We start from the raw sequence: 72,089 nt of genomic DNA, 5'->3' as shown, positions 1-72,089 counted from the left end.
ATAAGTGTAATCTGTGACAATGTAGTACACTCTGCAGCAGTACAATGGAGAAGCATGTACATTTACATTTATTAATTTCCGTCATGACAACTCTCAGAAGAGTTTAGCATGGTAGTATACATTCAAATGTTTATGTGTTTGGTCTTGGCATAATAGATCTACTAGTGAAGTGAAGTGACATTCAGTATGGTGACCCATACTCAGAATTTGAGCAGTGGGCAGCCATTTATGCTGCGGCACCCGGGGAGCAGTTGGGGTTCGATGCCTTGCTCAATACAAGGTATTGAAGGTGGAGAGATGACTGTACATGCACTCCCCCCACCCACAATTCCGTCCGGCCCGAGACTAGAACTCACAACCCTTCGATTGGGAGTCCAACCCTCTAACCATTAGGCCACGACTTCTGCCAAGGCAGAGCAAGCACTAATGCCAGTACATCCACACAGACATGCTGCTGTGAGCACATAGAAAATACTGCTGCTGCACATTTAACATATGAAATAACCCCCATATGTAACATTCATAAAATTAACCTGTAGCAGATCTATACAGGTGGAGCTGGGAAGGTGGATGGTTTCTGACCGTGCCGCAACTGCTACAGCAAGCACTAACCAAGTATTTGAATGTTGAGCAGTAAGCTCATTTGCTGCTTATGTGAAGATAAACCAATCAACTGTGACATTTGAATGATGATATAGTTACATCTATATAATTGAGTTAGAACATATTGGCCTGCGCCATCTAGAGTTTCATTACAGAACTTTATATTTAACACCTACTTTTATCCAAAGCAGCTTACAAATGAGAAATAAAAAAGTGTTTCATCTTATAGAAATAATAAATATCTATACAATTACATGCTAGAACAATAAGAAATGGTGAATATAGAGCACAGAGATTTATTTTTAATAGCGTTAACATCAACAGGATTATGTCATGTTCTAAGGGCAGTTATAAACATTTCTTGAATATTTAAAGGAAATTAGTCTGTAGGGTTAGTACAAGAGCATTCTACCAGTGATGAACAATGTACATGAAATTTGTGAATACATGGGAAAGTGATAATGTGTATTTATTTGGTGGTATCATGAGTCACAGCTCACTTTATAACTGTAGGCTTTTGGAGTGGATGTTAATTTGTATGAGTGGAGGTAAGAGTGTAGAGCCAGGGCTTTTCTGCACACAAACATCAAACATACAGTACAGTGCACTTAAACTTGCATTACATTGTTATATAATATGTTAAAAACATAGAACCAGTTTTATCCAGAATTTCTGCAAATCTGTATGCATTATGCAATTTTAATTAACTGGGTTATAATGAAATACGAGTAACAGTTAATTTGCTTGAGAAAGAGACACTCATGTAGGACAGAAAGAAGATGACAGAGCTCATGTAATTAACCCAGTGCTCTCTAATATCTCGGTGTGAGTGAGTGTGGTTTTCTCTTTTTCTCAAAATGGAAGATTGTTTCTATGTTTGGAATTTATTACTTGTTGATTACTTGGTGGGTTCAGTGTATTTAAATGTGGAAATTCAATGGTCATTTTTCTCATTCAGCTTATATCATGTTAATAATTTTGTATATTGTAGGGTCTGTGTAGTTCACTGTATACATTTCATCGTTTGATTCTAATGAGGTTTTTGTTTAACTTTGTACATTTGTTTAATTCAGATTAAAACTAAAATGTGTTTAGCAAAGAGTGTCACAGTATTATTGGTAAAGTAAAGTAAAAGTATTTTCAAATTAGAGAATTATTCCTGTAGTTCCTCTTATCTGCTTATAAATGTCTTCAAAGACAAAGTGCTTATACTGGTGTGTATGTGTATTTTTTTGCAGATGGCCCAGAATCATGCCTATTCTTGAGCCGGAGTATGCGTGTAGGAAAATTGTGGATGCTGTTAGAAGGGAACAGGTTTATGTTTATATGCCTCGAAGCATCTACATGGCCATCGCTGTGAAGAAGTAAGTAATGCTGGACCTCAGTATTAAAGATTTTAATTTCATGTTTATTTATTATAATAACATAATTTGAATCTGTTATAAAATGGCTACTATGCTATACTAAAGCTATACAACTTAAAGGGTGGTATCTCCATTGGAACAATTAGGTCTTAATAAAAAAAAAGCTATATATACAGTAAAAAGTTGTTTTTTCTATCTCTTATTGTGCTCTGACAATAAACAGGGATAATCTTAGTGCAGGTAATACTGAGAAAGAGTATGCATTGTCTATTTACAACAATGTAAGAATACAAAGCAAACGTATCTTTTACACTTCTATGATCTAGGGTTGTCTTTCACCTGTCTCTTCACAAACAGTATGACAGACACATTCAAGACTAAAGTCTTTTTCTCAGTGAAGCCAAAATCTAATTGAGAAATTTAAATAGTTGTGTGTATGTGTGTGTGTGTGTGTTTCTTTCAGTTTGCATGTATAACATTTTACATCTCTGTCTTGCTTCAACTCTGTCACAGTCTTTTACCCACTAAAATGGGTGTGCTGCTTGGTGAATATCTAGGAGCGTTCAACTTTATGGCTAAGTTCAAAGGCCATGGAAAAAAGAGCAAATAATTTCCAGCACCAGAGGAATTCAGAACCAACCAGTGGACCAGATGGACAAATCACAGAGAGATATTTGAGGAAACAAAACAGTGTTCTGCCACAAAGTGCTAAGAGAGTGACATGAAACAAGCATAAAAGCACTTATTACACTCAGCACCGTTTTAGCCATTACAATGAGCCAGTTTTTATTTTGTTATTATTATTATTAGAATTTTTTAATAACAGCGATTAACTCATTTTGAGCCATTTGCACTTAATTTGCACCCATGTTTTCATTTATATTTAACCAGAACCAAACTACCTTCTAATGACTTACTTAATGACTGACTGATTGTATTATGGAAGCAGTTGACTTGGCTTATTATTATGGCTCATTAATAAATGTATAATAATATTATTGGTGTCACAAATCATCTGTTCTACGACTCCTATTTTGTGCATTGTTTATATTTTGTTTTATTCTTATGTTCATTGCTTTCCATTGTCACTATGTTCTCAGTTCCTGTGCTTAACTTTCTGTGTCCTTGGTTGCTAGTGTTCCTTTGTTGGTTTCCATAGTTAATCATTTGCTGTGTTTGAAATTGCCCCCTATTCCCTCATTCACTATTCCCTACATAAGTCCACTAGCATAGTCCACTTGAAGGAGTGAATGAAAACAAATGAGTGAATTCAGACACTGAGTGCACTGGAAGGACTGCCGCCTTTGCATAGTTTGTGGTTGCAGTTTATAAACGTAACTCCTCAAACTGTCAGCTCCAGTAAAAAAAAAAAAAAGAGAGAAAAAAAAAATACTCTAGTGTTCCTTTATCTCAAGTGGTAGAGCATTGTGTTAGCAAGCACAAGGTTGGGGGTTTGAATCCCAAGGAACACGTTAGAAGAAAATTGTTAGCTTGAATGCAATGTAAGTCACTTTGGATAAAAGCGTCTGCTAAATGCATTAATTTAATTTAATTTAAATAAAAGGGAAATTTGTACTTTTCTGATATTACGCTGTACCCACAAGTAGTTTGGAAAATAGATGGATAGATGATTCAGCTGTAATAGTCATCTTTTGGTGAGATGCAGGAATTTGTATCCTGTTTAATTATTTGTTATCTCTTGCCTTTATAAATCTACTGCATTTTGATCCTCCCCCTTAGCCTACATTACAGGATAATCAACCACAACAACTACATGGATCTGCCAGCAGTGGTACAGTTTCCTCCACCATACCCTCGTATTTAGATCTGGTGTGTGTATCCGTTATCCGGAAGATTCCTTCTGGGCATTCCTTTTGGCTGGATTGAATGCACAAAACAGAGCACACCTGCCTGATGATGGTCCCCAATAGAACTCCTCCAAATTTTATACAATGTGTGCTGTTCCACTGTAGAACCCCTTTTAGAGTGATTGAGAAGAATGAGTCGGAGCCAGTGCTGTCTGTCACCAGTCAGCTTGTTTAATGACTCTTTATTTTGATTTTCTTTTCTGTGTATTTTTCTTATTTTTAAGTTAATTTCTTTCCATTTTCCCTTTCCATTGTTTCTGAAACTTCCAACTATCTGTGGAATTTTTATTATTGTCCTCAACTTCTCCGTCGCCTGTATGTTACAATTGGTTGCTGAGAATTTTTTTGTTTTTATTTTTTTATTTTTATCAATGTATACTACGAAAACAAAACAGCGCCATAAAACACTAAAACATTATTTATACAACAGGATCTGTGTACATTTAGTATAACTACACTAGAGAAGTGCAGTAAATAGACCTACATTTTGGAATTTTGCATAATATATACATTTATTAATGTATTTACTTATATATGTTTATATCTTAATATATTTTATGTAAAATTAAATTTAAACATATATAAATATATACATAAATTATCATTAGAAATGATAATGCAAAATCAACAAGAGACATTAAATGATGGCTTAAAATGTAATTGAAATCATAATAAGTTGCATTTGCAATGATTTATTATTTAATTATTATTTGATTGAAATGTATAATTTTATTGAAATGTGAAAAGTGTGTATACATTACACCAGAATGGAGGAAGACCTGGTGTACAAAGTTAGGGTATATTCAGAATTTTACTGAAATGTGAAAAGTGTGTATACATTACACCAGAATGGAGGAATACCTGGGGCACAATGTTATGCAGAATGCTTTTAGGCAGTGTGGCTTCGGAATACTGCAGTGTTGTGGCACTTTTAGGAAAGGAAATGATCATAATTTCCTTAGATCACTTGCTTTGTTTCAGAGAACATTTGTTTAAAATGTTTAAATTTATGTGAATTTCTGCTGCCTTTTTTTTATTTTTTTTTTATGTCTGATAATTTGACACTACTAAGGTTTTTATATGAATGAGACATTTTGTTGTAGCTTGAGTCCTGTCTTTGATGACATTGTCTCTTTGATCTTATGTAATCAAGTTTCATCGTGGAGTCATCAATGTTCAAAATGCCATAGGGTCTGACTCATCTTTAAATGACTAACAGATTAGTCATTAGGGATCACGACATGAGTAGGAGTCTGCAATCTCAGCATATCAGTAATTCCAATGAAGGGACACTAAATGCTTCCCACTGTCTTTACCTAAGAGGAATTAATAAATGTTAAGAACTAATAAATACAAAAAAAAAAAAATAATAATAATAAAAATAGACTTCTAAATGTGAATCTTGTGACAAAAACATTAAAGCTGTCTAAAGTAGCTGGGGCTGTAAATCTCAGTGCAGTATCTGTTGTGGGCACACACATTTTTACGGCAATGCATTAAGAAGGACTACACAACTTTATACGTTTTATAAACATTTTCTTACTATTAATTTATTACTGTCTTTTTGATTATTCAGGCATAGTTGCATGCACACACCTCCACTAGGGGCAGGACAGAGACTTCTTCCCAAAGTCATTATTTTACTTCTAACTTCTAAGATAGCAATACCCGAAAAATCTACAGGCTATTGCCTTTATCTTATGTCTATGGTAATTTTGACAGACAGTACCTCAGTTATATACTGGGGTCGTATGGATGTCAAAAAAGGTTCACGATGTGAAGACTAGATCTCAGCTCCTAAATTAGATGATTAAAGTGTATTCTAACCTAGTTAGGAGTTTTTTTTTTTTTTTTTTTAATTCAATTCAATTCAAGTTCATTTGTATAGCGCTTTTTACAATACAAATCGTTACAAAGCAACTTTACAGAAAATTATGTTTCTACAATATTTAGTTGTACCTTATGGTGGTGACTGTCAGTTTGTGCATGTTTGACAGGATTTTTAGAGAAAATTAATACAAGACGTAGTCAGCTAGACGATGAACATTATTAATATTATTAATTAATAATTGTTATATGATGCAGTCACACTTGTAGCAATATTTGTTATTTCTGTTTGTTGATTCAGGGTTAGCATCATCTGAGGTCCTCTGAGGGTCAGCATCATCTCTTCTCGGGTGTTTTGGATCCAGACTGGAGCTTGTGTAAATCCTAGTTGCCACGGGATTTAAAACATAGAAACAAAATAGAGACATCATTAGAATAGCTGCTGATCCAACAAACTAAAATTTTAGTTTTACCCAAGCTAATGAATAAAAATGCACATTTGATCAGATGCAACTACACTCACAATTTAAGAGATACATTATTCGAATGCTTGGTGTAAGAGATGCGTTTTTAATCTAGATTTAAACAGAGAGAGTGTGTCTGAACCCCGAATATTATCAGGAAGGCTATTCCAGAGTTTGGGAGCCAAATGTGAAAAAGCTCTACCTCCTTTAGTGGACTTTGCTATCCTAGGAACTACCAAAAGTGTTTTGTGACCTTAGGGTGCTCGATGGGTTGTAGCGTGGTAGAAGGCTAGTTAGGTACGCAGGAGCTAAACCATTTAGGGCCTTATAGGTAAGTAATGGTAATTTGTAACTGATACGGAACTTAATAGGTAGCCAGTGCAGGGACTGTAAAATTGTGGTAATATGATCATATTTTCTTGACCTGGTAAGGACTCTAGCTGCTGCATTTTGGACTACCTGTAGCTTGTTTATTGACGAAGCAGGACAACCACCTAGAAGTGCATTACAATAGTCCAGTCTAGAGGTCATAAATGCATGAACTAGCTTTTCTGCATAAGAAACAGATAACATGTTTCGTAGTTTCTAAGATGGAAGAATGCAGTTTTTGTAACATTGGAAATATGATTTTCAAAAGACAAATTGCTGTCTAATATGACACCCAGATTTCTGACTGTAGAGGAAGTAACAGTACATCCGTCTAGTTGCAAATTGTAATCTACAAGATTCTGTGTAGTGTTTTTTGGTCCAATAATTAATATCTCTGTCTTATCCGAATTTAATTGGAGAAAATTATTTGTCATCCAATCTTTTACATTTTTAACACACTCTGTTAGCTTAGATAATTGAGAAGTTTCATCTGGTCTTGTTGAGATATATAGCTGAGTATCATCAGCATAACAGTGGAAGCTAATTCTGTATTTTCTAATAATATTACCAAGGGGCAACATGTATATTGAAAATAGAAGGGGACCTAGGACGGATCCTTGTGGCACTCCATATTTTACTGATGATAAATGAGATGACACCCCATTTAAGTAAACAAAATGGTAGCGATCGGACAGGTAGGATCTAAACCATCTTAGAGCCTGCCCTTGAATACCTGTAAAGTTTTGTAATCTATCTATGAGTATGTCATGATCTATGGTGTCGAACGCAGCACTAAGATCAAGTAAGACTAGAAATGAGATGCAGCCTTGATCTGACGCAAGGAGCAGGTCATTTGTAATTTTAACAAGTGCAGTTTCTGTGCTATGGTGGGGCCTGAAACCTGACTAAAATTCTTCATACAGATCATTTTTTTGCAGGAAGGTGCTCAACTGAGCAGACACAACTTTTTCTAACATTTTTGACATAAATGGAAGATTTGAAATAGGCCTATAATTTGCCAGTACACTAGGATCTAGTTTTGGTTTCTTAATAAGAGGCTTGATAACCGCCAGCTTGAATGGTTTTGGGATGTGACCTAAAGATAACAACGAGTTAATGATATTGAGAAGCGGTTCTTCGGCTACAGGTAACAACTCTTTCAGTAATTTAGTGGGTACAGGATCTAATAAACATGTTGTTGGTTTAGATACAGTGATGAGTTTATTTAGCTCTTCCTGTCCTATGGTTGTAAAGCACTGCAGTTTATCTTTGGGTGCGATGGATGAAACTCAAGTGTTAGACGCTGTAGAATCTACATTCGCTATTGTATTTCTAATGTTATCTATTTTATCAGTGAAGAAATTCATAAAGTCATTACTATTTAATGTTGGTGGAATATGTGAATCAGGTGGCGTCTGGTGATTTGTTAATTTAGCCACTGTGCTAAATAAAAACCTTGGATTGTTTTGGTTATTTTCTATGAGTTTGTGTATATGCTCTGCCCTAGCAGTTTTTAGAGCCTGTCTATAGCTGGACATACTGTTTTTCCATGCAATTCTAAAAACTTCCAAGTTAGTTTTTCTCCATTTGCGTTCAAGACTACGAGTTTCTTTCTTGAGAGAGTGAGTATTACTGTTATACCATGGCACAGTACGTTTTTCTCTAACCTTTTTCAATTTGATGGGGGCAACAGTTTCTAATGTATTAGAGAAAATAGTGCCCATGTTGTCAGTCATTTAGTCTAATTCATGTGTATTTTTGGGTACAATTAGCAGTTGAGATAGGTCAGGCAGGTTATTTGCGAATCTTTCTTTGGTGGCTGGAACAATAGTTCTGCCCAGACGGTAACGCTGAGACATATAGTTAATTATCAGTTACACGCAGCATGCACAATACAAGGAAATGGTATGTAATATCATCACTTTGAGATACAATATCTATAGCAGTAAGATCGATTCCATGAGATATAATTAAATCTAGTGTATGATTAAAACAATGGAAATGGAAGATTTGAAATAGGCCTATAATTTGCCAGGACACTAGGATCTAGTTTTGGTTTCTTAATAAGAGGCTTGATAACCGCCAGCTTGAATGGTTTTGGGATGTGACCCAAAGATGACGACGAGTTAATGATATTGAGAAGCAGTTCTTCGCTACAGGTAACAGCTCTTTCAGTAATTTAGTGGGTACAGGATCTAATAAACATGTTGTTGGTATAGATACAGTGATAAGTTTATTTAGCTCTTCCTGTCCTATGGTTGTAAAGCACTGCAGTTTATCTTTGGGTGCGATGGATGAAACTGAAGTGTTAGATGCTGTAGAATCTACATTCGCTATTTTATTTCTAATGTTATCTATTTTATCAGTGAAGAAAATCATAAAGTCATTACTATTTAACGTTGGTGGAATATTTGAATCAGGTGGCGTCTGGTAATTTGTTAATTTAGCCACTGTGCTAAATAAAAACCTTGGATTGTTTTGGTTATTTTCAATGAGTTTGTGTATATGCTCTGCCCTAGCAGTTTTTAGAGCCTGTCTATAGCTGTACATACTGTTTTTCCATGCAATACTAAAAACTTCCAAGTTAGTTTTTCTCCATTTGCAATCAAGACTACGAGTTTCTTTCTTGAGAGAGTGAGTATTACTGTTATACCATGGCACAGTACGTTTTTCTCTAACCTTTTTCAATTTGATGGGGGCAACAGTTTCTAATGTATTAGAGAAAATAGTGCCCATGTTGTCAGTCATTTCGTCTAATTCATTTGTATTTTTGGGTACAAATAGCAGTTGAGATAGATCAGGCAGGTTATTTGCGAATCTTTCTTTGGTGGCTGGAACAATAGTTCTGCCCAGACGGTAACGCTGAGACATATAGTTAATTATCAGTTATACGCAGCATGCACGATACAAGGAAATGGTCTGTAATATCATCACTTTGAGATACAGGTAGATTTTGCCTACTTAAACTCTGACTCTGCTTTATGAAAAAGCTTCTTATGTCCCCTATCTTCTTCTTGGGTGGCATCTACAAAGTACAAAAAGGGGCAAACAAAAATATGAAATATTAAATATAAAAATGTTTTTACTCTGGCCTTTGTATGTAGCATATAGACAGCCCTTGTAACTTACCATCGGCGTCGTCAACATGTGCGCGCGCACAAACCAACCGCTCGCTGCTAGTGCAATCACAAAAGTAGTCCCGGCCCGCGCGTGTAGCCTGTCAGATACCCCGCCGCCAATCAAATTATGGCGTTTCTTGTACTGTCGTCGTCCTGGCCGTTAGAATCGATCCAAATAGCAGTGCAAAGATCCAAATAGCAGTTCAAAGGAGCTTGCTAAATATTGGTGGGGACCAATTTGTCATTTAAAAATATTGATAGGGACTAGTACCTAGCGTCCCCCCCTAAACCTACGCCCATGGCCTTATCAACTGTAACTAGAAGGTCTGAGAGGAAATCTGCAAATTCTTTTAGGAATTCTGTATATGGCCCTGGTGGTCTATACAAAGTAGCCAGAGCAAGAGATACATTAGATTTCTTTTGCATGTCTGACAGTGTAACATTTAGCAGAAGTATTTCAAAAGAGTTAAACCTGTATCCTGTTTTCTGGGTAACATTGATAATATCACCATATAGTGTTGCAACACCTCCACCACGACCAGTCTGACGGGGCTCATGCTTATAGCAGTAGTTTGGTGGAGTAGACTCATTTAGACCAAAATAATCATTTGGTTTTAGCCAGGTTTACGTCTAGCAGAGTACATAAAAAAAACAATATAGTAACAATATGACAGTAAGGTTTCGGAGACCATGAACTTTCTATTAAAGAAAGAATGTGTTGGAAATATATGATGATGACACAGAGTTGCTAAAATGATACAGATTGTGAAGGTATTCTTTTTGTTACTGACCTTGTAAGAAATTCATTAACTTCTCCAACTATGAAACAATGCTCTGACAGAAATGAAAGAAATGTCTCAATGACAATTTTTGGCAACTGGAAAAATGCAGAAGTGCACAAGTGATGACTTGGAGCCCAAAATAGTCAACAATACGCAGAATATTAAATACCACTATTGCAGCCCTAACCATACCAAACATGCTATTGTATATTATTATATAAATATTTATTGACTTTTTGACTGACCTTCAAAATATACAGTAAAAGCTAGCCTCTTTAATCAGGATTGCAGACTCCCCTAAAGTTGTTGGAGCCATCAATAGCACTCTTATAAAGTAATTTAATATGGGGCTTGGACAAATGCCACTACTCTGGCCCTATGAAATACATTTAAATTATTTCCAAATTATTACAATTATTTTAGGCGTTTAGGGCTCTAATATTTTTTTTTTCCCACCTTATGTTTTATTGTTACCAAATTCTGTGTTAGCATGTCTAATTATATTACGCAGTAAAAACAAGTTTTATTTATTCTTACAGTAGCCTTAGTTTTTTTATTGTATATATATATATATATATATATATATATATGTGTGTGTGTGTGTGTGTGTGTGTGTGTGTGTGTTTATCAATTGAAGACAGAAAAAAACATTCATTAATTTTTTTTCTTTTTTAATTAATGAAAATTATACAAGTAAAATAAACATGATTTACTATTACAATTAAAACTCAGAAGAAATATTGTGGTAGTATTATGTACATTCTACAATACTTAATGTATTTCTGGCACAATATGTGTGTCCCAAATCACATACTTGTGCTCTATGACATATTGTAATATGTAGGCCTATTTAATTTTTTTTTTTTCTGGTTATCAAATGAAGATATAAAACATTAATTTAATTTATTTTTTTTATTTATGAAAATTAAACAAATAAATTTGGCAAATAAAGAGGATTTACTTAAAAGAAATATTGTATTATTGTTCCTTCAAAAATATATTTTTTAATAATTGTAGTTAAGTCAGGTCCAGTCATCTTTATTTTAGTAGCACTTTAAACTAAACAGATTGTGTCAAAGCAACTGAACAACATTCATTAGGAAAACAGTGTGTCAATAATGCAAGATGACAGTTAAAGGCAGTTCATCATTTAATTCAGTGATTTCATCATCCAGCTAATTTCAGTTTAAATAGTATCTTTGCAATAATTTGCAATCAATTAATGGTAGTAGTATTATGTACAATCTACTGAACAATACCATAATGTATTTCTGGCACAATAGGTGCTTCCCAAATCACGTATATGCTCTATGACATTTTGTAGTACTGTATAAATATTGCGAGTAGTGCATTCACACTGAAAATTCCTAAAAGAAAAAAAAAACTTTAAATACCTGGATGATGCATTTAAATAACTGAAAAAATAAAGTGAAATGTTGGACTAGTCATGCACTCAACTGTCGCCACTTTAATTACGTCGCGAAAAGGGAGGGGCTATCAGACTCTGATTATTGATGACAAAAAAAAAAAAAAAACATACAAAATTAATATCCTACATGGTTGAATACATAGTGTGTAAGTACATAGTGTATCATTTGGGACATATTTGTCTTAGAGTTAAACCAAACTTATTTTGACAAGGTTGCCTTGAATTTACATTTCTGTGTGTATATGATAAGATGCTAGTTTAACTCAAATGCAACAGTAAAATGCTCATGATGTGACTCTCAGAGCAGTTCTGGAGATGTTGTTGATGTATGTCCTAGTTAGACTGTAGACGTTGTCACCGCGAGCTTCACACGTAAAATTTAGCAAACAAAACTCCACATCTGCACCATTCATTTACATAGGGACACACCGAACATGCAGGATTCATATTTAAAAAAATTTTTTTGCTGCTTAATATTTACAAATACTAGTCCTTATTGCGGTTTTGATTTAAGTGTAATGACCTTTTGATTAATTCAGCCAGACATGAACAAATTCTGTGAAATTCTGCGTTAATTCCTGTTCCTTAAACTTTAAATTCTAGTTTTTATATCTGGATGCTGTAAGTCCACATTTTCCACAAGGCATATATCAGAGGGGCCTATTCCTCTGGGTCCTAAAGATGGTGCTTTTATATAATTTATTCTCAAACTATCAGAAAACTACACTACAACATGTCTACAATGTCAGTGCCTTCTGGAAATTTAGAGTGCATGTAGCCTACAGTACATCATACTTCGCCAATGCTGTCATAGTCTCCAAACAATGTTCGTCACTGGTGGAGTTCATGTTTGTAAAGTGTTGACACTCCTTTCTGCTGCGGGAGTCTACAGCCATTGTTAATGTCATTGTGTATATATACCCCGTGCGATAACGCTTCACATACTGTACAGCTCAGTAACAAACCAACAACCGTGATGGCTTTTTCATTGTAACTGGTGACGTCAACCAAGTAAAGACAGTTCTGCAGAAGTTCTACCAACATTCTAACTTTGCAAAAAAGGTGAACACATTGGACCTGGTGTACACAACCAAAAAATACTGCATTCAAAGCTCTCCCCTGCACCTGCCCCCACCCCCACCTCAGGTACTCGGATCACATCTTTGTCATGCTAATTTTAGCATACAGATCTCTTTTCAAACTAGCCAAACCGGTTCAAAAGAATATCACAGTATGGCCAGATGATGCTGTCTCAGCACTACAGAACTGTTTCCAGGACACAAACTGGAACGTTTAAAGACACCATCTACAACCATCAAACAAACCTGAAAGAGTACCCTGAAACAGAGAATTCTTACATCAAAATGTGCAATGATGATGTGAGTCACCAAGACCATAACCATATGTGCCAACCAGAAGCCATGGCTAATAGCAGATGTCCATAGGCTGATAAAGCTCACATCAGGATATAAAGCTGCCTTCAAAACAGCAAGAACCAATCTGAGACAGATGGAGCCTGTGGCTGGCAATTCAGACCATCAGCGACTATGATGCTGACAAATCCCTCCTATATGCACACCAAAAAGGATTCAAGATTCAACGCTCCCCTGAGCATGCTAGACACATTATTATGGCTAGTGTCATTTTACACAGTATTTGCATATCCCTCCTTGGTGATGATGGTGACCATAATTACTTCTGACGAGAATGATGAAGATACTTCCGACCACACAATACTGAGTGTTTCTGGGAAAGCATCAAAATGGGACTGCTTTGCTAGCTTACATTTTTGATACTGGCAAAACATGTTGACAATATGTAATGATACATCAAATTTGTTATCATCACATTTGATTTACTCAAAACATATGCACAATCATTGTATGTTTAATCACATCAGTTTTAGCGTGTTATATCAATATTCATATTGGATTTTAAGTTCACTACCTCAGACTGATGTGCCCTCCAGAAGCTTGTGCTCTGCAAGTGAACAGCAAATTATAGTACAATCCCAAAGAGGCAAAAAATCTCTTTCACATACTTTTATTTTAATTGTACCCTGCTAATGGAATGGCCTGCCCGACTTGATCTTAGCAGCTGAGTATTTAGCCATCCTTCAGAAACGGCTAAAGACACATATATTTCATCTTGACCATTTAACACTAGATCCCTCAATTCTATTTCTTTTATATGTGCTTGTTTCATTTTTATTTATTATAAAACTTGAACCTTTAACACCTGTACTCTTTATTATATTTCTATTGTATCTACTTGTTTTCTTTTATTTATTTATAATAATAAAAAAACCTTGACTAGTTTTTATTCTTATTATGTATTATATAATAAACCTTGCTACATTTGTTATATTATATATGAACCTTGATACATACTAATTTAGACTAACCGGGACTTGTCAATGCATTTACATATTGTTTCTTCCTTTTTTTTTTTTTTTTTTTTTTGACTTGATTACTTATATTTTCCTCATGTTAATTTGGATAAAAGCATCTGCTAAATGATTAAATGTAAATGTAAAATAAATGAAGAATACCAACAGATGTGACCAAATTATTCAGTAACCATGGTGATTAGCAGATGGCAGGAAAACAGAGTAACAAAACTGACCAACTATAAATAACTAAGGAAGACAAAACATGAACTGAACAATGAAAAATAAATTAAATCACAGTAAAATTAAAGAACATAATTTTTCACCTGTATCATTGTATCACTGTAAGGCAGAATGGACATTTGGAAGACACAGGGAGACATCTAGTGACGGTACAGGACATACATCAGGTGGATTGTCTCCACCATCATCCACCACATTCACAACATTAAATAGTTAAAACAAGTTTATTATTATTATTATTATTATTATTATTATTATTAATTTATTTTTGATTGATCGATTGATTGATTGATTTACAGAATCTGGGGTATCTGCATTGCACTAATGGGAGGAACATTCCTAGTATCTCCCTTACAATTTTAGCAATCTCAGAAGATTACATGGAGGGCTGGCCTCCTACAATATGAACATGTATACATATATTTGTATATACATACACTAACCCCATTTTTCTTGAGCTAAACTCAATGATCTAAGACTTTTTCTATGTACACAAAAGGCATATTTATCTCAAATACTGTTCACAAATCTGTCTAAATCTGTGTTAGTGAGCACTTCTCCTTTTAATCCATCCACCTCACAGGTGTTGCATATCACGATTTATTCCTAAATAAAAAGTCTTAGATCTTTGAATTCAGCTCATGAAAATTTTGTTCTCTCTCTCTCTCTCTCTCTCTCTCTCTCTCTTTGCCTGACCATGTTTTATCTTAAGTGTTTTTTTCTTGTGCTAATGCAAATGTTTTACACCACAGACTAAAGAAAACGGAGCATTGCTTGGTTGGTTGACCTAAATTGGTATTGTCTAATTGTGTACTTTAATTTAACAGCTGAATAATCTTTGGTGGATTGTAATTCATTACACGCTTTTCTATCAAAGTTATCTGACAATATCAAGTTAAATATGTTCTGGCACAGTGCAAATAAATGTGATAACGTGACAAATGTTGAAGGTGTCTGAGTAAATTTTGGTTTGACTGTATGTGCGTGTGTGTATACAGTATGAATATATGGACAGAATATTAATGTGCAATTACAATGACATAGTAAATATGCTAAATAGCAAATGCATTCATTCATGAAATTTAGTGACTGTTTTTAGTTTAGTATTTATAAATATATAGTTATTTACACACACACTGTTTATAGCCTCGCCGTATGTAAAATTCCCTGTCACCCATCTCTCAACTGCTAAATGTGGACATTTAATCATTAACATTATGAATTTCTGTAAAACTGCTTTAATGCAAAGTGTATTATGAAAAACAATATACAAATAAAACTGATATGATACAACACTCACACATATTAAAAATGTGTTCCATTTTTAATAATTGAATACATTAAATTAGGCTGTAATAGCCTGCCATTTGACAGTATGGTACATCCAATCACAGCATTAGTTGTTATACAACTACATAATTGCTGAAATTATGCAAGATGAAATTTAATCCCTTTCCCCACAGGACTGAAATACACTCATAAAACCAGAAGGATAAATTCATAGTGTGTGTCCTCTGCAAGAAATTTGCTTTTTGATTCCAAACACACTTATGTTCTAACTGCTACTGTGCAGTTAGTAGGGCTTCCCTCCAAGGGCTGTGATGATCTGTGTCACTCCTCAGTGGTTGGCATATCAGGCTTTACTCCATCACGCCTACACTGCAGCATCACACCATGCTGAGAATGTGAAATACATGTAATGTTTATATCAACAAGAACCCAGTGAAGCCAAAGTGACTGTGGTAAGAGTAAGAGGAAAAATGGAGATAAACCAATCTCAGCTAGGGGAGCTCATACTCCTCAAAATAACAAAAGAGTTTTGTAGATATCTTTCTGATTTACAGCGTATACGGTGGTCTTTCACTTTTGGTAAAGTGGATCAAAATATAATGAGAATTTCATAAATCTACAATACTGTTCAGGTAACATATAAGAGCCATTTCTAAAGACATTGTTTAGTTTAGTCTTGTAGTTAGCCATGGTAAAAAAAGCTTAAATGGTAAAAGCCAAATTAAAATATTTAATATTAAGTTTGCTTAGGTTACATAACAACAATAAGATGATTTATTAATTACATGCAGGTTATTAGATTGTCAGGATTAAAAGATGGAATGATTTCACTACTCTTAAATGTATGTGTGCAATGTATTTAAGTATCGGATTGGGTCTCAGTAGGATGGAGATCCAATGGTGATCGGGCTGGATGGCATGGCCAAAATCATAATCGTGATATATTTTTCATATCACAAAATATGAAAACTCAGCTCTTGTTGCTGTGTCCAAATTTTCTAAATTTTTCACCAGTTGTGTTATCATTGCAGTTGGCTGCATTAGATAAGCGCATTAACTATTTTGCATTGCAACTAATAAAATAAGCATTTATTATTATTATTTACTTTTATTATTGTTATAATTGCCTTCTTTGAAACTTATAACTACAAACTGAGCCTCCAAAAAACAAAAAACAAACAAAAAAAAAAAAAAACAAAGGCCAGAATGGAGGGGCCATTCAGACATGCAAATACTGACAACAAAGAACTACAGATAAATAATAAGAGGTTGTGCAATCATATGATGAACATCAATTATGTCAAGAAGGTGGTCATGTGTCATAAAGACAGAAGTTGAGAAGCAGAGGGTACATGAGCTATTTAGTGAAAAAATGTGAATAGATGAGTTTTAAGTTGAGACTTAAAAGTCTGAAGAGAGGAGGCAGCACGAACATTATGGGGCAGCTTATTCCACAGTTTAGGGCGATAATACAGAAAGTGCTACAACCCATCATACACTAAAAAACACTGGGTTAAAAACAATCCAATTTGGATAAATATAGGAAAGAACCCATCTTGGGTTACATATACCCAGCAAATTGGGTTTTTTAACCCGGCATAAGTTAATGGGTTTATTCATTTTTACTATATTAAAAAACATTTTTTTTAGTACACACATTAATGTTTACAGATTAACTTAAATCCACTGAACTTTTCTAAAATACTCCACACAACCTCTGGTTTGTATGATAACTTCCTTTATGTATCATTTAAAGGCATTGTTTATATAATTTTTAATAGGCTACACATATTGTTCTATATTTAAACTCATTTAACAAACATTAGAAGAAAAATCCAACATTAAAAAGAAGTAATCCACGTTTAATCCACCAGGCTTGGTTATTCTGTTTTCACTTTAATGACATTGGTTCTCTTGCCCAAGTTGGAGTAGTGTTCGGCGGGGAACTGCTAACAGACTCCCACCCTGCATTTTACATAGACAAAACATGCTGTGACTCCATAACCTGCAAAAATACCGAACAATAAACAGCTTAACATGTTTTAACATCCAAAGTATTATAAGTAGTATAAATAAAATATTTTATTTTATGTAAAGCATCAGGCTTTTCCACCACGCAAAAAGACAGTGATACTCGTTAAAAGTGATTCCCCACGTGCGCCTGTATGTTTCCATGCATAAAATTGAATTATATACAGCATGGTAACGATTTTATAGATAAAATAAAAAGTACACATACCTGTATTTTACCGAAAAATGCATAAATGCGATGGCGCTTAGAACTGCAATCTCATGAGATGCAAAATCCCCATGATAAATAACTCATCTGCTGGGTTACGTCTGACCCAGGATCTGAGTAACACAAAAACTAGCCAAACATTGGGTTATGTCTGACCCAGGAGCTGCAAAACAACCCAAACACTGGGTTAAATTAAAGGGCTCAAGCAGTAGAGTTTTGTACCATTTGGAGGTGATTAATATCTTTGGCAGGTAAGCCAATACAGAAGGAGTTACAGTAATCAAATCTGGAGGTTATAAAAGCATGAATGATAGTTGTATCATCTCCAAAATGAAGGGAGGGAATATACGAACAATATTCCACAATTGGTAAAAGCATGATTTAACAATCTGACCAATATTTGAATCAGTCATACAATACTCCCAAAGTTCTCACAGTTATTGATGGCCTAATCTGGACACAATCAATATTTATGAAAATGTCGTGCTGGGAGGAGCTCTGTGATTTACGGCCAACTAGTAGGATTTCAGTTTTGTCTGCATTTAGTTGTAAAAAAGCTATCTGACATCCAGGTTTCAAGTTCTTGAAGACAGGAAACGATAGAAAGGAGTGGACAAAATGAGTTGGGTTGAACTGTAAAATAGATTTGAATGTCATGAGCGTAACTATGAAAATTGAGTCCATGACGTCTGATGATCTGAACCAGTGGCAGCACATAAATGAGAAAAACGTGTAGCAAGTACAGAACCTTGGGGGACACCAAGGGAAATAGTGACAGTGCGAGATTCTTATCGATCCTAACAAATTCCTGTCTATCTGATAAATATGAAGTTAGCCACTGAAGAGCAGAACCAGTGATACATAGAAGATAATAAAAAAAGAAGTACAGAGTGGCAAATGGTATCAAAGGCTGAACTCAGATCAAGGAGGACAAGGATACTGTGGACACCTGAATCAGAAACCAGAAGGAGATCATTAAACACTGTTGCTGTTAAGTGCTGTTTCTGTGCTGTGAGAGGGACAGAAACCAGATTGAAACCGCTCATAAATGTTCCTCTAAATGAGACTGCAGTTGTGGTGGAACTACTTTCAAGTATTTTAGCAACAAATGGGAGGTTTGATATTAGTCTGAAATTGTTCAGATATGTGTTGTCAAAGACCAGGTTTCTAAAGGATTGATGGCAGCTACTTTTAGGTCTTGTGGAACATAAACAGTGACAAGGGATCAGTTTATAATAGGAGTAATAGATTGGACGAGTGAAGGCAAAAGGGTTTTGAGTAAGGATGTTGGAATAGGATCAAGTGTGTAGCAGGCAGAGTTAGATTTGATAATCAGTAGTTCAATCGCAGATATATGCATGGGTAAGAAAGTGTTGACTGGGTGACCTATCAGACATAGAGAAAGGTGGGGAGAGACCAATGGAGAAAAGTCTTGGTAATTGTTATAAATTTTACGTAGGAAAACAGACTGAAAGCTTCCATAAATATTAACAAAGCCATTAATTGCTACGGACGGTGGTTTAACAAGTTTGTTGATCTCAGAGAAAAGAGCTTTAGGTTTGCACTTGGCTTAATTAATGACAGTGGAGAGATATGTAGAGCGTGCAGTGTTAAGTGCTTCTTTATATTTCATTACTGAATCTGAAAAAGCAATAGCATACACTACAATTTTTTTATAGTCGTTCTAGACGCCTACATTCAGCTTTCATTACTCTAGGTTAAAATGTGAACCAAGGAGAGGAGTGAGCAGGAGAGACTTTTCTAGTTTTTAGTGGACCAAGGTCATCCAAAATATTACAAATAGTTTAATTTTAGGTTGAGAATATCTCATCAGTGCTCAGGAGGTGGAATGTGGATGAGAGAGTGGAGGCAGCAATAGCAACAGAAAAAAAATGTCAGTGGTTACATATTTCCGGTTATAGTAAGATATAGTAGTTTTAGTTTTTGGTTTTACAATTGGGAGAGGAAAACCAAAGACAATAAGTTTATGATCAGAGATGCCCAATTCATGACCCTGAGCACCAATATTGTTAATACCAATAATGCAAAGCAAATTACGAGTATGAAAATGTGAATGCATTGGAAAATCTATATTTTGTGATACATCGAGATAATACAAAACAGACAAAAAGTATTTTGCAGCAGTATTACAATCAGAATCAACATCTATGTTAAAGTTACCTGGCATTATGATTATGATTATGTTATGCTGGGCCCAGTTCTTCATGGTTTAGGCTTTAACTATCTTTACCCAGAAGCAGAAATCTATGGTAAACCCGGGAATTCACAAACATAATTAAACAAATTTAAGAATCCTACATTTTGGAGAGTCCCATGCAATTGTATGCCTTTTTTTTCTCTCACTTCAACATGGTACATTTCTCTACAGAATATGGTTATGAAATATCAGATTAGTAAATTAGTAAATTATTTCTCATGAGTCTTAGTGTCTGTATACTTACCCAGTACATTCTCTCATGAAGTATGCAGAACACATGCACTATGCATCCAAACATTTCTGAGAACCATCACTCACCTATGCCAACACAAACACAGAGAAAATAGTTTTAAAATACAAATCTAATTTTACAACATGTCATGATATAACTGGCAATGTAGTTAACTAAATGTTTAGACATTATTACAATTACAATACTACAACTGCTACCTATTTACTTACAGAGCGCAAAATTTAACAAAGATTTTAAATATATTAAGACAAAAAAAAAAAAAACATCTATAGTTTACATGAAATTTTACATATTATTTAGCAAAACAAACTCCATTGACCACTCAGCCTGACCTCAGTGCATGGGTAGATAGCCACATTCTGAACTTTGCATGCACTTGATTTGCCAGCCATTCTCCCACTGCATCTGTGTTACAGCTGGAATGTCAGAGAGCACCAGTTACATAAGAAATCAGGGATGGGCATTTCTTATTTTTCCTTTGGAGCACATGACAGATCAGCAAAACTTTTCCTCAACTACTGAGATGTGCAAGTCACAATGATAATGAAACCATTTTAAATAAAACATAGTTTTGACAACTGTAGAGAGAAAAGTAGCATTACTAGATTATTAAAAATGCATCCGCTTTTTGACGTATGTAGGAATGTCACTATTTAAATAAATCATGATTGTTAAGTCCTGTGCCGGGAGGGCCAGCACCCTGCCAAGTATAACACCGACCAGCTCCAACACACTAGCTTGGAAGTTTCTAGTCACACCCTACATGCCTATTCACCATTTCCTTCATTAGTCCACTAATATAGTCCAGTTGAAAGAGTTAATGAAAACACAGGTGAGCGAATTCAGACACTGAGTGTGCCGGAAGGACTGCTGATTTTGCATAGTTTGTGCTTGCTCTTTAATATTCATTTTAATCTTAGCAAACTAGTAGCTCCACTAATGAAAAGATTTATCTTGAACTATGTCATGAAAACTAGGATGTATAAACCTTAATTAACCTATAAAAGGAATCTATACCTGTATGACATTACACTGCACCCACATTGAGCAAGCAGGTTGGAAAATGTTTGGATGGAAGGATTATTCAGCTCCAGGCGCCATCTTCTGGTGAGTCGTGGGAACTCGTTCAGAATGACCATCACAGTGCAATATGGGTGCTATGGTTAACATTGGTTGTATAGTCATTTTTGTGGTCCATTGCTGGATTGAATTAATGTACTTGATAATGTCCACTATGCTTTCAAACCTCACTGGTGCCCTATTTAAAAATATAGAGGGTATAGCCTGGTAATCCTGAACACCTTGATGATCTGTTTCAGGTGTGTTTAATTAAGGTTCCCTTACGAAAAAAATAAATTTTTATAAATGTTTTATTATAGTAAAACTGTAGTAACCCATGTTTTTTTGGTGTCTTGACTACCATTTATAGAACCCAAGATTTACTACAAATACCATGGTTAAACTAATAATAAAACTAATTTAGCAAAACCATGGTTAATTTGTGGTAACCATGGTGTAACTATAGTAACCATGTTTTTTTTTTGGGTTTTATTTGTAGTAAAACCATGGTTACATTTCGTAAGGGTTGGAGCTACCCTTTGCAGGACAGTGGCCCTTCAGGAACAGATTTCAGGATTCAGACTCTCCTGAAATAATGCCGAATTCCAGGCAACCCTTAACTTGTGTTTTTTCAACCTTCTACCCATTAAAGTGCACTGGAACAGCAGTCAAACCCTTGACTTTCCACCAGTGAACTCGTACTAGATCGATGTACTCCCAGTTCCGAGCTGATGTCACATAGCCCACGAAACAACAATGGCAGCCCCTACAGATAATATTTTCTATGGATGTTGTGTTTATCCAAGTGGTACATGTTGAAAAAACAATTTTAAGACAATGTAATATTGCAATAAAATGTATAATCTAGCTACAATTCCTTGCGCTCAGAACTTTTTAGAACAGTAGTATTTTCACAAGCAAACAAATTCTAAGTCAGGTTTTAAAAAAGTTATTTCTATCTTTTGTTGTAGTCTGTCAGTAGGAAATATCAGTATATATTTTCCAACGTTCCTTTTTGTCATTAATTGTAGTAATCCATTGAGATTTTTCAGAGGGGAACAGTAGTGAAGTATTTTTACTTTACTCACGAAAATTTAAAAAGTATCTGTAGTTTTTCTTTGGAAATTTTTACTTCACTACATTCCAAAGCATAATGTCATACTTTTTACTACACTACATTTCATGAAATTAAAGTTGTTGTTGTTGTTTTACCGTTAATACTTAAGAACATTAAAAAAAGTAAACATTAAGTCTTTGAATTACTTTTACTTGAGTAAAAGAAAGAAAGTAATAGATTTGTAATGTAATTAAATATTAAATTATATTTAATATGAGATGCAGAGCTGTAAAAAGTACAATGCTTTGAATTAAAGTTTTCTAAAGAAAAACACTATGATAAATTACTGACACTCCAAAAGTACTTTTAAAGCGGAGTAAAAATACTTCACTTCTGTCCACCTCTGAGATTTTTGTTTGCACAAGCAGTCTGACAGCAGTCAGTGCTCCACACAGAGATCTGATCTAGTCATCATCCAGTCTGTCTGGAATAACATAAAGAAACAGAACAAACTGAGACTGAGACTGAAATGTTTCCAGGATTCTTGAAGAAACCTACCTGCAAAGCTTCAGTACTGTTAAAAGTTTTAAGCACTTGTGTAAAAATACTGCAAACCCAATCTTTGGTGATGTCCATGAGTTCCAGACTTAAGGCAGTCATTGCCTGCAAAGGATTCTCAACAAAATATAAAAAAATAACATTTTAATTATGATTATACTTATTTGTCCAATTACGTCTGAGCCCCTGCAATTGGGGGGACTTTGTATAAAAATTAATGTAATTCCTAAGCATTTATCTTATAATTTTGTCAAACCCCTTGCATTAAAGCTTATGGTCTGCACTACAATTTCATTTTGATTGCTTAATATTCTAATCTGGTGGCATATATAGCCAAATTATATAAACCGTTTCAGTGTCTATATGGACCTATATGGCGTGTATTTTTCCAACACCTAACAGTGTATTTATTATTATTATTATTATTATTATTATTACATATTTTATTTTTTACTTTGTGTTTGCTGGGTTTCTACAGGTTTCATTTGGGTAACCTTAAAAAGAAAATTAAGACCAAGTATAAATAGAGAGGCTAATAAAATAATTAACTGAAGGGAACCCATATGTCAACATATTCTCTAATTGTAAATGTCTAGGTAGCACACAATATATTAGGAGCACTTAAAAGTCAGTAATTACAACTTTCTTTTTATTTAACCCTGGTTTGTATTGTGTTATACATATGAGTATTTTGTCAAGCCATTTATCAATGCATTCATTGTGAGCATGAACTTTTGCTAAATACTTTTGCAGATTCATTGAATAAATCCAAAATATGGAGCATATGATTGCTGACATGTTGATTTAGGGTTGATAAAAAAAGAAAAGAAAAATTTATGTTGTTGGTTTCTGCTTAGATGAATGTTTGGATGCACATCTAAATAGTGCCTGCATATACATTTCTTAAATCATTATAAATAATATAAATGATGAAATATATAATTAAATTATAAATAATTATAAATAATTAAATAGTAGGTGTTTTGGCTGATAGTGAAACAAAAATAGGCAAAGTGTTCAACAGTACAGTATTAGGGGTCAATAAGGTTGAAACCTATACATTGTTAGATAGATAGATAGATAGATAGATAGATAGATAGCATATGTAATAGAACTTAAATGAAATTCAATTAAATTAAAATATACAAATTTAAACGAATTAAAAAGATTTATATAAACTCTTATAGTAGCTTCTTATTGATGCTTAAATAACAAGAAGGCCAAATGTATGTCTTTTAGAAATTTTTGCATTTCTTCATATACACTTATTTTCATTTTCGTCAGGGCTACTGTTTCACATGTGGCATAATGCAAACTAATTTAGATCTCCACGACCTCTGTCAGGTTGGTTTAGTTAATCAGTTGCGAGGACAATGCAAAATAAACGCCTCAAATACAAAAAAAAAAAAAAAAAAAAACAACGTCATGAAGACATAGTCGTACCTTAACTCACTTTAAAACAAGCCACGAGATCATGGAAAACAACCAATCTCAGTCATTTACTTTTTTATTACAATAAATAGAAACACGTTAAATAGCAAAATACAAATAAACTGTGCTTGCCACTGAACAATAAGTTTATTGTTGAAAATACGTTACTTACAATTTACGTGTCGCATTGAACACTCAACCTTTCCTCGTCACGTCAAAACAGAGCGTCTGTCACAACACAACACTAAACACCACAACTTAACTTATTTGTAGGTGATTGACAGGCGTGAATGACCAATCAAACAGTAAGATGAAAATCGTCACCGTAGCAGTTGCATGAATTGTCAACTCTTTCAGCCAATGGAATAAGGATGATAACTGTTTTACCCTCCTATTGACTAAACAGAAATAAAACGAAGTCGTGCCGATTGACAGAATTACTGACGAGTCCTAAATGTTAGATTTTCTTAAAGGGAAGTGAGTGGCAGTAAAATCGGAAAATGACAGTTTATTACACAAATCATAAGCGCGAGGAAAGGAGGGTTTTGTGGTGGGCGTGGCCAAATCTTGGTTTGGTTGCATCGCAGCGCATACACAATGGCTGCTGGAAAGAGGGGAAAGCAAACAATTTTTAGGCCCGCCGCGTCCAGCAAAAAATATGAGAAAAAAATTGTTAAAAATCCGGGGAATAGTTGAAAGTCCAGAAAAATACCATAGAAGGGATGTTAACGCTCCCACGGTGAGTTTTATGCATATTTAGGAAATTGTTACGACGTTCTTTAATTAAAATATCGGGGTTATTCAAATTATGAGAGAGGGGTGAGCTAGAGAAAAAAAGTTTGGGGTTAATCAGCGCCTAGTTTGGGACCTGAGAGAAAAGCAACGAAAGACTGAATTAAATAGTAAATGTAACACAATTCTGTTTTTTTGTTTCTGTCAAGTCAGGTTGCGCTCGGGCGAATGTCAATAAACAGAGAAACGCGTGAAGTTGTAAAAGTTGAAAAAAAGTTTTTGAAAAAATTGTTTTGAGATTTTCTCCAAAATACAGTAACAACATGGCTAAGGTGATAGCTATAGCAAACCCCTGAGAATTTAAATATATAAAAAAGCACGCTGCATACATGGTGCGAAAATTTTGACACAAACATGCACGCGAATCGAACACAAACACGGGGTTAGTGATTAAAGCACCTTTTCATGTTTGTAATCACATTTAAACGCACAATGTAATAAGTAAGCGGCGTAATTATGCTCAGTGTTGGCACAGTTTACAAAGTTAGTTGTTTGGGAGTCACAGTCAGTGAACTACCCTATTGGGGTGTCAATGAGTTATACAAAGTTGCACTAGGGTCATTATAGGAAGAGAAAGCTGCTTGTCAATATCGAAAACAACCAAAATGGTGGGAGAAGTGAAGGGGGACTAATTAGAAGATGCTGATCAGAGCTCTTCAGTGTTTATCTGTCTAGCTTCTACTCCGAGAGAAAGTCACCAGGAAGAGTGATTGACGAAGGACCATTCGATCTTAAATCTTAAATAACAGAATCCTGTAATGATGCTGACAATAGTTTGATTTTACTCTGGACACCGAGAAGTAAATAGCCTATCGGAGTTGTTGGTTGCTAAGACAAGGTTTGTGGTGTGTTTCTGTAGAATGTCAGCGTACATTTATTGTAGGCTATAGTTTTCAATCAGATATAGTTTCATATGAAGCATGTGATGGAGCTGCGTGTGGTAACGCGAGAGCATCAGCGGCATTGTGCGCAAAATAGCCCACAATGTAGAGCTGTTTAAATCGGCGCACTACGCGCGCGCGCGTGTTTGCTATAGAGATAGAAGGTTTACATAAACATATTTTGGCTACACACGGCATATGGCCAGATGCGGTGGAAGGTTGGAAGTTAAGATTCTCTATCTGGGCTATGAAGCACCTTTATCCATACTGCTCCTGGATGTTCGTAAAAAAAAAAAAAAAATCACGTGAAAGGGGTCATCGGGTTTTCCGCGCAGTTGTTGTGAATGTGAAGTTCAAAAAAAAAAAAAAAAAAAAAACCCACAAAACTTTCCCCCGTAACTCACTATATTAGTAGTGTGAAATGCATGGATCTGTTGCATAGAAAAAAAAAAAAAAACATTTAGCATTCAGGAAATGTTTTCGTAGCCTATATTTAGATCTTATTTATTTCGGCAGTCAAAAAGCTTAAATAATTGTTGGTCCGCGTAATGAAGTTGTAAGACTTGGTGCCGCGAGGAATGTAAAATTTTGAAATATGAATAACTGAAAAAAAAAAAAAAAATGGTCCATGCAGGTCGCACTCCTAATAGCCTTATAAGAGACTACACATGATTTTTTTTTTTTTTTTTTTTTTTTTTTAGCAGACTTCCTGCAGCTTAAACAACACAAAGACCATAGGTTTGATTCCTAGGGAAAGCTAGAACCTTTACCCAGATGGAAGTTGTGCCTTTAATAGCTTTGGATAAGCTTTTGCCAAATTACATGTATTATGTAGCCTATTTAATTAAATGTGAATGAGTAGAATATTTTATCCTTTACTTGTGTTTGTTTAGGCTACGTTTTATTTATTAAAACTGTTACAATTTAGCCAAGTAGTGAATTCTTAGATAAAGATGGTGCTTTATGTTCTCTTGCATTGAAATGTCTAGAACTTCATTAAAATATGTGTAATAAAGTATATATGTTAACTAATGAATCTCTGCAGACAATAGTGCTTTATCTCGCCAAGGAGACTACAATTACTATAAAAAAACATTTCCTTGTAAGAATTTGTTTAATATTAAACAATATTTGTTTAATTCCCCTTTTTTCTTCTTCTTCGTGTTGTTTAATAAAACTGAAAACTGACATAGCATTTCAGTTTTGTACTGGTACAAAAACAAAACTTTTTTTTGTCATTTAATTTAAAAGTAATTACTAAAGCTTCAATTCTAGAAAAAAATCTTTGATGACAAAAAAAGTTGATGCAATTCTAAGTGACAACCCATTTTGTTCTAAATAATAGTCTAATTGTAATATACATTTTAATAAATCATAGAAGATGAGACATAATAAGTTAACTGATTTATCTTTTTTATTTTATTTATTTTTTTAAGGAATGTCTGTTGTTGTTTTAATTTTTAAATAGTTGTTGGATTTTAGTCTTTAATCCATCCAGTTTGGAAAGGAACAATGTGAGAGAAAACATAATTAAAATGTATAAAAAAATAAATAAATAAAAAAACAATTGTGTTGAATGACAGCCTTTTAGCATTAAAATTTCACACTTCCTGTTTTTTGTCTTTAATTGCAAATATTCCACTGAAATAGCACACATGGAATGCCATGGGGGAATTGTATAGCACTGAAAAAAAATGCAGGATATATACCTGTTCAAATGTTTGTGAGTTTGTGAAATAAATTAAGGAAAAAATATGTGAAAGAAAGACAAGTAAAGAAGTGATGTTGGCAAGGTGAATACTTTCCTAGGTATAGTCTTTGAAAAAATAGGAAGGCAAGTGGATATCAGTGTAAAACGCAAAGTAAAGAAGAGCAGCTGAAGTTATTAAAGAGTTTAAGTTTAGAGAGTCTGGACTTCTGTAAGGTTTAGTGAGCCTTGCCCTTTCACACAGTTCTTCATACAACCTGCATTTTCTGTAAATGATGTATGTCAATAAGTATAGTTTGCAACTTTGTATTTATTGCATGTTTTCTATATTTTAATATGTATGGAGTGTGCCACTGTGTTCACACAGTTTTTTACTGTTTCAACAGTATACACTTTACAATTAAATCAACCTGCAAGTGGCTTCGTGACAGTGTATAATATGATGGCATGGCCGTGAATGAAAGTATTTTATTAAAGGAAAGCAAATATTTTATTACTTAGTAAGGTTTTAGCTAAAGTTTTTTATTAAGCATTCATCATTTTGCCTGGATACAGATTTCTGTATCCTGTTATCATTGTCTAGCTAGTGATCTCAAAGTGTGGTACGAACACCATCAGTGGTACACTGAGTGTCCCCAGGTCATAAACTGAGGAAATTAAAAATGTAAAAAGGTAATCTGAAATCAATTACAGATTTGAAAAAAGTTATTTATTTGTATTATTATTATGTATTTGTTTGTTTGTTTAATAATATTTGGGGCTCCAGAAATATTTCAATAACTTTGCAGGTACAAGAGCAAGTGTTTTTTTTTTTTTTTTTTTATTAACACCGTACTACATAAAAAGTAGTCAGTTCATTCATCTAGCCAATTCATTGTTTGCTGTCTTTTTCTTAGGACATTGTGTCTCTGCTGTGTTGAAGATTTGGGCTGCCACACTCTGGGACATATCACTCCTGTCCAACACATGGCTTGCTGTCGCTAATTTGCCATGGCAACGGTATCTCCGAACGACTGCCCCACCACGGCAGAACATTGCCGAGTGCGGAAGAGGAGAGTAGAGGGTAAAGTGAGGAAGAACTTCTCCTGTCAGTTGTGTGAGAAGGCCTTCAACAGCTTGGAGAAGCTGAAGGTACACTCGTACTCCCACACAGGAGAAAGGCCGTATCACTGCACACACACTGACTGCACCAAGGCCTTCGTCTCCAAGTATAAACTCTTACGGTAGGAACTTATACTTTCACAAACCATTCCATGGCCATCATATGTTTCTGATGCAAACCCACTGTTTTTGTCTAAGTCAAAATTGACAAATAAATGAGTGGTCTGAAATCATATGGTAATTGTTATTTTGCAAAATAAGGTGTTCTTCAGTGGTCTTGGAACAGCATACCTACATCTTAATCTTGACCATCAAAAGGATAGATCACTTAAAATTAAACAATCTCTCATTTGCTCTCCCTCTTGTTGTTTCAAACGGTATTTCTGAAACTAAATGGGGTCGAAACCACATCACCAAACTTGTGGATAAACTGTCCTTTTAACTACCACAAGATTCAGAGGTAAATAAGTTTATTATGTTGTTGAAGCCCTAATACCAATTTACACCTAATATCAAAAGGTAATAACTGATTGAAAGGTATGTTAAAGCCCCAAACTGCAATTCTAACTCCACCTTCTAAGCTAAAACCAAAAATCAGATGGACTGATTGATAAGAATATTGGTCCCGTAACTTGATGCAATCTTATTAAGCAAGACCAGATATACTCAAGTTTTTTTAATGACATTTGGACATGAATAGTTTCTATTCTGATCAGTGTAGTTTAATGCGTTTGTGTCCATAGGCATATGGCCACACACTCTCCAGAAAAGACACACAAGTGCAGCTACTGCGAGAAGATGTTCCACCGTAAAGATCACCTGAAGAACCACCTCCACACCCACGACCCCAACAAGGAGGCTTTCAGCTGCACAGAATGCGGCAAGAGCTACAATACCAAACTAGGCTTTCGAAGGCACCAAGCCCTACACGCCGCACACCGTGGAGACCTCACCTGCCAGGTGTGCCTGCAGTCATACCCAAGCACTCCCCTACTGCTGGAGCACCTACGTGGGCACGCAGGGAAAAGCGCTACCGCAACTAAGGAAAAGCGACATCAGTGCGAGCACTGCGAAAGGCGTTTTTACACCCGTAAGGATGTGCGACGCCACTTGGTTGTGCATACAGGACGCAAGGACTTCCTTTGCCAGTACTGTGCACAACGATTCGGCCGCAAGGACCACCTTACCCGGCATGTTAAGAAAAGCCACGCTCATGAGCTGCTGAGGGTTAAGACAGAGCCCGTAGATTTGATGGAGTCACAATCCTCACCAACATCTGGGCCTCTCTCTCTAAGGTATCCAATAGGTCATGCTTCTTACTCACCACCACCACCACTGAGGGCGGAGCTTGAAAGTTATCTCTTAGAGCTACAGGCTGAAGATACACCCAAGCTGAGTGCTTCTGCAACGGTGACTGGAGAGACAACATCGTCCCTGGACTTTCTGTCTCCATTGTTTAATTTTCTGCCTTACAATCAAGGGCCAGGGCCTACTTTGGGAATGGCCTACAGCCAGGAGGAGGGGCCACTGACCACCCCCATGCAAGACACCCCAGAGCCTCTTAGCCTCCTTCACACAATCACACATTCACACACACTGTCACAAACAAATGCACTCACTCCGAGTTATACACATCCACCATCTCTGAATACAACCACCACCCTGCCTCGCTTCCACCAAGCCTTCCAGTAACCCAAATACATTCACACACTTACAATTTTTGTAGCACTTATTAAAACACTCTTATGTTTATTATTAACTTAGCCCTTAATCAGATTCATACAAGCATAGAGTCTATAAGAAATTTTAAGGAAAGTCTTGAGGACAGTATCACACTTTTCAAGAAGTTAAAAATGCAATGCTCATTTTATTTTGGCAATCTTTTTAACAATGGAGGATGGCAATCACCTTACAAATATAACTGAATATTAATTACAAGGTAATGTGATTTTTAAGAGCAGAGTTCAGTTTGCAGTGAGGTTTCACTCCCAAAATGCTGAAAGAGAAAGAGAGAGAGGGAGAGAGAGATTAACACTTTTAACTCATTAACACTTTAAATTTATAGCCACGTTGAAGTTTCATCAAAGCTGAAAGATATTTTGTCTAATGGTGTTTCCATCTTGTTGTTTAATATATAGCTCAAAAACTGTTGGGTACTGAACTACCACCATTTTAGTGACTATGTCACAACTATTTAAAGCCAAAGGCAACCAAAACCTTCACATCTTAAAAAATAAATAATAATGGTTACAAGGAAGGTTCATCTCTTTAGGTTTTTTTTTTTTGTTGATGGCTGTTTGCCATCATGCTGCTACTCGTTGTAAGGGCCTCAAAGGATACCAGTGCAGGAATGCTTCACAATTCACATCAACAAAGGGAAAGAAAGATGAAGACTCTCTCTCTCTCTCGCCCAAATACACACTCACATCCTTTTACTTTCTTACTTCATTCAACCTCATCCACCAGAATGCTGGCTATTGCACTGATCAAAACTGTCAATGAAAGAAACATTCATATCAGTTTTTGTCATATCAGTTTTTGCTGTCTTGGTTTAAAGCTCACATCTTATATAACTTCCAAAATACAAATTACAGTCTGTGACAGAGTGTGTCATTATATTGACTTCTCTACAGTTTACCTGAATATAAGCTGAGGATGTAGTTGATCTCGGTATCAAATCTATTGAAGTTTGTAATGAACATAAAGGTTATTCACATTGACAGTGATTTGCAAAGCAACCATTTGCCATTTATGTTTAATTAGAGTTGCCAATTTTAGGCGACACAAGTGACCGAGACAACTTTATGCAAATGGCCAGTGAAGCAATGTGTTGGTTACTAAAGAAAGTTTGCACACATATGATGAGATCACTCATATGATCTGTCACTGAATAAAGAAGCTGAAAAGGAATACCTGCTAGTATACCACAGTACAGCAAGTGGTTGATCTTCAGCAATGTAGCTGCTGTCAGTATGATTACATCTTCCTCTATAGACATCCTCTAGAGACTGATCTGTGTATGTGTGTGTGCTTAAAGGTATTTGGACAGAATGTTGGCTAAATGTCTGTTAAATGGAACTGTGTTTTACTTCATACGGAGCAGAAGGTTGTTAAAAGCATAAATATTCAGAGAACCTCCATTTTGGGCATATATTTCATAACAGCACTTTCAGAAAAAAAAAAAGACTTTTTGTGAAAGTAAATAGTATAGATAGCATAAGTAGCTTTTAGAAGATTTTAAGCATACATACACAATGCTATATGTGTGATATTTTTACAGGTACACATAATACAGTGTTTTTTTGTTATTGTTGTTTTGCTTTATTGCACAAAATATCTAATTGTCAGTGTCTCTCGATTGAGGCTTCAGCCAAACCAAGAAAAAAGGTCAATTCCATCAAGATTCCTTTATAAAGTACTTATGACATTTTCTGGTAGCTTCAGTATTGACAAAATTGTGTAGATCAAGGTGGCCCGCTTCGATGAGGTCATCTGAATGAGTGATGTCATTCATTTATATTGCTGCTGAATCATGGACTTATATTTCTATAGGATTGCTCTAAAAAGAAAACTTTATCATTGGGAGCCACAAACTCTCCTGTTCATTGTCATTGGTACAATCACAACACAGACTGTGTGAGCGACACTCCTGCAATAAATCTGATGGATAATGCTGCTAATGGACAGTGTATAGACCGTGGTGGAGCAAACAACTTTCTCTCCTCTTTTAACCCCCCGACATTTTAAACTGTGTTTTAAATTAGGTGTGTGTGTGTGTGTGTGTGTGTGTGTGAGAGAGAGAGAAAGAGAGAGAGAGAGAGAGAGAGAGAGAGAGAGAGAGTGTGTGTGAGAGTGAGAGTATCATGGGTTGGGGGTTATGTGAGCCATATTGTTAATGTGCTTGTAATATGGTGCATATGACACAAACCATTTAGAGGATGGACAACACCACAGCATGGGGAAGGCCGTGGAGGTACTGACCTATGATCCAAGATAGATGATATTGGTAGATAAACAAGGACAGACAGCATTCCAGCCATAAATATGTGTGTCATTGTGTTCTTTTTGTTTTAATGCCATTCTGTGTTAATGGCCTGCTATTGCTAATCAAGTATATTTTACTTTAATGTATTTTTCAAACTACTGTTGTACATGTATAGCCTAAGACAGACAGAATCCTATATATCTATATGTATGAATGTGTGTTATGCATTTGTCTCCATCATGAGAGCCTGCTGCCACAGCTGATAATTAATTTGTCTCCTACTGATAACATCATCCAAAGAGAAAGTTATTTATTCACTGACTAGCTGAGTCAGGTGTCTGTTAAGGAAGGCAGGCTGTTGGCAGTTGTGCATGTTTGATGAAAAGTGTGTGTTTCTGTGTATGTTCAGACGACCTTTGCTGCTATGTGAGGAGAGGAGAGATTTGGTCCAGTGTTAATACTGTCCACAGTAATGAGTGATCAATAAACACAAAAAAGACTCACTCTAACAGGTTTTTGTGTAAATGCACACCCACACACATTGGTTTACATTTTTATTTGGACATTCCATAAATGATTTTTATACCCAAACGTTATCCCTAAACCTATAAATATTTGTATATTTAAATAATAATTATAATAATAATAATCTGTATGATAAATGTGACCCTGGACCACAAAACTAGTCTACTGGGCTATATTTTTTAGCAATAGCTATAAAAATATTGTATCAAAATTGTCGATTTTTCCTTCATGCCAAAAATCATGAGGATATTAAGTAAAGATCATGTTCCAAGAGGTTTTTTTTTATTTTTTTTTTTTTCTACAACAAATATATCAAAAGATAATTTTTGATTAGTAATATGCATTGCTAAGAACTTAATTTGGACAACTTTAAAGACTTTATTTCGATTTTTTTAGACCTCAGATTCCAGATTTTCAAATAGTTGTATACTGGCCAAATATTGTCCTATCCTAACAAACAATACATCAATGGAAATCTTATTTATTCAGCTTTCAGATGATATATAAATAAAGTTTTACTTAAATAAAGAGGAAAAACCTGTACATACTATGATGCATAATGAAGACAACAAGAACAACAGGTGTAGGATAACTGTGATAACTTAGCAAACATAAGCAAATAAATAAATACCTAAATAAATAAATAACTGACATAAGTTATTAGATGTTCGCATAATACCCAAAAAAGTTACAAAGTTAAGATTCTGAATATTTTTTTCAAAGTGTGTGTTTTTTCAAACTTACTTTCTTTTCCCTTTTTTTATAACATAAAAAATATAGTGGAAATATCTTTTATTTAAGCATGATCAATTTAAATTGAATATTTTGTTAATTTTTATTTGCAACATTTATTATATGTAATAAATCCATGTTAGTTTTTTTATTCTTTGTATTTGACAATTGCCATTATCCCCAGTGATCGGCAAAAATCCAGCAAAATGACTTTTTGTTAGGACGGAAATGTTGACGCGGTGTTGTTGTCACAGAATACCCGGATGCTTCATATAAATGAACAAGCAGGCCTCAAAGCCTTCCTTTCTTTTAGGACCGGAGCGGGTTCGTGTTGTGCATTTCCTGACTCACCGCTGTTCGCTTCTCAACTATTTCCACGAATAAGTCGGTCAGGAATTAGTAACCATGGTAATTTGACTTTTAATAAATATTGTATTAACACGGAGAAGCAGCATATGTTGTCTTATGTGTCTGTGTTTAGGTGTTGAGTAGCTCGTGTAAACACGTGCCGCGCTCCATGTTTCTGAATTGTTCCGGCGTTGCGCCGAGCCATGTTTTGCAGGCTTGGGAGTTTGAGGAGTCTGCGATCATTGAAAATCATTTTATGCCAAGAGACAGCTTATGATTCTTTGTTGATAAATAATGACACAGTTTACTTTGTGTTTTATATGGTAAAATAGTGTATATGTTTGTGAGCACACATTTTATCTTCCAATTTCTTTTGGAAGTAGAACATAGACGATTCATAGCATGAGTTGCGTATTTTTGGCTTGTTTAAAATGTTTTATGTAAATTATGTTTTACGACCTCCTCACTTCGGAGACACTAAGAACATTTGACATTTAAGTATAAAGATTTTGCAAATTAGTGATTTGCACTGTATTTTGTATTGATATATTTGTCATAAAATCCAATTTCAATACATGTATTCAATTCAAGTGTATTTCTATAGTGGTTTTTACGATTAAAATAATTGCAAAGCAACTTTACAGAAAAAATATTTTCTACAATATTTAGTAGCTTAGAAGTGGTTATATCTACATGCGGTGGATATATGTGAAAAAAAAAAAATCTGTATATATTGTGCACAGAGTATTTGATAATTGCAGGTAAAAGTGTGCCCCAGACTGTTTTAAGTAAAATAATTTGATCCAGGATTTATTTTGAAATGTGTATGGGTTTGTTCTGACACCCTCTGCTGATAAACAGGTCAAGGTAAGTTTAGTGGGTATGTCAGCCCTCTGGGTTTTAATATGAAAGTAATTTAGGAAAAAAGTTGTAAGTATTTGAGTATCAGAATTGCATTGTTTGCACTGTTCAAGAAGTTTATTAACAGCATGTGTTTTGCAGGCATTCAAAGACACTGGTAAGGCTCCTGTTGAGGCCGAGGTGGCAATTCACCGTATCCGCATCACACTGACCAGCCGCAATGTCAAATCTCTGGAAAAAGGTGTGTTTGCTCCCTGGTTCTCTGCTGGTATTACATTGATGGCAGTGAGGATAATAATATATGAATGATATAAACATGAGCTATATTATACGCTATTCTGAGCCTTTCTTCACAAAACTAATTTGTGTGTCTGAATAGATCAGGCATGTTGTCATTAAACACTTTTTCTCTCTCTCTCTCTCTCTCTCTCTCTAGTGTGTGCTGATTTGATCCGAGGTGCCAAAGAGAAGAGTCTGAAGGTGAAAGGACCTGTGCGTATGCCCACCAAGGTGAGTACCAGTTTTGACTTCGGTCTTGATCTTCTCATATCTAAGCAAATGGAAGTGTCAAAGGACTTCAATTAAATACTTGTATCATTAACAGACAGATGTTTGCCAAGAGATACTCCCAGTTTAAGATGCATATCTGGCTGTCATTCTAATTATTATTTTTTTTTTTTTCTTGTTTTCTCTCAATGTCAATAAGACTCTTCGTATCACTACTCGCAAGACGCCATGTGGTGAAGGTTCCAAGACCTGGGACAGATTCCAGATGCGGATTCACAAGCGCCTCATTGATCTACACAGTCCATCTGAGATCGTCAAGCAGATCACCAGCATCAGCATTGAGCCTGGTGTTGAGGTGGAGGTCACCATTGCAGATGCATAATTGCTGTTGTCCCACCTAATCAGCTGTGTGTTTGCTATCAGCTCAATAAAATTGAGATTTTTGGATTTCTGTCTGGTGTGTTGTTTTATTTATTTTTCTTCTTCTCACTACCCTCAGACTGGATTGGTCTCCCATAAAATTAATTGCTTGTCTTATTCATGTTGCAAGAAGCCTGTATGCATTTATTTCATTGTCAGGAGCATATTGACATTTAAAAAGGATACTTAGTGCATTTCATTATTGTTTGGGTCCAACATTCTTAAATTTTGTATCTTATGATCTGCAGAAGAAAAAGGTATAAAAGTTTGCAACTACACGAGGGTGTGTCAGAAGAATGAGTACTCCGATATGTTAAATTGCTTACCACACACTATGGCCTTAATGCTGAATGAATTTATATATATATATATATATATATATATATATATATATATATATATATATTTGTTTTGGTCAGGACTAATAAAAAAAAGAAAACCCTAATTGCACCGCAATGAATATTCATCCTAAAAGGAATTTACAGGTGTCATAAATGTCTTTTTAGGACCTGATCATTAAGTACTGATTGGTGAGCAGCTGTGACAAATGCATTTTGGGTAAAATATTGTCTTGCCCGTGTTATCAAAGCATTTTTTTGGTTGTTGTTTAAAATCGTTTCAGTTGTTGCAAGTTATATCAGTTTGCTTTTGGAGTCTTGCCTAAATCTCTTACCCAAGCTAATGTCAAGTTGAAGACTTTAAAATTTAGCTCTCATTGTTTTAAGCACATAGTGGTTTTATTACCATATAATAATGTCAACTGTTATTGACATGACAAATGAGGACACCGTGTTAGTGGCAATGGAGTCAACTGCTTGTGAGCCTCATCATGCAGCTCTACCTGAACTTTCTGGAGTTTCCTCCATAACATCACAGGTAAGATTGCAAGTACTTATGTTCTTTTGAACTCTTTAAATAACATGTTATATTGTTTTATCTATGTAGTATAGTACTTTGTAGGTCTTTTGATGTCTTTGTTATGTGCAGAGTGAGACCGCTGAAATCTCTGAAAAACAGCAACTTCGAGTTTACTTGAAGGTACGCCCTTTTAGTGAAGAGGAACTCAAAAGCAGTGAAGATCAGGTATTTTATAACTTAGTATAATGTTAATTAAGTAGTGTTTGTTTTAGGAAATGTTGGACTTCTGTGAACATCCTTTTTCTTCCAGGGTTGTGTTGTTTTGGAAGACTCTGAGACCATTGCCCTTCATGCTCCTAAAGGATCTGCCACCATGAAAAGCAGCGAGAAAGGAATTGGTCAACAGGTTTATAAATTTAGCTTTACCCAGGTACAATACCATAAAAAAAAAAACCAGAATTTGGACTAACCTTGATTCTACAGATAATGACATACATTTGTAATGGAATGCAGATCTTTGGACCTACCTGCACTCAGGCAGAGTTTTTTGATGGCACAATCAGTTCACAGGTGCATGACTTCGTTCATGGGAAAAATGCATTGGTGTTCAGTTATGGTGTGACCAATGCTGGAAAAACATACACCATTCAAGGTGAGCTTAAAGGAATACTTCACCCGAAAATGAAAATTGTCATTAATCACTTACTCCCATGTTGTTCCAAACCCGTAAAAGCTTCATGTTGGCTTGGGAACACAATTTTAAGATGTTTTGGATGGAAACCCGGAGGCTTGAGATTGTCCCATAGATTGCCAAATAAATAACACCGTCAAGGTCCAGAAAAGTATGAAAAGCTTTATCAGAATAGTCCGTCTGCCATCAGTGGTTCAATTGTAATGTTATGAAGCGAAGAAAACAAAAATAATGACCTTATTCAATGACTCCTTTTGTCAGTCTCTTCTGTGTCTCTCCATATCGCCATAGGCTACCCATGCTCTCATGTGTCAGCTGCACCACAAGGATGCACGGTTTCTTTGTGCATTTTGATTTGAAAGCGCAACCTTGTGGCACAGCTGATAGAAAAGGGCGTGTCGTATTCTCGTTGCTTCATAACATTACAGTTGAACCACTGATGGCAGATGTACTATTCTGCTTTTCATACATTACTGGAACTTGACAGTGTTATTTACTTGACAGTCTCAAGCCACCTGGTTTTCATCCAAAAGATCTTAAATTGTGCTCCTAAGATGAACAAAACTTAATTTTTTTTTTTTTTTACGTGTTTGGAACTACATTGGTAAGTGATTTTATTTTATTTTTTTTCTTGGGTTGGAGTAACCCTCGAAAGCTGCAGTAGGGAACTTTTGACGCTCTAGCGGTTAATAAACAGAACTGCTTGCGTCTTGCGGAAGAACATCGTAGCCGGAACTACTTCTCTCTATGTCTATCACCAATCACGAAGAATCACAAAGGTACTGGGTTACTCCGCTGCAGTACCCCCGAAGCAATCTAAAATAGTCCGAATATAAACCCTTATTATAGGTGCACCCTAGTGATTCAGGACAGACTAAAAACACGGTTTGGAAAATGGATTCATGGTGTACTGGCTTATGTTCATTTTTCTACATTTTGAGCACAAAGTTACAGACCGCAGCTCTGATTGGTTGTTTTTACCGGGAGAGGATGGCTTTCTGCAAATGGCAATAGGACCACTGGGAGGAGCCAGAGGAGCTTGTGTGTGTGTATATATATATATATATATATATATATATATATATATATATATATATATATATATATATATATATATATATATTTTTTTTTTTTCCACAGATTATCGGTCTCATATTCTACTGTCAGGACATAATGACCGGTTTAACAAATATGTAAAAAATATATTTTTACAAAAGTTCCCTACTGCAGCTTTAATACATTCTCACTGCATATGCATCCTATTTTTTTGTGTTGTATGTCTGTAACTGTTACATGTGAATCTGTCTGTTTTAAGGTTCTCAGAAAGATCCTGGCATTTTGCCCCGTGCTTTAGAGGTTGTATTTAAACACATTTCTGGCCACCAGTATGAACATATGGACCTAAAGCCATATTTGAGCTCAGATGTGCAAAAATTGGACTCTGAGCAACTAAAAGTAGAGAAGAATGCCAAGGCAGCGCTCTTCAGTTTGCTCAAAGAGGTAAGACTGGTCTGCACCATATGTAGTGCTTCTGAAAGGCATTGTTAAATCTTGTATATCTCTTTTTAGGAGCCTGAACCCACAAAATCAAGTAGAAATAGAAGTTCAACATCCTCTGTCAGTAGTTTGTCATTTTCCAGTGTTTCGTATGACCACACAGGTAATCTGCAGTATGATCACTAAAATGGGTGTAAGAACCCGTTTTCAGCTTTCTGCCCATGTCTTTCAGCCGACAGTGTTGATGGGATGGTTGAAGGGCATTGTCTGTACTCTGTATGGGTGGCGTTTTATGAAATCTACAATGAGCACGTGTATGACCTGCTTCAGCTAGCCCACACCAGCAAGACCAAAAGACGTCTTGCACTGCGGGTTTGTGAGGACAGCACAGGGAGCTCTTACATTAGAGGTATAGATTCTTCACTAAAAATGAATGTTTATTTGTTTTTATTGCTTTTAATAAAGTTAGTTGGTCTCTTTTTAGATTTAAGATGGGTTAATGTGCAGAATGCAGAGGAGGCTAGTAAGATCCTGCGTGTTGGCAATAAGAACCGCAGTGCAGCAGCAACCAAGATGAACCAGTCATCCAGCAGAAGGTAATATATCTATTTACCCATTTAAGGAGACTTTTGTATTGCAAGTATAAAGGTGCTTTTACATGGTTTTTAAATTTAAATGTTCCCTCTTGGCGGTATGACCTGTCGAACTGAGTAGCTGAATCCTTTATCTTCAAGAATCTGCTTAAAACACATCCCTGCCATCTTTTTTTACCCTCTAGCTCTCTGCATTCTGATTCTGTGTAAAAAAAAAAAATAAAAAAAAATAAAAAAACACCTTGCCCCTTTTAGACTTGCACCCTACTCATTTACTAACTGCTTGTCGTCTTCAAGTCTCTAACACTAGCTTGCTCTGTTATTTTATTTTTAATCCTTGCTGTGTACTGTTAAACTGAGACTTGTTAAAGTGATTTTGATCGCTTCCATTGCCCTCATTTAGAAGTTGCTTTGGAAGAAAGTGTCTGGTAAATGTAATACAGTACATACTTTGCAGTTTAGTGCAGCCTATACATTTAAAGCAAGTGAAGAACACTTTGGTCTGTTTGCAGTCATAGCATCTTCACCATCAAACTGGTACGCATGGAAGGAGACGTTGTTCAGGGACTGTCAGAGTAAGTGAAATGCATATGTTTTGAATCGTGTTATTTTGAAAGTGTAACACCTCCTCTTTTCTTGCATAAGTCTCTCACTTTGTGACTTAGCCGGCTCTGAAAGGTGTAACAAAACCAAAACATTTGGAGAGCGACTGAAAGAAGCCGGTAATATAAACAACTCCTTGCTGATTCTAGGCAAATGTATCGCAGCACTCCGGAATAACCAAGGTTGCAGGTACATGCAAATACTAACTAGATGGGTAAGAGTGTCTGGTTTATGTGCTGTTTTCAAAACTGTTTTTTTCTTTAGGATGAAGATGAGTTACATCCCATTTCGAGAAAGCAAATTGACAAGGCTCTTTCAAGGAATGTTTTGTGGGCGTGGCAGGGCTTCCATGATTGTGAATATTAATCAGTGTGCCTCAACTTATGATGAGACCCTACATGTGATGAAGTTCTCTGCTGTTGCCAGACAGGTGTGTGTGTGTGTGTGTGTGTGTGTGTGTGTTTTTTTTTTTTTTTGTGGGGTAACATGAGCTTTTGCAATTGGCTGAATCATAAGGTTACAAATGAGAGTTTCTATAGTCATGGTTTTGATGGTTGCATAATTCATATGACTACACTGCTCACTCAAGTGTGCCATCTGAGGTCTGTGTATATATTAGGTGTTGCAGGTTATACCTCAAAGATCTCTTGAGTCTCTGGCACCACGACTCGTGGGTCTGGATGGGAAGCCATTGCTGAAAAATGGAATTATTGATGACCATGCTGTGGATGACTACTTGTCAGAGGAAGAGCTGCTGGATGGAGATGAGGCAGATATGTCAATATTGCCTCAAGAGGTGATGCTTTTCTTGAATACGTGCATCAGCTGTGACACTGCTGCACTACAGTAACTGAAGTTGCTCAGTGCTCAAATAAGACTAACACTTTTACAGAAGCCTTTGCAATGTGTTCACTGACTTGGCTATTTGAATAATTCTGTAGGAGTTGATGAGCTTGGTGGAAAGCTTGCGTGTAAAGCTGTTGGCGGAGCGCAGGAAAAATCTGCTGCAGGAGATTCAGATACGAAAGGAGATGGGAGATGCAATGTTGCAACAGATTATGGAGGCAGAGGAGCTGCACAGGTATGTTCTTGTGAATGCAGAAGCAACAGAAAGACAAATCATAGTAACATGTGAGGGTTTTTTTTTTTCCTCTTTAAAAAGTCGTCAGATGGTGGACCTAAAGGAGAGTTATGAAGAGAAGATGGACAGCACATTTGACATGTATAAAGAGGCGTTGAAAGAGCATGCATACCAATGCGCTCTGGAGAGACTAGAAGAGGATTACATCCCTGTAGAGGAATACAATGAGGAGCAAGAGCGAGTCAAGGTATAGACAATTGTTCAAATTAACCCCTTATATAACTATATAGTGTAACAGCATTGGGTGTGATACATTTGTCTGTATATAATTAACTATATCTAGGTATGAGAATTGAATAGGCCAGCACTTTAGCATTGTAACTGTACAAAATGTCAACCCTGTTGCCTTTAGCGCTTTCCCCACCTTTGACGAGTTATGGCTTTTCGTGTTTTCACTGTTATACACTTGGGGGTGCTATGGCACATCTTCTGAATGAGTACAAAACCTCCTGAACAGGATGGAGAAACGAGTGATCTCTTATGTAAATGGATGCATATTAAAAATTAATGCAATCAGCAATAGGCAGCATGCAAATGAAAACCACATGATGTTACAGAGTAATTGTTGATCCATGAAGTGTTAGTCTGTGCAGGCTTTGGGGGTATTGAATGAAGAGATTTTACTGGATTTGTGCTCTTATTATACTAAATATTAGGTAGATGTAGTTTTTCACTAGGCTTTTTTTAATGCTGGCAGGGGAAAGAGTTAATTGATTAACATACTATCCATAAAACACCTGATTTTTGCTGGTCATTAATATAGGAGCTAGAAAAGCTTGTTCGAGAGTTGGAGGAGAAATGCCAGCATTGTGGTCCTCCACAACTCATGCAGGACAATTCCATGCAAACAAATCCAGTTCCTGCCACAGAAGAATCAGGTATTATCTATTTGGTGTGTGAATGGACCGGTCTCTCTGTGAGTTGTGGTGAAAATTTATATCCTTTTGTTTTATCTTTGTTTTTGTTTTTTTGACTGGAAAATGTAAATGCATCTGTGTGGGGTGAGGATTAGTTTTTGTTAGATTTGAACAGTCATCTATACTCTAGCCATCCTTTGCAGAAAGGTTCAAAATGCTGTACAAGGAAAAGTGTGCAGTGGAGAAACTATGTGTTGAGAAACAAGAGGTACATGGGAAACAAAGTTTCTGTAGCCGTTTCATGATTTATTGTTCTGAGGGTTTTTGAGTTAATTGTGTCTTTCGAGCAGCGGATCAGTGAGTTGAATGAGACTCTGCAGGAAGCTGGGGAGAGCTACTTGGAAAAACTTGCAGAGGTCCAAAACCTACAAAACAGACTCTCAAATCAAGTAAGAACAAACTTTGATGAAACCTACTGTATGGCCATGTGCTCATTATCAAAGCTTTTTATTTGTTAACAGGAGCAAAAAATTGAGTGTTTACAAAGTGATGTCATGGCCAAAGAGAAGGAGATAATCCATTTGCGGCAGGAAATTGCAAAGCTGTCTAATGATTCTGTAGGACCGTCTCGTCAAAGATGTGGTTTGCTGGTCAACATTAAAGAATCAATGACGCCACAATCTACAGGAAGTCTATGTCGCACCATTAAAAAGTCTGTAAGGGCAACAACATCTCTAAGGAAAAAGCCGAGCTAATTACATTGAAGCTCTACTGTAGCACTATTCGTTAAATGTTTTTCTGTTTTTATCTTTTGTAATAAAAGTATTTTTAAACTTGAGTTCTATCAATGACTGACTTAACATGCTGATACAATATTTACTGCCCAAAGGATCTCAGAAACCAGTGAATTGTCTTTTTAAAGGAGTCATGGTATGAGATCATGTTTGAGATGTTGATGCATTGGAGGGGTTCCATATTATGATATAAGAGAAAAAGAAGTGCTTTCCCCTCCTTTAATTACTTATAAACAACATATTATTTAACCCTAACACTAAACAATAGATCCAGAATTTATCCTTATTTCTTCTAATTTCTTATGTTCACTTAAAACACAACTGTGTTGTAGTCTTATACTCAAGAGGATGGCTCAAGCTATTTCACTTTCAACATTAAAGGTTAACTCTTAAAATGATGATATTTTGCTGTTAACGTAATGACAAACCCTTGTTATTAGTGATAGTGGTGACTGTTGAGTGAGTTATGGCCAGCAACACTCCATATAGTAATGCGAGCGAACAATGACTAATGTGATTCACCAACATGTCAACAGAGGAAGTTCTTTAAAATTACACTGTAGTGTATGGGGCAGATTGGCCAGTTTTTATTATTGGTTGGGACTTTTCCCCCTCAATGTGTATGGTGGTTATGACCCTGCACTTTCGTGAAATATGTTCCACTGTCTATGTGTGTCTACACGTGCTACAGAATGTTATCTAAAAATATGTAATGATTGATTGACTTCTGCTTGTCCTATACAGAGATGAGAAATAACCAAATCTTCCCTTTTCTTATCAAAAACGGCTCAAATATCTTCCCATTCTCTGTGCCTAGCAGTCATCTTCAAATTGCTTCAAATTCCTATTCCTAGCATTTCTCTCTCTCTCTCTCTCTCTCTCTCTCTATATATATATATATATACATATTCTGTGATGCAACTGTATATAGAAAAGATGTACTACAACATATTCTTAATGAGTTTGTATGTCAGTCTTTTTCTTCAGTGACAATGCTGCTGAATTGTAAGCCTGTCATATTCAACTGTAGATCTAATCAGAGCACAGTATACTCTCTAAAAGTGACAGTCAGCTAGCACCCCATTCTAGACACCTTATATTAATATCCTTCTTGTATTTGTCAAATATCTTTTGAATATGGATGCCGATTATCAATTTTGAATCCATCCACAATCTTAACACACCTGCTCCAACAACTGATTATAAATCTTTAATTTAACTTTAGGTCTTTTTCACTTTCTTAAAAAAAAACGTATTACTAGCCTCTTGGATTTCATTTCTACATAACTTACATATCTTTCTCCTCTCACTCTCTCTATAATCCAGGTAGGTAATCCAGGTACTTTTTACCAACCCATTTATGAGTATTGTGAATTTGGTCATATTACTTTTATAACTTTCTGTTTTTGACCTGCTACATAATAGGGAAGTATGCAATTTTAGATACAGCCAAATTCTCTAATGAGCTGTCTTATTTTACTGGATTGCAGCCATTTTACTGGATTGCAGCCAGGAGGGCTGCATCACTGTCTTGCGCTACAGCACCACACTGGTCAAACTATGTTATTGCAGGACCTTACTTGTCTATTTTTGATAATGTTGATTAATCATTTCAGCGCCAGCAGATGTTGAAATATGGGCTACAAATTGAAATGTCACACTTCTGACCTCAATGCATCAATCATACCACAAGATGGCACCATAACTCACCAAAAAAACATTTTATGTTCTGGAAAGTCTTATGATCTAGTTGGGATTTTATGCCCTTCACTTGCTAACTTCTGTACGTAATTGATTACACTCCACAAGTGCCCATTACTGGCAGAACCCTTGCTATGGGCTAAATTGGAACCACCTAAGCCCTTGATTTACTGGAGTTAATTTACTATTTATTTATTTTTCCCCTTAAAAATTAGTTTGATGCAGCATTCTCTCTCTCTCTCTCTCTCTGTCTATATATATATATATATATGTATATATATATATATATATATATATATATATATATATATATATATATATATATATATATATATATATATATATATAGGTATGCTTGGGCTATATTAAATCTTAAACAAATAAGTAATATATTTTATATATATTTTATAATAATATTTATTATTAGAGTTGTTCGGGGTGGGGATAAATTAAATGAAATATGCTATAACATCACAATCGTGTTGCAATATGGGTCTGTCCATATGAACTATCCTTGTCCACTTTACTAAGTAGAACACACTTCAGAGTGAACTTGGAGCATATTGGATTGATATACATAACATGACATGCTGTCTTAATATTACTACAGTTTGTTGCATTTCTGTATTTTATGTTTGTTTTGTTTTTGGCACAGGTAGGCTCTACCCTCAAACTATGTCATTGCGACTTGCAAACACAAAAATGGTCTTAAAATTTCAACGTACATCACTGTTGCACTCGGGGCATCCCGAATCTTGGTTTGAAAATTCCCAAAATATAAATCTTAAAAAAAAGTGAATGCTAATGTATGTGTTTATCTTCAAAGATGTTGCTAGAAATGGTGCTGCCAGGGGTGTAGTGGCCATCTTACGGCCGTCAGCCTGCTAAATTAATCATCTAAGAGAAAGTGTCAGATAAAGTGACGTTGACAGTCAACCAAAGGGGGCGCTAATGCAATCTAACAGTGGGTAGTACAATTCGACAATGAAAAATGCTACTGTAAAGTTATGGTTTATTAATGTCTACACCTACCACAACCCTAATCCTACCCTTACAGTACTGCAAATACAGTGATTATGTGTTATATTCGCTGTTATAGCTAGGGATACAGCTACAGGAAACCAACAATAGCCTAAATATTATTTTCTACCAATTAGATTGCGTTTTTATTAAAGTCTACTCCTACTCCTACCTCAACCCAAACCTACCCTTACAGTAATGCAGATACATTAAATATCGCTGCTTAGCATGAGAAAAAGGATGCGATATTGATGTGCGCATGCGCAGTTAATCATGGTAGGAAAATCTGATGGGTAGGAAAAAATGTCAGGACACCGGCCCGCAATGTCTTTTAGTATGGCACGATGGATCGTTTTAGACTAGGATGATCAATTTAAAAATATTTGGCACAGGTAGGCTCTTAATCATAAACAGGATTATGATGTTAATGCTATTTCCAACCATGAGAGATCGCTAGTTTCAGCCTCTCCCCGTATTCATTTCAGTGTAGACATGCACTCTAATGTAAACATTCACTTACATTAGCACATTTCTAAATGAAAAACAGAGCATGAAAACAGCATTTTCCGGTCAGGATGGTAAACAGATTATCTTTTACCAAGTTCAATGGGATACTTATATGTTTAGAGTGTTTGGGAATATGTTACTTAAATCTTTATCACAACACTATGCATTAGGGCTGTCAAAATAGCTGAAAAACGTAATTCGAATTGTGTACTTAAATATTATGAAAGTTCAAATTAAATTAGTATTAAAAATGGTAGGTTTAATACGAATTAAATTCGTATTAAAAAAGCATAATTTCAGTAAGGGTGAAGAAAGCTATTGGCGTCTCTCCTGAGGCCACAAGAGGGTGCATGAGCAAAATATTATTAATGCACGTTTATTCAAACAAAACAAACAAACAAAAAAAAAATATTTAAAATAATGTTTATAAACCATTTATAATTAATTAAATTAATTTAAAAAAATGGTACTTGCATTAATTTTACATGGCTTTCTAAACACGCGACTCTCTTGAGACGTGAGTCCAACGGTGTCCCTCTAGAAAATGTGTGAAATATGCATTCTGTGTTTCAGTTTTGATGTAAACATGATCTTCTGTTCTTCTTCACATTGATGTCCTTTTTTTTTCCATGGGTTTCAACTGAATACGCTAACATAATTCTTATAATGCAATGACACTTACATTCATCGCATCTCGTGTGCCACTGATAAAGGTCAAGTATACTATTTTTGAGACCACGAGAAAGGTGCACGTACGCAAGGTGAATGTTGAGACAGAAGTATCCAAAAACTTAAAAATGCTGCCTTCGGAGGATGCATTCCAGGGTAGGAAGGCATCAAGGCACATCCGAAATCAATGCTAGCTTCACTTCCTGTCTCCTGAGATACCTTCATCTGGCCGATTTTTGAAGGCAGCATAGATGTATCCTTCGCTGCCTTTTATATCCCACAATCCTGTGCGTGATTGTTCGAGGGGGAGTGGCTTGCTAAAGTCGATTAAGGTAGAAAAAAAAAATGGTGTCAGAGGATACGGTTGGAGGCCAGTTTTTGTACAAATGTAAGTTATATTTTCACATCAACAGCTTTTGATTGCATTTCCACTGAGAAATAAGTGTTGTAGTTGCTAAATATTTCCTTGTTTATCACCAAACCACTCTCTATTTATAGTTCAAATATCATTTCAAAAGGGTCATCTGAGGATACAGCCGCTTTCATAAAGGCTCGGGCTGAAAATGAGCAGGCATTCACTGACCATAAAAACAGTGCTGTGAATGGGTGGAAGTAAGTTGTTGAATATAATTTTTCTTCTTAATTAAAAATGATTAAATGCCAATGTTAATGTTGCATTATTTGTAAACTAAATGCTTAAGCTTTTGCTGTATGAATTACCATTGTCGTAATGTACAGATGTGTAACTCTAAGCATATTATTTAATATTTCCTTTGTGAGTTAATAATGAATGCTTTACAGGGATAGGTTATCTGTATGTTTTTAAACCTTTAATCTCACTGAATTTTCTCAAGAAAAGTGCTTCAGACAATTAGACTGGAGGGGAAAGTAACACCACAATAACCCCTAAAAAAGAAATATTAGGTATGTTTTATACATATTCTTGGTAAATATTTTGACATGCATTCTATAGTTTATAAAATATATATATTTTCCCTAATGGATGATGCATTGGGTTAGAAGCATTCAGTTACTCCTCCAGAACTGCTTGCCTCAATGTCCCATGCCTCTTCCACCTGTGGTAAGCAGGGCCTTCAAATGCCTCTTCCTTGCCGCTCAATGAAGACCGAGAACCTGAACCAAGCAGACAAGGGGGTAAGAAGAGGAGCCTCATTGAAATGTTGAGGGAGAAAATTGCCAGAGAGGAAGCCAGGGAAGAAGCCAGACAAAAGGCTGTAGAAGAGAGGACCAACAGACTTCTCAATTTACTTGAGACTCTTGTAAAGAAAAACTAAATTGTATATATTTCATGTGTTCAAGTTATGTATTTAAGTTATGTTAAAATAAGTTTGTTTACTTGTATAAGTACTGCGGTGGATTTGTTTTGATTAATTTGGGAATAAACATACTTACATTGACAGGTTCCAATCTCAATAGGTTTCATTGAATAATTTTCTTATTAATTCAATACTTATGTCAAGTCACCTTTATTTTGTAGAGGTCGTCTTTGAGTGACAACCTCATGTTAAAACTTATGTTTACTCATTTGAGATGAAGACACCAGTCATATCAGTAACTTTTATAAATACTGCTTTATGCTACATTGACCTGTGATATTAGTATTAAATGTGTGGAACAAGAATATAAAACATACAAAGGCAATAACAAAAACAAATGCAATAATAACAAGGTCAGACATGTGAAATAAAGATAAAGGGTAATATCAATCTTGTTTGTATTTAAGTTGAATTGTATTGTACATGGTAATCAAGATCAACAACATGGTCCTGCAGGATGGACAGTTGTGCAGAAGTGCGTTCACGCAGAGCACTTCCATTTGTAGTCTCCCCAGCCACGTCTTCTTGCTCAGGTTGCTCTTCTTCTACTGCCATAATGTCACCATTTCCAATACAGATGTTATGCAGTATGGTGCATGCCATCACAACATCTGGGACAAATGATGTTTCAACCTCCAGGGTGTGGAAGAAGATGGCCCTCCACCTGGCCTTCATGATGCCAAATGCTCGCTCAATGACTGAGTGGGCTTTGGCATGATGAGCATTAAACCTGTAAAGCCCCCAAAGTGATAATATAAATACAATTTAACTATAAGAACCATGTAATGAAGCTTAATTTAATTTTTATCTTTTTCCAAACCTCTGTTGTGCCTCTACTCTTACAAGGCTGCCTGAAGGGTGTCAACAGGGCAATGGGCCTCTCCAAACAGAGGTAGCCTCCATCACCCAGGAGGAAGTGTCTCGGTGGTGGATATGTCCCACTGCGATACAGGTTGCTGTGTCGGAGGAGTCGTGAGCAGAGCCAGGAAAGCCTACACTTGTTACTCTACACTGCTCAAGCTTGTGTTTGAAGAATCATTGACAGATATTTAAGCAGTTGTATGTTCACTGCTGTGTGTGTTCACTTTGGATGGGTTAAATGCAGAGCACGAATTCTGAGTATGGGTCACCATACTTGACTGTATTTCATGACACTTCCCTTAATCTCTTTGTGTTTGAGACTTTAGTCTTTGCAACTTTAGGGATCTTATCTATTCAAAAAGAGCTTTTAACACTCTAAAGAGAAAGGAAAACTTGAAATCATATCATATGACCCCTTTAACAACACAAGCTTCGAATTGAGACATTTGTTCTCGACACAAGCTTCATGTGATGATGATAGGGAGGATGACATCATCACCAAAGTGCCTGCTTAATATCTGTGTTGTGGCTAACATAATTTATTCATATATTTATAAGTATAGTTGTTGAAGATGTATAGACCAGTCTTATCTGTCAGTTCAGTTTTTAGCATGGAGTGCTTTGGTAGCACGTGTAATGGGAGCCCTCCTGTAGTTAAGATCATTCCATTTTCTAAATGGGAGGGGTGCTAGGAGATGTGGTAACATATCACTTATATGAATAAGTCAGTTTCAGTGTAGTAATGTGGTATATAAGAGGTATTTTTCTTTGTATTCATGTAATTTATTTTCTTTTTGTATTTCTATTCTGAGGAAATGTGTTCTATGAGAAGTAGATTGGGATATGTGCTCCCCCATGATTGGTTTGGGCCATTATTGTCTAGTGGGAAAATAGCCTATTTAATCAGTGTGTTTGTAGTTGTAAAGGAGAGGGGGTAGAAGGTAGAGCTGTAGGTTTTCCTGCTGACAGCATTTTTCTTTTCTTTTTTTGTAGTTTCAGTGCTTGTTGTGTTTGCTTTGTTTTTGTTACTTTCCTTGTATTTATTTTTTCCTTTTTAAATATCACTGAAATCATCACAAATTGGTGGCATGTTTTTAATAAATTTGAGCATCTGGAAAATTACCCTGTTGTACTGAGCCTTCCTAACTCCATCCTGGCCTCTCGGTTACTTCTACCCGACACTCCGATGCATCGGTTCAAATGTCAGATCACTAGGAAATGGCATTGAGTTTTGCTTTGTTTGAAAGAGTCAGTAGTGGTTTTCAGGCGAATTAAGCTTTGGGCATCATAGATTGTATGCTTTTCTCAAAACGAATCAAGCTCCAATACAGTGCTTAAATATGAAATGTGTTGTTTTTTAGATACAAGCTTCGAAGCTTCTGTGCTGAACGTAACATTGCTAGTCTTGTCTTGAGGTATCGCTTGTCTGGTTGTTATCCTGTCCTGGAGGCTGAGCTTCCCTGGTCTTGTTCCTGCCAAGCAGCAAGACCTGTGCAGTGGCTGAGAGGCCTGGGGTGTTTAAGCTTGTGCTAAATGTTCCGTTCAGGCCATTGCTGTTCTCCAGCAGTCTTGCTCTGCGCTGCCTTTACTGCTCACTAGCCTACATTCTTCCTGGGCTTACTCAACGGCCATTTCCTCAGCTTGCCTGTCTTCAGATCTCACCCTTGCCCATCATTTGGACTGTTCACTCCCCTCCTCACCTTCTCTTGTCCTGTAAGCTTTTTTGTTAAACCCAGGATCACTTATTTCTCCATTTGAGTCCTCTCTCATAGAATCCTTAAATTCAGGGAGAAAAAAAAAACAAAAAACAAATTGTAGTTGTGGTAACAGAAGATCAGGTTGTTTAACTTTTGTCATTGTTGTTTTGTAGAGCTGCCAGAAATCTCTGAAAACTTTAGTGCAGAACACAAAAAAGTTCATAGAACTGGAAGAGCTGCATGAATAATGCTTGCTATAATCTTAACAGCCAGTGGGTGTCACTTGATGGCACCACAAGGTTCACAGAGAGGAGGATCCCATTTTGGATCTGCAGCGACAGAAGGATAGACAGAACTCTATATGCCTTTTATTTGCTTTACCTTTTCTTCTGCTGTGATGAGCTCTGACATGCCCCTCAATGTGACATCATCAGCTATACCTCTCAAAGATATATTTATCTTTAAGATAAACAGTTTAAGGAAATTCATATAGATATAGATCAAGCTTTACTGTCTCAGATCCAGTTTACCCATATATATATATATAAACATTCAGTATTATATTATTAAAACTTGTTGCCTAATAATTCATTTGAAATCATCATGGCATGATCTGTATAAATATATATATATATATATATATATATATATATATATATATATATATATATATATATATATATATATATATACAGACCAAAAGTTTGGCCACACTTTCTCATTCAAAGAGTTTTCTTTATTTTCATGACTATGAAAATTGTAGATTCACACTGAAGGCATCAAAACTATGAATTAACACATGTGGAATTATATATGGATTTATATACGTAACAAAAAAGTGTGAAACAACTGAAAATATGTCATATTATAGGTTCTTCAAAGTAGCCACCTTTTGCTTTGATTACTGCTTTGCACACTCTTGGTATTCTCTTGATGAGCTTCAAGAGGTAGTCACCTGAAATGATCTTCCAACAGTCTTGAAGGAGTTCCCCGAGAGATGCTTAGCACTTGTAGGCCCTTTTGCCTTCTGTGTGCGGTCCAGCTCACCCCTAAACCATCTCGATTGGGTTCAGGTCCGGTGACTGTGGAGGCCAGGTCATCTGGCGCAGCACCCCATCACTCTCCTTCTTGGTCAAATAGCCCTTGATGCCTTCAATGTTACTCTACAATTTTCACAGTCATGAAAATAAAGAAAACTCTTTGAATGAGATGGTGTGTCCAAACTTTTGGTCTGTATTGTATATATATATATATATATATGTGTGTGTGTGTGTGTGTGTGTGTGTGTGTGTGTGTGTGTGTGTGTGTGTGTGTGTGTGTGTGTGTGTGTGTGTATGAATACATTATGTAACCTTCTCTTTAATTAAAACACATGCATAACAATAAAAGAAAAGGCCAAAAAGTGTAGGTTCAAATTTGTTTTTAATTGTTTAAAATAATCACATTTCAGTAGCTACTTAGTTTTAGGGGAAGTCGTGGCCTAATGGTTAGAGGGTTGGACTCCCAATCGAAGGGTTGTGGGTTCTAGTCTCGGGCCGGACGGAATTGTGGGTGGGGGGAGTGCATGTACAGTTCTCTCTCCACCTTCAATACCACGACTTAGGTGCCCTTGAGCAAGGCATCGAACCCCCAACTGCTCCCCGGGCGCCGCAGCATAAATGGCTGCCCACTGCTCCGGGTGTATTCACAGTGTGTGTGCGCGTGTGTTCACTGCTCTGTGTGTGTGCATTTCGGATGGGTTAAATGCAGAGCACAAATTCTGAGTATGGGTCACCATACTTGGCTGAATGTCACTTCACTTTAGTTTTTACGTATGGGTGGGTAAAAATTTAACTAATGCGAAGTGTGATGAAGAAAAAAAAAACAGGTAGGTAGACAAAATATAAATAAATCAACTTGCTCTTTGTGTGTGTGTCTATATATATATATATATATATATATATAGACACACACACACACATACATATATATGTACACACACTTTTAGTGTGCTGTGTACAAATAAAGGTACTGTATTATATATCTATGATATTGGTCAGTCTGACCTCCATTGGTAAATACATGCTGGGAAAGAAATATTAGTTCATTAAAAAGTGGAAACAAACAATATGTTTAACACAATTATAACATTTTATTTCAGAAACAATAATAACATATCAGCTGCCACTGAAAAAAGTTATGCATTTTTACAAAACAGTACTGTTTTTTTGTTTGTTTGTTTGTTTTTTGGTATGTTACCCTTTCTTTCTTTTCTTTTCTTTTCTTTGTTGCTAGGTCAAATAAATTATCTTGAGTGTGCTAGATTTTTACTGTTTTTATGTATAACTGTTCTACTTCATATGTACCATAAGCTATTTGTTTACATTTAGCCATCATAATTAAGACTCTGTCACACTCTAAACTATGCACATTAATTAAATGGATAGTTCACCCAAAAATGAAAATGCTGTCCCTAGGTGGGACTTGCAGTAATCAGGTTATAAAACATGTGATATTTTTGTCTGACTCATTTAATTAAAGGGATAGTTCACCCAAAAAATATAAATTATGTCATTAATTACTCACCCTCATGTCATTCCAAACCTGTACAACAATCGTTCATTTTTAGAACACAAATATTTTTGATGCATTCCGAGATCTCTCTGACCCTCCCATACACAGCAAGGATCCTTACACGATGAAGGCTAAGAAATGTAGCAAGAATATCGTTAAAATGATCCATGTGACATCACAAAGAAAACATTTTTATTTTCTTTTTTTTTGCACAAAGAAACTATTTGTGTTCTGAAGATGAATGAAGGTCTTACAGGTAATGAATGTCATGATAGAGAGTAATTACAGATTTTTTGGGGGGTTGAACTACTCTTTTAATTAAATAAGTCACTACAGTGTTTCTTCTACAGTGCATAGTGACCTAACAACACTACTACCACAGGTACCACACTGCTATATAGCTGTTGCCTTACATTCTATTGTTTCTTTTAAATAGTTTTTCTATGTATACATGTCCTATAAAGACGTAATTGTGCCACATGTCACTGCTGCTCACTGCACAGCAGGAATACTGTAATGTACATACAATACATTTAAATGGCATTGCACAGTGTTTTTAAAATGGTGTGCCAAGTTGTTCATATTTAAAAATACATATTGAGTCTTTCAAAAATAATTAATTGCAGACAAATGATTATTGAAATACATGATTTAGCATTACTTTCAGAATATATATAAAAATGGAAAGCAAGTTTAAAGAATGGGGCAATGCTGCCCACAAAACATGTATAGAATCTCCAGTGCATCAGGTTCTGCAGAGTGTCTTGCAACTTCTACACTTTGTCCTTTGGCTGGCTGAGTAATTACAGGAGATGTAGTGTCTATCACAGGATGCACCTTATTAGCTGATTTTTTTATGTCCATTGGTGTGAAGACAGTTACAATGCTGTGTTTCTCAGTCCAACATTTTGGAGGCTCTGTTAAAGGAGTCACTTTGTTTTCTGTTTTCCTTTTTGGAGTGTCAGTTTTTTGGTCATTTCGCTGTATCTCAGAATCACTGGCATCTGGAAGGTGAAAATAGGTGATTGTCCTCCCTGGGCACTCTTCTTCTTGTTCTGTGAAAGAAGGATCCTTGTCAGGCATCATAGAAGAATGGCCAAATAAGGAATATGGAATATTCTCTTTTCCAGAATCTGACTCGGCCAACACATCCTTGTCTTCTATTTTCTTGGATGTGTCTTCATTGTCCGAACAAGATTTCAGACTCATTTGATTTTCCCTAAGTAACCAGCGACCCTTATCAATTAAGACTGCATCCTTGGGTCCCACCCTGGCATTCAGAGTGACACAGTTCATTGGCTCATTTAAACTATCTACTGAGCTTGTGGCATTAAAATATGACAAATCTGTAATGACATCTGTGTGAACTTCATGGAGGGAGGGCAGACTTGAGGCATTTGTACCTCTAAGACCTTCTCTCTTCTCGATTTTGTCGGTTGAAGGATATCTCTTTTCATCAGAACTACATCCTTTAGAGCCTTTTCCATAAAGCTGCTCAATAGTTCTTTTTACATAACCCTTTGCAATGGACAACCTGCATGTGTTTTTCTCTTCTCTTGACAACTCTGACGATGTTAATAATTGGTATTCTTTTCTGTGAGAAGATTCAAGTTGGTCATTTGACAGTTCAGAACTTGGACTGTTTAGCTGTGCCTGTCCATGCCGCATGTCTGTATTGCTCTTGGCAAGAAACATGTCTCTGATGGATTTCACTCTGTTGGTCTGAATGTGTTCCTCTGAATCTTTTGCCAAATCACTGTTTTTGGAATCATAACTGAATGCTAATGATGATGAGACTGAATCCAGTGATCCACTTTCTGTGGTTTTGACAATATTTGATGCCTCTTGATTAGTTACACTGATGTGATTCAAGAGCCTTTTGCCAGTTGTCTGTTCTGTATTAAATTTTCTCTTACTCTCAGATTTTTCCTGGTCTTGTAGACTACTGATAGGCTTTGCTATATCAGTTGCGCTTGCCTTCTTAAAATCATTCTCATTTTCTTTATACTCAGTGATTTCTTCAGGAATCTCCACACAGTTCTCCTGATAGATGGAGTAGCATTCTGGTGCTTCTAGGATAACATGTTCCTCCTCAGAATAAGTCATACTTTCCATACAGAAGTCTTGGTGTGTTATTGAATGTTGAATTTCATCCACTTCTTTATTTGATTCAATATGAGTATGATGGTTATCTTGCACCTCAGATAATACAAAACCCTTCTCTGTTATTTTTGTTTTATTGTATAACTGATCTTGACTTTGAATGGCCTGAAACTCATTTCGCCAATGTCCTGATATTGTCTCCTTTGAACATATCTGTTCTGCTCCATCACTTGGCTCAGGACTTTTCACAGTAAGATTATTTTCTTTACTGAAATACTTATCTTTAGGAAATGTCTCATCACTATGTTTTACATTCTCCTCAAGTTTGTTGACCTTTTCATTTCTGATAATTGGTGGTTCTGATAATTTCGACCCTTCCTCTTCAACTGAGTCTCTGTCTTTTTCTACCTCATTTACCACTTTTCTTAGCACTTCGTTTTTTAATACTGTCTTAAGAGATTCAGAATTCTCCCATTTAGGACTATTTTCTTTGCATATACCTCTTCCCTCAGTAATTTCATTTTGCCTTTCTACTCTACTCATCTCTTCTACTTTTTCCTGATGTTTCGTAAACGCTTCTTCTTCTTGTCTCTTGTGTCCTACGTTCTCCAACTCTCTGTACATTTCAGTCTCAAAGCTAAATTCACCAAGTAACATATCTTTGCAGATATCAGAATCAGGTATGACATCCCCTTTAATTTTTTTCTCTGTGTTGTAAAAGTTGTCATTTCTCAAATCCTGTTGGTATCTATCTTCATTCACAATATCCTTTTCAGGCCTTTCCAGTGAGTCACTATCTTTAAGGTGTGCAGTTATAGCTCTATCAATAACTGAATTAACATACATGTTCACACAATCTTCCAGCACAAAATCTGATAAACTATCAATTTTCTCTTTAGAGTGGAGCTCTGAAAATCCATTCATTTTCATTGATTGGATTGATTCACTAACTTTGTCAGTGTCTTCTATCTGATTGCATATCATGATGCTCTCATCTGAATGGTTAAGGGCTGCCAGCTCCTCTCTGACTATCTCTGGAACACCTAACTGTTCAGTCAGCATTTGGATAGCATGTTCTTCCTCCTCTGAACTTGAACTTTGATTGGACTCACTCAAAGTGGTCTCTGGTGTGGCACTGCTACACCTTGCTTTATTGATCAGTACTTGGAAGTCCTTACAGCTCTGTAACAGCTGATTAGATGCTGAGTTGTGAAGGTGGGATAGACTTATCCTAAGTTGTTCTGCATCTTCTATTGCTGCTAATTCGTTTAGAGATTGCATCATGTGCATAGCCTCGGAACAGCTTAGACTGGCATCAGCCTGTCTACATGCATTTAAATGGCTTAAGCCATCCTTTAAAGTCATAACACAAAGAAAGGCAAGAAGCACCCTAGAGGAAGTGCCAAATGTAGATTCCACATATGAAGAAAAATCTGGCACACATATAGACATTTTTGAGCATAACCATTTGTGTTGTGTGATCTCACGAAGTGACTCAATGTAATAACAAAGCTGATCAAGTACTGGCTTCATATCTGGCCTAACAGCCATTTTTACATTGTAGAATTTTTGTGCTTGCAAATCTATCAGTTCTATTGAAGGCTTTGTATGGATACTCAAAGTATTTTCTGTGTTATATGAGTCAGTCTTACGTATTGGCTCAGATGTCTGTTGATTTTCCATTGTTTTTGTTAAGTGATCACTATTTATCTGTTCAGGCTTTTTTGTCTTTGGTGAATATACACAAATCTCTTTCTCTTCAAAAGCTTCATTGGTTAATGCTTGTATTGATTTACAAGATTGATAATTGAACAGAGATGCTTTAACCATTGTGTTATTTTTGGGTATAGTTTCTAAAGAGGGCTGGTAAACCAGTGGTGGTTTTACCTTTGTACTTCTCTGTAACCAGAGTTCAACATATTCTGATGTGTGCTGACTCATCGTGCCTTTGATGAGTGTTGCTTTTTGCATTTTTGTCTTCGGCAAAGTGTAACTACCAGCTTGCACTTGGATGTTGTTTTGATCTTTTTCAACCAAAATAGAGCTTAGGTCATCTGTTTTCGGTTTTAGAGGCACATTTCCATTTCCATTATTATTTCTCCTTTTTAGTAGTTTTTGAGCTGCTTTTGTTGTGGAATTCTTGTTTAGTTTAACATCTCCTTTCTGGCTTGATATACCAAGTCTTTTTTTCTTTATTTCTTTCAGAATGTCAGCTTTATTAGCCCTTGGTTTTCTTTTTGGAATAGCACACTTAAGCAAGTGATTCTTCTTTACTACTACTCTAACTGTCTTCCTCTTTGTGGTTGTACCAATCGTAAGAACACGTTTAGATACTAAGGCTTTCGAGGATGCGGTAACTGGTGTCACTGCCATCTTGACATCATATTCATGGTGTGAACTGCCAAAGAATTGCAAATGATGTTGCGTTTTGTCTGAGAAGTTCTCTTGACAAGTCTGCTTTTCATAAATATGTAAAGGCGTCTCATACATCTTTTTCTGATTGTCCTGAAACTGAAGATTCTCTGAACATCTGTAGTTGCTCAATTGTAGCCGTGTCGTTGTGTGAATTTCAGAGGCCAAGGTACATCGAGGCTTGGGTACAGGTTTGTTACACTGCTGTACCATACAGTATTCCTGCTTGACATCTCCACTGTCCAGTTCTTCAGTGTCAGAGTATGAATGGTTCTTATGAAATTCTGTATCACTTACTGTCTTGATGCTCTCAATGGATTCTTGTTTGTGTTGTACCTTGTGCAACCCTGGAAAGTGGGAAAGCGGTGAGGGTAGTCGCTCTAACTGAATGCTTGCAGCAGCTCCACTTATCTCAGTATCTTCATTTATCTTACAGCCATCCTTAGGGCAGAAATGGTTGCTGTCATTAGGGTCAATCTCGCTGACCTCTCTAGTAGGAGTATCACTTTGAGGGGGTAAATTATCAGGTAAATTAGCATCCAGATCAGGACAGGAAATAGTGGCTGCTTTAAATTGATTGTACACACTGGAACGACTGACTGTGGTCGTCCAATGAATTGTTTCCTCTTCTTTAATAGTAAGGCGCACTTTCATTTCTACTGTCATACTTCCATCTTGATTGACTCTGAAAGCTTTCTCAATGTCATCATCAGAAGGCATATGTATGTCATCCACTTTCTCAACATCCTGACTGGTAATGACTTCTGTTTCAGCAACTGACTCAAGATGCTGTCCAGGCTCTACTTCCACAGAGCAGTTTGGATTGCTTTGAAAATCATACGTACTTCCTGACATAGTGTTTTGAATTTGATTCACAAAGTAGTGTTCAGAGGATGGGGAGAAGGGACAGGATTTGGTGCTGCTGGACTTATTTTTTCCTTTAGAATGTTGGTGATACAGGTATGGGGATAAAATAGGATTTCAGAGTGTGGTGATAGATGTAGATGTTTTTAAGACCAGGAGGTGTTTGGTCAAGTCAGGACAGCAGAAAAGCATTCCAAGTGAGAAAAATAAAGAGCATACAAAAGCAGATTAGAGAGAGCATGTATGATATAATTAGTACTGAAGGATGTAGGCCACTGTGGGCATTACAGTAGATATGAAAGTCTCAGCACTTGCTTAAAGCTAGTCTCAGTAATAGATTATCCTGACATGTACATTCCGTGTATCGGTCCCACTTTATATTAGGTGGCCTTAACTACTATGTACTTACATAAAAAATAAGTACAATGTACTTATTGTGTTCATATTGTATTGTAAAACACCTTTGCTGCTATTGAGGTGGGATAGGGGTAAGGTTAGGGAGACGGTTGGAGGTATGGGTAAGTTTAAGGGTGGGTTAAGGTGTAAAGTATGGGTCAACAGTGTAATTATAAATGTAATTACATAAATTAAATACAGATGTAATTACAAGTAGTAGTTTTTTAAATATAAGTACAATGTAAAAACATGTATGTACACAATAAGTACATTGTACTAAATTATTAATTAAAATGTAAGTACATAGTAGTTAAGGCCACTTAATATAAAGTGGGTCCAGTGTATCTATAAAGCATTTTTAAATTGGAATCTATCACAAATTTTTAACAAATGTCTTACATTTGCAAACAATTATTGAATTTATATTACTTTGTCCTCATTTTTATAGTAGTTGAGCTCAGTATTAGAATAAAAGTGAAATGAATAAACTTACTGGCTATTGGATGTCGCCGTTTCAGTCTTTTAACTGGCAGCCACGTTGGTGGAGATGACTTCTGAATATCATAGTTTCTTTTTTTGAAAGGTTCCCGGCCAGCAGCCACCAATACCCCAGAGCATAATATCAGTGCAGGAAGCCCATCCACCTATGATCACGTGAAAACATCTTTATAGTATATAAACAAACTATCTATTCAACAAAGCAGGAATTAATTATTAGTATTGTCAGTAGTCATCCTAGATTATATTGCAATTCATTTCAATTAATGAGTTTTCTATGATAATGCATTTCTGTTAATGCTATGTCTAAAATGCCTGTTAAAGTTCATTGTTATGCTTCCTTTTAGCTTCTCTTGCTAGGCCACTTTGTTTCCAAATTCCAGCAGAGTATTGCTTTAAAGGAACACTATAATATTTTTGAAAACAGGCTCCTTTTCTAACTCCCCTTGAGTAGTAAAAGTGAAGTTTTACCATTTTCTAATCAATTTAGCTGATCTCTTGTAGCACTTTTAGCGTAGCTTAGCATAGATCATTGAATCTGATTAGACCGTTAGCTCAAAAATGATCAAAGAGTTTCAATATTTTTCCTATTTAAAACTTTACTCTTCTGTAGTTATATATTGTAAAACAGACAGCAAATTAAAAGTTGCTATTTTCTAGGCTGATATGGCTAGGAACTATACTCTCATTCCAGTGTAATAATTAAGGAACTTTCCTGCAGTAACATGGGTGCAGCAGGCACAATGATATTATGCAGCTCCTGAAAATAATCCCAGCTAGTTAGTAGTCGGTCTTTGTTTCCAATGCATCTATCCATTGTGGTCAGCTGTGCCATTTAATTGTAAATTGATTATATATATATATATATATATATATATATATATATATAATATGAAATACAACCCCCCCCCCCCCCCCCCCGCCAATATATTCCCATTCATATCCACAATTTTGAGCACCCCAGTGTGATTATAAACAGGAAATTATCCAGCCATGGCTACCTGTTTCACAGAAATATAAAGAGGAGGGAAAACTAAGCCCAAATTCCCTTGATCATCCATCACAATGAGAAAAACCAAAGAATATATTTCTGATGTGCAGCAAAAGATAATTGAGCTTCACAAATTAGTGAAGTGGCTTTAAGAAAAGAGCTAAAAAAAAACAGAAATGGTAGTGGTGGGCAGAGCGAGGCTTCATGAAACACTGAAACAGTTGAAGCAAAGTGCCGTATTTGTTTCGAGGCTTCGAAACTTTACCGACACCCGTCTCCACGGTGACACCTAGTGGCCAATTGCCCATGTTATCTGAAACAACTTTGACAACAAGCCATTTAAAAATAAATAAAAATATTTTGTTTTCGTTAATGTGGTGATATTTTAAAATCCTATAATAATATCCTATATAATCCTATATCATAATAATAACTAGGTTATTTTGGTCATGAAAAATGAATAAAACAAATAAATCCACAATGGTCTAATTTGTTTTTTTTGTTTTTTTTAAAGATTTTTATTCAAAAATATTAATTGCTCTGCTGTGGAAGGGCTTAGCCTACTTCTTTTTTTACTGATAATTTCTCCAGCCTTAGAAAAAATCCTCTCACAAGGGACACTTGTTGCTGGCATGCATAGATATTTTTTAGCAAGGACATACAAATGAGGAAAAAACACAGCTCTCTCTTTCCAGTAACTTAGTGGATCATGGGTTCTTGGCAAAAATGCATCTTTTAGGTACTTTTTAACTTCTACTGTGGCATCTGCTGTGGCACTGTGTATCGCCTGTGTGGTTTGTTTCCGCCCCTGTCAATCAAACGCAGACTCGGCAAGCGTGCCACCTGTCGGTCGAGACACTTATGAAACGCGCAGAAGCTTCGTTTAGCCATAGTCACGTGACATGGGTGTTTTGAATCACAGTTCGGAGCAGTGTTTCGAAACATCTACGCTTCGGGATCTCGACACTGTGTCGAAACGTTAGTTTCGCGTCAGCCATCCCTAAGAAATGGTACAAATCTGCCTGGAAGAGGATGTGTGTCTATATCATCCTAATGTATGGTGAGAAGGAGAGTTTGAGTGGCTAAAGGCTCTCCAAGGATCACAGCTGGAGAATTGCAGAAAATAGTTGAATCTCTGGCTCAGAAAACCTTTAAAAAAACAGAACCTACATCACCACATATTGTTGGGAGGGTTACAAGAAAAATTTTCCTAGCTCATCCGAAAACAAACTAAAGCATATTCAGTTATTAGACATGACTGGAACTTCAAATGGGACTGGCTTCTATGGTAAAATGAAATTAAAATGAGCTTTTTAGCAGCAAACACTCAATATGGGTTTGGTGAACACAGAGATAAAAAGTATCCCATGTGTACAATGAAATACACTGCTGTATTTTTGATGTTGTGGGCCTATATTTCTGCTGGAGGTCCTGGGCATATTGTTCTGATACATGGCATCATGGATTCTATCAAATATCAACAGATAAAAAATCAGTAAGTGACTGACTGTTAAAAATCTTATAATGGGCCATGTTTGGATCTTCCAACTGTACAAAACCCAAGCACAAACCTCAAAAAAAAAAAAAAAAAAAAAAAAAAACACAGAAATGGGTCACTGAGCTCAAAACCAAGCTTCTGCTATAGCCATTCCAGTCCTCGGACCTGAACCCTATGGTTTCAAAAAGTATTGAATAAAAGGGTGCCATTAATTGTGGCCAAAGTGTATTAGAGAAAAACATTTATTTCATAATGGTATTTCCCCCTATTTTAAATTCTTAACCAATGAAAGGATACATTTTTGCGAATTTTTAAAATTAAAGATCAAAAGGATTAACAATGCAGATCAATTTTCAAAGCCTCCTTTGATCATATTTACCCAGGGGGGCAATGTTTTTGGCCACAACTGTATATATTAAATAAACAGTTGATTGCAAACTTGCAATTTTTATTTATTTATTTTGCTCATTTTGTTGTCTTCTCCCTTATTCCATCTTCTGCACTCAGACTTATTAATATATATATATATATATATATATATATATATATATATATATATATATATATATATATATATATTTGTATTGGTCACTTACATTATTAAAATATTTCTGTTTTCTATTTTGAATATGTATACATTGTTTTTTGGTATTTATTTGCTATAAGGTTGTGCAAGGTGGCATCTGCAAACTTTTATCATGTAAGTTACTGTAACAGACATTTTTGTGAGTGTAACAAGTGCATAAGGTATGTAAGGTTGACAATGCAAAAAACAAAAACAAAAAAATATTACCATGTAAAAAAATTAAATAAACTGTATGTAAAATTACGCACCGTAAGTATTACCATTTCATGTTTTAATTATCATTAAAACCGTAGACTATTAGATTACCGCGATTTGAACAACTCATGATAATAAATACTGTCCAGCATAAAACTAAGTTTGCAGTAACAGTTTCATGTGTGCAGAGCATGCAGAGTATGCAGAGTAGTTTTGTTTTGAGTGAAAACAGGGTGAAAAAGCTGGGAGGTTTTAAAAGAGTGCAAAGGGAATTATACAAATGAATATATCAATTAATTAATTTTATGAATGTACCTCTGCAGTAACATTTTATTTTCATTTTAGCTCCATGTAATACCTAAAGGAAGTGTTCTTAATTGCAGTACTGCTTTGTCCACGGAGTTTACAGGCATATTTCTTAAAACGTTAAAACTATTAACACATTCCACCTGTTTTCACACAAATTACAATATTCACATTTAGCAGGACTTTGACTTTGTTTCTAACCTTAGGGTTCAAGAGTTATGATCCAAAACACAAATATCCTTGTAAAAGCGCTGACTGCTTTTGGACAGATATTTGTCTGCATGCATTAGTTGTGGTGCATGATGGAATCATCCTGTCAGATTTGAGGTCTAAGTAATTAACGGTCTCTGACTTTAACTTTGACAGTGAGCCTATATAAAAACTGTTTGAGGTATCAAAAATCTTTTATTAGATTTTTGCCAGTATCTGTTCTAAGTGTTTTTGACCTAAATCAAAATGGCTGACTACTGAAAACCATTTGTTAATTGGACCCAAGTAAAAGAAAAAAGAGAATCGTGGCCATCATGCAAAATTTACAAAAGCTGTATGAATATTTGTAAAATTTGTTATATATTGTATTTTGCTGCTGGCCCACAACTTCATAGGTTGCTTCAGGACAGGGTGCCAAAGACAAAAAAAAAAAAAGTTTTGGAATGATATGTCAATGTGTTCGTAAAGTAGAATACTTACTAAAAATCACACAAGAAAACTACTATGCCACATGCAAAACTAAAGTCAGAAGATACTGTTTGGTCAGTCTGTACAAGCTATAAGTAAAAATGCCACATTTCCATATCTCTTGAGCAGTAAGTGGCGCTGTGACAAAATTGAAAGGGTGCATTCATTGTTGGATGACAATGACACACAAAAAGTTTAATTTCAATTAATCATTTTTGCATCATGCAGTCAATTTTATTAAACATTAATTACTTGTATATCAACTCAAAATCCATAATGTCTTCATGACATTGTATGAAGATGGTCTCAATCAGATTTGGTGAAAAAAAGGCCAATGGTCTTAAGAGTTCAGTTGTTCTCAGTCTGACTCAATGGATCTATCAAGACCAGATTTACTACAATAGGGGAAATTAATGAAAAGATATACCCAAAATATGCAATAAAACTGCCATTTATCTTTCCATATTTTTTCCCCCAAGAGATATAGCCTCAGAATCTTTTTGACACCATGCCAAGTAAATCGGCTGATATCGATGTTAACGGGTTAGTTCACCTAAAAATCAAAAGTCAATCTTTCGTTCATTATCTGGCTCAGTGTTCATCTTCAGTTCTCTCTTCACAGCAGTTCAGTCAGTGTACTGTTTGAGTAAATGAATTACTCCGCGATATTGGTTTGTTTTAACTCAGAGAGAGTGTCAGCCACATTAAAAAAGTTAACAGCTTAAGTCATTTGTGGATTAATGCGTATTGGAGACGCAAACCGTTTAAAACGATTCAGTTCAATTTGGTGAACTGATCCGGTTACATGGAATGATTCGTTCGCGAACCTGATATCACAAACTGCTTTGTTTTGAACTCTCTCACAAGAGACACGGAAGAGAAGACAATGATGAATAAAGTCGTTATTTTTTGCTATTTTTGGACCAAAATGTATTTTTGATGCTTCAAAAATTCTAATTGACCCTCTGATGTCACATGGACTACTTTGATGATGTTTTTCTTACCTTTCTGAACATGGACAGTATACCATACACACAGTTTCAGTGGAGGGACTGAGAGCTCTCTGACTAAATCTAAAATATCTTAAACTGTGTTCCGAAGATGAACAGAGGTCTCACGGGTTTGGAACGACATGAGGGTGAGTTATTAATGACATAATTTAGATTTTTGGGTGAACTAACCCTTAAAGGATAGGGTTTATTCATAATTCATTAATATTATTTATTAATTTAAAAGGTTTTGCATATCAACATGAAATCTATGCATTTTTGCTGACATGGTCTGAAGATTCTCTTATAATTTGTTGAAAGTCAGACTAAATGTCTAGAACGAGTAGGTTTTCATAGTAGGCTTTCAAGAACATTTGTATTACAATAGACACAATTAATCAAAAAAATATAAAATTTTTCAACTTAAGGTTGAGTGCCTTCAGTAAATGATACCTAAGACACACAATGAGTGTTGTAATGATAATAAAGGTTGCACAGACTAATCGACTAGTCGACTTCAATGCACTACCATGACACTTTAAGCTTGACGTTGACTAGTTGCCAGTCCTAGAGGGCGCAACAGAATAATAAATGTTTGAAGGACTTCCACATTTACGCACTGTTTCCAAACATTTAAAATGACAAATAAATGTATACTCCGAAAGGTCCACACAACATGTGTGGTTATATTACTGGATGCTCGAAATTGAATGAGAGAATGCACATTCTAAACAGCTTATGGTACAGGTAAGTTAATTGCTGTTAAATGACATCTCTCTAATTCCCATCTCTATGCCCTATCCCAGACTGCAATGCAGTATAATAGGATGAAATAGTAAAGAGGCTTAGGGCCACTGGGCAGCATGTCTTCCTCAATCTGTAAATGCTATTTATACTTAAAACTGGGTTAGCTTGCTTACACGATAGACACAACTGACACGGTCACAACTCTAATCTTTAAAAAATACTTTGAAAATATGGTAATGGAACATTTCCTTTTGGTTCTGTTGTTTCTTGCTTGATGTGAAGTTGACATGTCAAAACAAGTAATGTGTCTTTGTAGTTTGGTGTTTCATCCTGTTGTACATTAACCTGTAAATTGTGGTAAAGTGAATATGTACTGTATACAGTTGAATGAAATGAAATTCATAAATGATTAACTTTGCACAGTTAGCAATTAACTTACTTTAACTGAAAAACAAATTTTACTCTTTACTATTGTTTACTATTGTCCTTATTTTTGAGCTGTTTTAAAGCAGAATTGAATTATGTTTGTATCACTGAAAAATTATTTTCCTATTTACCATTGTAAAACTCTTTTAAAACAATCAATGCTCTGTATAAATAAAGCTGACTTGAATTGACTAAAGTACATGGAGAAAAGGTGTTGTGTGTTTGTGTGTGTCATTAAGAGGCTTAAGCATAAAAAAAAAAAAAAAAAAAAAAATCAAATATTGTACCTGAAAATGAATGTGATTTGGGGACAAAATTCTTACCCTTCTTCCATCAGGTGAATGTAACCTGAGCACCGGGAAGTGCATAACCTCTGACATGTGATCTAACAGTGCTTCAAATGAGTATGCTTTTCTTCTCTGCAGTATCAGGGTGTGCTTTACTTCTGGCTCTCCATTACGAAACAGTACTAGCCGCTTTGGTGTGTGCAACAAGATGGCATGCTCATTCAGTCTTGCACTGGAGGTTCCATGTTGAGAAGAGCTATGTGTATACCAAGCCAAGCACCGGGCACTAACAGGACGAGCGTGATACCAGGGAGGCAGTTTCCGGCGTGCTTGTTCCAAGTCAATGGGTTTGACAGTTCGACGATCAGAGCAAATGTAGGAGTGACCATGATGTAACTGATCAAGAGACTGAACGGTTGTATGACCACGAGGAGTTGTAATAGTGCGCACTCCAAATGGCAGTGGCACACGCTTAGATAGGCTATCCAGGAGAGCCTCAAAAGTTTTAAAAGTGCGGCTGTTGATAATCACAGGAAGACCGCTGAACTGAGAATCACCACTTTTATAAAAGCACACACGTTTGGAGGCAGTTGGCTCAGTGATGTGTAGTGGCCGTGATGTCATCTGAGTGTGACCACTAATGGTAGACTGAGCCTGTGGAATAGCCTTCCGCACTACTGGAGCTTCACTCATGATAGCAATTTACCTGCATCGTACATGAAAGGCAGACATGATGAGGGTGAAGGAAATAACTCAAACAACTCAATTTAATAAATAGATATAATGTTACTGCTTATGGCCAACAGAAAATATTAACAAACTATATCAATCTGCACATCGCAGAGACTTCAAAATCATGCTTTCAACCAAAAACACACTCAAGTGCACCCATTCCAATTTTTAATATAATCAATATATCTGAAAACACCAGCTTTAACATCAGAATTTGAATAATTTAATTTAGTTTATTATTTATTAATAATAAACATAATTTTCTCTATGATGGAGGAAAATGCCTCTTCAATTTTATAAATGATTATAATAAACACATACTGATTGACCACTAGTCCAAATATATGAGAGGCAGTAGGTTACAGACTGCACATCACTGTTGATAGCAGATGTTGTTTACTGTTTAACAGACCTGGATTTAACAACTGCTCCAATCAAATTGTCATTCAGCTACTTAATTTAGTTTAACACCACTATATTAATATTAACAAATATTTTTTTTCAGACAACACGCTTTAAATTGTAAAGAATGTCTCAAAGTGTTTTAATAGATTATATAACAATCTTTCTTTAATTAGTTTCAATAGTCATTATAAGGATAAAACCTAATTAACACATTTATTTTATCTTTTTGACAGTCAGAAGGGCTATTATGAACTGCATTATATTCCATCATAAGGTTACCATAAATAAATGTTTTATTTATATATAGAAGATATTTATATATATATATATATATATATATATATATATATATATATATATATATATATATATATATATATATATATATATATATATATATATATATCCTGTGGCTCAACTGGTAGAGCATTGCGGTAGCAAGCAAGGTTGGGGGTTCGATTCCCCGGGAACACACGATAGGTAAAAATTGATAGCCTGAATGCAATGCAAGTCGCTTTGGATAAAAGCGTCTGCTAACTGCATAAATTTACATTTAAATATATATATATATGTGATATATATATAATGTACAGAATTACCTTCCATCATAAGGTAGCAATAAATACATTTAATTTTTTTCATACACAAGAGAATAATTATATTCATTTATTTTCTAAAAACGAATGTCCCTTCGTGATCTAAGTATAGCTTCATACAAAGAAGATTTGTTTGATGACAACTACAGACAATTTATGCAAACCAATTACAAAACTCAAAAACGACTTTAGATAACAAACTCCATGTACAGTCATAAAGTTTGAAAAATACTCACTGTGTTCCTCATTTTGAGCAGGGTTTATATTAACGCACCTAAGCACTGTCATATACTGCACGGAGCAGCCCAAGATGGAGACTAGAAGTTATTTTGGGCAACTGCTTCAGACTTAATTTGCTTAATCTTTGGTCACTTGTAATCTCACCAACCAGGGACAGCATTACACATGCAGCCCAGCTTTAAGAGTGTGTGAGCTGCGTTCACTATTATCTACCCTGTTGATCTACTACAGCCTTCAGGTTTCTCTATTACATAGCACCCTTACACTAGTGGTGGGCAGAGCGAGGCTTCATGAAACACTGAAACAGTTGAAGCAAAGTGCCGTATTTGTTTCGAGGCTTCGAAACTTTACCGACACCCGTCTCCACGGTGACACCTAGTGGCCAATTGCCCATGTTATCTGAAACAACTTTGACAACAAGCCATTTAAAAATAAATAAAAATATTTTGTTTTCGTTAATGTGGTGATATTTTAAAATCCTATAATAATATCCTATATAATCCTATATCATAATAATAACTAGGTTATTTTTGTCATGAAAAATGAATAAAACAAATAAATCCACAATGGTCTAATTTGTTTTTTTTGTTTTTTTTAAAGATTTTTATTCAAAAATATTAATTGCTCTGCTGTGGAAGGGCTTAGCCTACTTCTTTTTTTACTGATAATTTCTCCAGCCTTAGAAAAAATCCTCTCACAAGGGACACTTGTTGCTGGCATGCATAGATATTTTTTAGCAAGGACATACAAATGAGGAAAAATCACAGCTCTCTCTTTCCAGTAACTTAGTGGATCATGGGTTCTTGGCAAAAATGCATCTTTTAGGTACTTTTTAACTTCTACTGTGGCATCTGCTGTGGCACTGTGTATCGCCTGTGTGGTTTGTTTCCGCCCCTGTCAATCAAACGCAGACTCGGCAAGCGTGCCACCTGTCGGTCGAGACACTTATGAAACGCGCAGAAGCTTCGTTTAGCCATAGTCACGTGACATGGGTGTTTTGAATCACAGTTCGGAGCAGTGTTTCGAAACATCTACGCTTCGGGATCTCGACACTGTGTCGAAACGTTAGTTTCGCGTCAGCCATCCCTACCTTACACAAGCCCACTAACTATAAGCAATGCCTTATGTAAGAATGAATACCTTTAAGAAATATACAATTAGTGATGATGGAAAATAAATAAATAAAATGCTATTCATATAATTAAAATAATAAAATAATAGTGTATTATAGTGTTATGTAGTTTTAGCAACCATTCAGCTCTATTCTAGACCAGATGTATTTCGGGGACAGTCTCGATTTTTTGTTGTCTTGTCCCCGAGTTGTCCGCGTACATGTCCCCATTATACCTTCAAAAACCCCTCAAGTACTGCAAAATCCCAGACAAACATCGCCTGTTGGATGCCTAGTTTTTATCTTAACCAACAACAAAATGGTCTGCTATTTTCATTACAAGACACTGTAATATTTTGTCAGATTAAATTTATTTAAAATTATTCATGTTAAATTAAATAATACCATGAACTATCCCTGGATGAGAAGCCTCGCCTCTCATTGACAGATCACACTGGACCTTCCGAAGATGGCCTGAACCTCATGAACCACCTAGACCCTTTGTACTGAGGCTACACTACTTTCACACGCTTGAGGACATCCTACGAAAGGCTGCAGCGGAAAAACAAATCTTCCATGGTGGTAAAAGGATCCGAACTACCCGCCTGACGTAGCTAAAAAGAGGGCACTATTCAACCGCATGAGGGAGCTGTTAAGGGGCAGACTCGGAGGTCAGGTATGGCCTCCTCTATCCTGCTAGACTCCTGATAACGCACAACGGCACAAAGATCTCATTCATAGATGGCAAAAAAGTGGAGGAATATGCCGAACGCCTCTTCAGACCTGGCTTGACTGAAGTGAGACAGAAAGAAGCTTAAACTGATGCAATTACTGCTGATGTGGAGAAACAAGATATTCAGAGAGGTGGTTATGTACTGGTGCTTACATAGCACAGCACTATCTGTTTCTTCTACACTTGAGTTACACACTTAATGTTAAACACACGTACAAACTGTAAAACCGCCATTCTCATTAGAAGAAAAATTGGAAAGTGTTATGTCCCACCTCAAACAGATCGAGGTTTGCACTGTTGTTTTATTTTTTCTCTCTTCCTTCTTTCTATTTTTCTGATATCTTATCTAGAGCCCTGACAATTGTTCAGCTAGTTCTTTAAAGTGTGGAAATGGCTCACTGTTATTGAAAGGTATTCAAAGTGTTATTGCCTCCGTTGGAGTTGCAACTCAGTTAAGTTTTTGGTCATACATATTTAAAACTATTTCTCCTATTTAAAACTATTATTATTATTATTATTATTATTTGTACAGTAGATGCAAATTTCCCACCTTGGGGAAAGCGTTCTTCTTCTTAACTGTGGACATTAGGTATATGGGTCTTTGTATATGTATGGGTGTGTTGGGTCAAGTCGAGTCAAGTCACCTTTATTTATATAGCGCTTTAAACAAAATACATTGCGTCAAAGCAACTGAACAACATTCATTAGGAAAACAGTTGTGTCAATAGGGCAAAATGACATTTAAAGGCAGTTCATCATTGAATTCAGTGATGTCATCTCTGTTCAGTTTAAATAGTGTCTGTGCAACTATTTGCAATCAAGCAGGCCCGGCGCCAAAAGGGGGCAAAGGGGGGCAATGCCCCCTCAGATATGAATTGTGCCCCCTCTGTTTAATTTTTGTATTCATGGTTAAAAATAAAATGTTCAACCTTTTGAGTAAAATAATAATTTAACCTTATCCCCATGGGATTTAGAATGTTCAGTGTTGTGACTCGTGACATTACTGCCAGATTCAAAAATCTTTCACGTTGGTTGGCGCTGAGCCAGATACGGACAAGCTCAACGCTGTCATATATCACAAATATGCAGTGTTTTCAACCTCATAATGTTTATTTTAGATTTCAGACATTTAAATACACATAAGCACTGGTAAAACAGCAGCCTACATTTGGAGTTTGTAAAATACACACTGATGTCTGTGGAAGCAAGTGCTATTGTCGTGTTGGTTGGCGCTGAGCCAGAGACGGACGAGTTCAGTGCTGTCATATCACAACTATGCAGTGTTTTCAACCTCATAATGTTTAATTTAGATTTCATACATTTAAATAGGCTACACATAAGCACTGGTAAAACAATAGCCTACATTTGGAGTCTGTGAAAGCAGCAAAAACTATATATTCAAATATAATTTGCCGACGTGTGTTTTTCATATCAGATAAACACAGTGGAAGTAGGCTAACTATAAAGTTTACTCTATTGTTATAAAGATTTTTAA

At 35.8% G+C, this 72,089-nt stretch overlaps 5 protein-coding genes, 2 long non-coding RNA genes and 1 other non-coding gene across 10 annotated transcripts in view; 5 read left to right on the top strand and 3 right to left on the bottom strand.

Annotated features, from left to right (window-relative positions):
- sdr16c5b (short chain dehydrogenase/reductase family 16C, member 5b) overlaps positions 1-2,962 on the top strand; it is a 4,916-nt gene extending 1,954 nt beyond the window's left edge. The window contains exons 6-7 of the mRNA XM_052560464.1: positions 1,842-1,967; positions 2,481-2,962. Of these exons, the coding sequence (XP_052416424.1) occupies positions 1,842-1,967; positions 2,481-2,577 (223 nt within the window). The 3' untranslated portion in view covers positions 2,578-2,962. The remainder of the gene's footprint in view (positions 1-1,841; positions 1,968-2,480) is intronic.
- A 12,717-nt stretch (positions 2,963-15,679) lies between these two features.
- LOC127961388 (uncharacterized) lies at positions 15,680-24,825 on the bottom strand. Of its 3 annotated transcripts, none has more exons than XR_008154429.1 (5): positions 24,735-24,825; positions 20,790-20,873; positions 20,449-20,522; positions 17,987-18,149; positions 15,680-17,752 (listed from the first exon to the last, which is right to left on the bottom strand). It is a non-coding gene; the product is annotated as an uncharacterized LOC127961388 (long non-coding RNA). The 3 variants fall into 3 exon arrangements; XR_008154430.1 differs by adding an exon at positions 23,132-23,248 and having other exon boundaries at positions 15,680-18,149; positions 24,735-24,792; XR_008154428.1 differs by having other exon boundaries at positions 15,680-18,149.
- A 29-nt stretch (positions 24,826-24,854) lies between these two features.
- plag1 (pleiomorphic adenoma gene 1) lies at positions 24,855-32,846 on the top strand. Its single transcript, XM_052560460.1, has 3 exons — positions 24,855-25,301; positions 28,840-29,166; positions 29,788-32,846. The coding sequence occupies exons 2-3, from the start codon at positions 28,934-28,936 to the stop codon at positions 30,734-30,736; spliced, it is 1,182 nt and encodes a 393-aa protein (XP_052416420.1). The 5' UTR covers positions 24,855-25,301; positions 28,840-28,933; the 3' UTR covers positions 30,737-32,846.
- Positions 32,847-34,526: 1,680 nt separating this feature from the next.
- rps20 (ribosomal protein S20) lies at positions 34,527-36,449 on the top strand. Its single transcript, XM_052560475.1, has 4 exons — positions 34,527-34,694; positions 35,637-35,736; positions 35,932-36,005; positions 36,202-36,449. The coding sequence occupies exons 1-4, from the start codon at positions 34,692-34,694 to the stop codon at positions 36,382-36,384; spliced, it is 360 nt and encodes a 119-aa protein (XP_052416435.1). The 5' UTR covers positions 34,527-34,691; the 3' UTR covers positions 36,385-36,449.
- Positions 35,776-35,844, top strand: LOC127962769 (small nucleolar RNA U54). The gene has a single exon (XR_008154641.1). It is a non-coding gene; the product is annotated as a small nucleolar RNA U54 (small nucleolar RNA).
- A 523-nt stretch (positions 36,450-36,972) lies between the features above and the next one.
- Positions 36,973-43,500, top strand: zgc:56231 (uncharacterized protein LOC406257 homolog). The gene is made up of 18 exons (XM_052560452.1): positions 36,973-37,298; positions 37,410-37,505; positions 37,591-37,710; positions 37,794-37,932; positions 39,287-39,471; positions 39,541-39,631; positions 39,701-39,877; positions 39,953-40,064; positions 40,574-40,636; positions 40,707-40,853; positions 40,929-41,094; positions 41,284-41,460; positions 41,606-41,745; positions 41,827-41,992; positions 42,569-42,683; positions 42,866-42,930; positions 43,013-43,111; positions 43,184-43,500. Exons 1-18 carry the CDS (start codon positions 37,176-37,178, stop codon positions 43,415-43,417), a joined length of 2,415 nt encoding a protein of 804 aa, XP_052416412.1. The 5' UTR covers positions 36,973-37,175; the 3' UTR covers positions 43,418-43,500.
- Positions 43,501-48,926: 5,426 nt separating this feature from the next.
- LOC127961394 (uncharacterized) lies at positions 48,927-50,230 on the bottom strand. The gene is made up of 2 exons (XR_008154435.1): positions 49,511-50,230; positions 48,927-49,420 (listed from the first exon to the last, which is right to left on the bottom strand). It is a non-coding gene; the product is annotated as an uncharacterized LOC127961394 (long non-coding RNA).
- A 992-nt stretch (positions 50,231-51,222) lies between these two features.
- LOC127961909 (oxygen-regulated protein 1-like) lies at positions 51,223-67,583 on the bottom strand. Its single transcript, XM_052561218.1, has 5 exons — positions 66,814-67,583; positions 60,070-60,220; positions 58,191-59,254; positions 51,630-51,707; positions 51,223-51,327 (listed from the first exon to the last, which is right to left on the bottom strand). The coding sequence occupies exons 1-5, from the start codon at positions 67,468-67,470 to the stop codon at positions 51,223-51,225; spliced, it is 2,055 nt and encodes a 684-aa protein (XP_052417178.1). The 5' UTR covers positions 67,471-67,583.
- Positions 67,584-72,089: the final 4,506 nt, after the last annotated feature.

Source organism: Carassius gibelio, chromosome B7 (genome assembly GCF_023724105.1).
Source record: "Carassius gibelio isolate Cgi1373 ecotype wild population from Czech Republic chromosome B7, carGib1.2-hapl.c, whole genome shotgun sequence".
NCBI lineage: Eukaryota > Metazoa > Chordata > Actinopteri > Cypriniformes > Cyprinidae > Carassius > Carassius gibelio.
This window is presented reverse-complemented; position numbering and strand designations above follow the sequence as displayed.

Coding starts and splice junctions, on each gene's coding strand:
- LOC127961909 (XM_052561218.1), bottom strand. CDS start 67,470: ATGAGTGAAGCTCCAGTAGTGCGGAAGGCTATTCCACAGGCTCAGTCT. Junction 59,255..60,069: donor ACGGCGACATCCAATAGCCA/GTAAGTTTATTC, acceptor AACATTCTAAAG/GAAAAAATAAGTCCAGCAGC. Junction 51,708..58,190: donor CAACCACAAAGAGGAAGACA/GTTAGAGTAGTA, acceptor TTTATCTTAAAG/ATAAATATATCTTTGAGAGG.
- plag1 (XM_052560460.1), top strand. CDS start 28,934: ATGGCAACGGTATCTCCGAACGACTGCCCCACCACGGCAGAACATTGC. Junction 29,167..29,787: donor TCCAAGTATAAACTCTTACG/GTAGGAACTTAT, acceptor TTGTGTCCATAG/GCATATGGCCACACACTCTC.
- zgc:56231 (XM_052560452.1), top strand. CDS start 37,176: ATGTCAACTGTTATTGACATGACAAATGAGGACACCGTGTTAGTGGCA. Junction 39,632..39,700: donor TGTTTCGTATGACCACACAG/GTAATCTGCAGT, acceptor CATGTCTTTCAG/CCGACAGTGTTGATGGGATG. Junction 42,931..43,012: donor TATGTGTTGAGAAACAAGAG/GTACATGGGAAA, acceptor TCTTTCGAGCAG/CGGATCAGTGAGTTGAATGA.
- rps20 (XM_052560475.1), top strand. Junction 35,737..35,931: donor TGTCAAATCTCTGGAAAAAG/GTGTGTTTGCTC, acceptor CTCTCTCTCTAG/TGTGTGCTGATTTGATCCGA. Junction 36,006..36,201: donor CTGTGCGTATGCCCACCAAG/GTGAGTACCAGT, acceptor AATGTCAATAAG/ACTCTTCGTATCACTACTCG.